The following is a 72,089-nucleotide window of genomic DNA, read 5'->3' on the forward strand; positions in this document are numbered from 1 at the left end:
TTGACTCACTTGCTCAGAGGGAATGCCACTGAAAGTTACTCCCATGGGGAAGTAGATATATTCTGTAAAGTCAGTTGAATTTGGCTATAATCTTCAGGAATATGATACTCAGACATACCATTATCCCAGAGAAAATGTTGTACTTTCACTCACATTATTCTGAATCAGAAAATAAGGAGACAATTCCTTAGAGGGACCGACATTCAGAAGATTGGAGAAAAATAGACCATGAGATTCCATAGCAAATGGAAAAAATAATGATTATGGGGAGGGCTAGGGAGAGAAAGAAACACACACAAATATAGATATAGATAAATTTCTGCCACCGGGCAATATTCAATTGTCTTCAAGAATTGATATTGGTAAGAAGAATGCAATTAAATGAAGGAATTCAAGATTAGTACTTTAGAAGACTAAACAACAATGAGAAATACAGAAACTAAAAAAAGGAAAACAAAGGATAAGGAAAATGAATCAAAATAAAACTACAGAAAGAAAGAGAATTGATGAACATGCGTAAAGAGATAAAATTCTATTACACTTTAAAATGATAATTAGTACTAACATCAAACATGCCTGTTCTCCTTAATATAATTCATATTATATTATAAGGCAAGAAAAAGAAATTAAGGGTGTAAAGAAAAGAAGGAAATGAAGCTATTGGTCTTTGGAGATAACAGAATGGTCAATTTAGAAACCTTAGGGAATCAATAGCTTCAGCCAAGTTTCAATCTACAAATTAAACTCACAAAACAGTATTTTATATAATAAAAAATGAAAGAAGCAATAATAGAACAGGAAATTGTACTCAATATAGCATACATTTAAATGCATATACAAGAATGTATGCATATATGTTTGCATATACATGTGTGTACATATACATGTGTGTGTGTGTATATATATATAGAAACATATATATATATATATATGCTAACACCCAAAAGCATACACCAAAAATCACAGGTATGAACAATTTTCAAAAGAATTGCATATAATATAATGACCAAAAATTTTTCCTTAGGTGATGTGATCAAAGGAGTTCAATAAGCAACTTTCTAAAGAAAGACAAACTTTTAATACTCATATGAAAAATGTTACTAATCACTAAAGTTAAAAAGAAATGAATCAAAACAGCTCTGATTTTTTTTCCCCTCATGTAGCAAACTGAGCAACAAAATGACTAGTTTAGTAAACGATAGAGTGCTACTTACTAGATTGATTGGGAATTAGGCATTGCCTATGTACCAGTATATACCATTTTGAAAAGTAATTTGAAATTACATAAATAAAGTGATTAACTTAATCATATCCATTCACCAAGAGATTGCATTAATAGTTTTATATCTCTAGCAGGTCTATGATAAGAATAAAGTTCCTATTTACATCAAACTGTATAGTAGTCCTTTTGTATTAACAAAGAACTAGAAATATTAGATGATCATCAATTAGGGAATGTCTACACAATTCTTGAATATAAATGTAATGAATTATTATTTCACTTTAAGGAATGACAAATTTGTGAATATCGAGAAGCTTAGAAAAACTTTCATGAACTGATACAGAGAGAGAAATAAACAGGTCCAAGGAAATAATATGGACTAAGATTCCATTTTAATTGGAAGAGATGATAAACACCACAAAATAAGGATATGTTACAGAATCACTAAGAACAAGGATGGCCATTGAAAGATGATTATGAAGAGGCACTTTTTCATCAAGCCCCTCTTAGAGGAGTGAGGTTTGCAGAGATGACATATCCAAGTGTAGGGATGCTTATATTTTCAGATTTTTTTCAATGTATTCATTAAGTATGTTGATTTTTTTCTCTTCAACCCTTTAAAAAAATTCTCTGTTATATGAGATGACTATCTGGGAGGGGCAAAGAGAGGAATATTGGTAGAAATTTTAAAAATCTAAAAGCAAAAGCTGAATGAAAATATTAAAAGACAAAATAAATGGTTCTATGAAAAGGATAATCTTATATTTTTCTTGGAAAGTCCTCAATGACTTTGGAGAAGGGACTGCTGTTCATTCTTTTGTTTTCTTTAAAGAAACATTTTTGTTTTCTTCTTTAAAAAATAACTTCAGTTTAAGTAATGAAACAATTTAATATCATTTGAGAATCAAATTTTGTCCAGAAAATTGGAGATGACTTCCCTGTGTCTTACATATTATCCACAAACTTTTGGGTACCAAATAATTTCTATTAAAACTACATTTCTTTTGATAAAAATTTTTCAAACCACATCTTTTTGCTAATGTGAAGCAAATCCTTCATTTTATTTCTTAATGTCTATGTGCCTTCCATATTATCTGTTCTCCATGTAATCCATTTATGTAATAGTAAATAATGTGATTGTTCCTTTCTCAGCTTTAATAATCACCAGGCTATGAATTTTTGAATGAGAGAAAAAACAAACCAATGTCCTTAATTGTAAAAAAACGCATATTGACTTAAGACTTACTTATGACAAGTTTGTCTTTAGTTCTGGAAAAGCATCTAAATGTGGTTGATATCCTGAGCCATCAAATTTATGGGCAATCAAAATTATATTATAAGAACCCTGTGCTGTTTGTATAGGTTCATTAAAACACACAATTAACCAAAAAAGATTCCATGTTTGCCAGATTCTTAAACTGCCTGTGGTGTCATTCAGTTCATCAATAAAACTCTTGTTAAATGTCTATTATATCCTGGGCATGGTGATAAGTGCAGGAGATATAAAGAAAAGGAGCTTATAGTATAACGGGGAGATATTATACAACCAACTACATACAAAGTTACATAAAAGAATTAATTAGTGATAATAAGCAGAGGGGAATGCAGCACTTAAGAGGATGAGGACAAACTTGCTAAAGGATTTTATTGAGATATGAAAGGAAGCCCAGAGGCAGAGATGGGAAGGGAAAAAATTCCAGAAAGTCAATGAAAATACTTGGAGTAAGAGGATGAAATGTGTCTGAGGAATAGCAATTAGGGCAGTGACATTGGATCACAGTGTATGAGAAGGAAAGCAAAAGATGGGAAAATTGGAAGTGGACAGAGAGGTTATGAAGGGCTTTGAACATAAAAAAGAAGACTTTATATTTGTTCTCAAGATGATTGGAATTGCATTTTATTAGGCAGTGGCATGATAAGACCTGAGACTTATATGAGTCCATTTTCTTTGTTGAATATCCTTTTTATGCTATACTAAATCAAACTACTCTTGTTAAGTTTTAAAGGATCTAGGAATGTTTCCATTTCATTTCAAAATGCAACAAGAGCAAAGTACTAGTCTGAGTAAGGACCACACCTCACACTTGGGCTCTAGCTGCCATATTGCTATGCTTTCTGGTAGCTTCTTATTTTAACATTACTTTTTATCTGTAGGTGCTAAAGCTAATTGTTTCATAGATGTTTAAGGATTAAAAATGCTATCAACGCTCTCTGATCAGTGCCCAAGAGTCAATCAAGCCTCCACTTGGCTTGGTAATGGCTGCTTGGACTTTCCACAATTAGTAGCCAGAGCTCAAGTGGAAAAGGAACATTGAAACTCTCATCCTGAGAAGGTTAATCCTTATCGCATTTGTGAAATTCAGGAACTTAAAGGTTGTTCTCAAGCTATGTCACTAAATGGCGAAAATAAGAGAGATTATTAGTGTTTTGCCATTGGTCTCTATGGAGCCAAATGTTCCTAGATTAGATATATGTCTTTTCTCTACTACCTTCTCAGTTATCATTCTCCGTCATCTACCTTTATTAAGCACTATGTATAAAGAGTAGGTTAGGAGCCAGAGAATATGCCACCCACCTCCTCTCCATGACTTTTCCTTCCTCTGATTTTAGACTATAGCAAATAGAAATCTATATGACGTTACTGAAAGTTTCTTTCAGTAGTGTTGACTTCAGTGGAAGGTAAAGAAAAAACATGTTTATTTTATGATTCTTGATAGAGGAGAAAATGGAGAGCAAATGCTCATTCAAACCCAGTTCCAACATTCTTTGGAGGTTATGTGATATACAGGGGCAGATGGAGGCTTGAAAATATGCTGATTAATGTCACCATGTCCTTTCACCAAGAAATTGTGGGGGATAAAAAAGCTTTGTTTTTTATAGTCAGGGATTGACTTTCCAACTCAAAACATTTATTTCAAAAATAAATTATTTCAGAAATGAACTTGCCCACCTTGTTAGATGTACTTATGTGATACTGACAAGTCATACTCTTTTCAAACAATCTAAATAAAGATTAGAAGAATTTTAGTAAGCTTAGAATGAATCTGCTTTTATTGTTTCCTAAACGAAGCAAATTGAATAGATATTTTTTTCTGATATTAAATGAAAGACTGCCTTTAAGCTAAGATCAAAAAGATGTTGTAGCTCCAATGAAACACATGTGAACATCTTCAAAGTGTGAGGAAAGAAAAACAACAAACTATTTTGCTAAGAAGGCTCATTAACCTTTACTTACAATGCTACCTCTCCTACCTATAGAATTAAAGTTTAAATAAGAATCTTTTCCCTACAAATTAGATGCAGCAGCTCTAAATCCTTGAAGTGTATTGCATCACATACTCAGCATGGCCTCAATTCTACATGCTATTTCTGAAAATTGCCCCTCTACCATATGGAGGTAGAAGGAAAATAAAAAGAACTAGTTTGTCTGTATGCTGAAAATCATTGTATTTTTAGCTAACGCGAGTGTGATGCGTTTTCCAAAAATCTTCTTGATACCTTCTCTTTAAACCACTCTTATTTCCGAGTATAGCCCATGCCACCTCCCTTGATGAGGCTACAGTACATAGATTGGTTCCACCTAAAAGAAAAGAACGGCTAGAATGAGGGAAAATGCTGCCTAATTGATCCCACTGTTAGCACGCCGCCATTCGCCCCATTTCCCACTGATAATGGGCAGGGCAGTCTGGCTCTTTAAAATTAGGAATTGGTCAGGAGTAGAAGTCCGGCGATGAGAGATTGGACCTGAAGCCATTGGAGCCATGGAGAGGGAGAGCTAGCTGGACACGAGCAGCTAGAGAGAGAGTGAGGGAAGAAGGACAGGAAAGGGGGCCAACGTGCCTGACAAGACTGAGCAGAGGATTTGGAGCCCCATGCCTGGGGCTCTGTTCCTCGTGTGTATGACAAAGAGAAAGACTGTGATCGAGCAGACACTAAACTCTACAACATTCCTGGGGGGTCACTTTCCCACAGGACAAGGCTCAGGGAAAGGACTTCACACAAGAACGTCACTGGGCTTGCTATTACGGATGTCAGCAAGTTGAGAAACATACGGTAGTGTCTTGTTTTAACGCGATTGAGCATGATTGCTGATCTGTTGTGTATGTGGAGAAAGGAAGCTTTAGTCCTTGAAGGCATGATACTACGAAGACTCCTTTGGTCTTCAGAGTGAGGGGACTCAGCATTGAAGGATGTCCTTTTGACCAAGAACAACAGTGCCTTTGGGTGAGAGATGGCGATCTGGCCAGCAATCTCAGGCAAGCAAGGCCACTTTCCCCAGTGGGTCTATATCCAGTTCCTTTCATGCTGAGGCAATTCCTTTTCATCTTTTCACCTTTTTAAAATACATGTGTATATGCAGAATCCTAGCAATGTGTGTATGTGTACAGTCCTAATAGAGTTTAATCTCTATTTTAAGCGTCTTTACTCATTCTTTCATTCAATAATGACTATTTAATGAGTGACAACCACACATGAGGCCTTTAATGGCATACAAAGTTCTCCTTATCATCTTTTCCACTGTGAGACATATTTCAAAAGTGATCTAACTTCATTGTTCCCTGATGTGTTATCATTTGCAAAATATCTGAGAAAGAAATTGGCATTTTATCCAATAGAGTAACATTAAACATTATGACATAGTACCAACTTCATACTTTTATTTGCTATGCCACTATCATCTTGCCCATGATGAAAACTTGAACTTTTAGTGTCCTTTACTTTCAGAAAATTTACTATAGTTATTCTTTGAAAAAAAAAAGTATTCCTATTTTACTTCCTAAACGAGTTAGATTCTTGCCATTTGTGCTCTGGAGAGAGCAGGATGATTCTAACATGCCCCTTGTGGTTCCACCCTTGCTATCTGAATTTTTGGAAGCCAGTGTGATGTAATGGATGGAAATTTGGATTTGAAATCAAGAAAACTCAAATCCAAATTGTGCATTAGACACTTAATAGCTGTGGCAATATTATCAACTGATGCCACACTACTCTGTGCCTTAAGATTCCCATTTGTAAAAAGAGGATAATATTCCTATAATAAATATAATTACCTATAGCAATGGTAGAGGTAAGGCTCAACTAAGATGATTACACCAAGAACATAAAAAAACTTAATCTTGCTATTATGCTATTAAATGCTATTAATCGAGACAATGCGAAGGGTAAGAGAGGATTGATAGCAACCACAGAGCAGCTTTATCACTGTTTATGAAGGTGCCTAGAGGAAGATACATTTCTAAATCATTTCCAAAGAAAAAGATGTATTGTAATACAGAGGTAAAGGGAAATCCCTGGGATTTTAACATTCATGTACCCATACTCTTTCCACTATTTGGGAATCTACACAGTCCTATTATTCTTAGCATTCTAATGAATTCTAGAGAAATCTTGTGCATGTGGATTAAAATTTTCTTAAAGCTTTAAATAATAATAGCTGGTCATTAATTTTTATTGTTGTTATTATTATACTTATATAAAGTTTTAAAATTTGAAAAGCTCTTAACAAATATTTCATTTTATTCTCATATCAACTCTAGGAGGTAATTGCTATTATTATACTGTTTTTACAAATGAAACAGAGGCAGTTGGGCAAATTGACTTTTTCAAGGTCCCACAATTAGTGAGTATCTCAAGTTATATATGAACTTAAGACTTCTTCACTTTAGGTGCACTGTTCTATTCACTATGCTATCTCTATGCTCAAGAAAGATAGTGTGACATAATGGATATATAATCAACCCTGGAGTTGGGAAATCCTACTTCTGACACACACTTGCTCTGTGACTAATATCTCAATGGACCAGTCAACATTCTAAGACTTATGACATTTTAGAAAACACTTGTATGGTCAAGATGGTGGCCTAGAAGGAACAGAAGTTCAGACCTCTGAATACACTTCCTTACTGATCACAAACTGAATGCTCCAAGGGGACTGAAAATCAAACCTAACAACAAAACAGAGCCAAGGAACCCTCCTGCTGGACTCAATTCAAAAGGTACACCCCCCACACACACCAAGTCAGAATCTGAGAACACTCGGGTTTAAGGGGAAGGCAGAAGGAAGGTCCCAGGACTCATGCCCCCCTACCCTCCCCCCCCCCACACACACACCTAGAGCCTTAAGCTTCCAGCGGCAGAGGGAATCTCTGGGCGGGCAAAGGTGCTGGTCTGGAGGGTGTACCTTGTGGACACAGTTGTGCCAGGCTCTGAGCATCGAAGACAGGTGGTGGGGAAGGAACTGGAGAGGGAGCATAGAGTGGGCAGCCTAGTCAGAGCTATGAGACCCTCCATATTACTCCAGCCTTCCAGGAGATTTTAGCCTAAGAGCACACCCAGCCCAACCCAGCTGAACTTAATCCCATCAAAAGTCTTCAGAGGTCAGGGAATTCCAAGCTCCAACACCCCTTCCCCACAGACTACTGACTTTAATCCAATCAAAAGCCTCCAGAGGACAGGGAAGCTCAAACTCCAACACCCATCCTGCACAGACTGTATGGAGAGATTTCCTGAAAAGCTCCAAGAGGGGAGAGTGACAGAAAGCCCCCAAACCAAAAAAGAAATGAGAGGAGCAAGAGCACAGACAAATACGGGGAGCAAAGAAGGGGTAAATGTGAGCAAACAACAGAAAAGAAGAAAGAAATTACAATAGACAGCTTCTGCATAGGCAACGATCTAAGACCAAATGGAACAGAGGAGGAGGCAAGCAATAAAACATAAATCACAGTGAATTGGATACAGGATTTGGAAGAACTCAAAATGCAATTCAAAACAATTAAGAGAGGCTGAAGATAATTGGGAAAAAATTTTAAAAACTAAGATAAGTCACTTGGAAAAAGAAAATAGTATCTTCAAATCCAAACTAAACCAGCATGAAAGTGAGGCAAAGGAGATAAAAGATGAGGTAAAGGAGATGAGAGATAAGGTAAAGAGAATGAAAGATGACCTTCAAAGAAAATCAGACCAGAAGGGAAAAGCCAGGGATGAAATTCAGTCTTTAAGACCCAGAATACAACAACTAGAATTAAGTAACCTCACAATGCAGCAGGACACTATAAAACAAAACCAAAAGAATGAAAAAATTGAGGAAAATATGAAACAGCTCATTCACAAAACAGAAGATTTAGAAAATCATTTGAGAAGAGGCAATTTAAGAATTATTGGTCTGCCAGAATTCCATGACAAAAGAAAAATCCTGGACATAATACTAGAGGAAATCATTCAAGAAAATTTCCCTGATATTCTAGAACAAGAGGGAAAAATGGAGATTGAAAGAATCCACAGATCACCTCCTGTACTTAATCCCCAACTGACAACACCCAGGAATGTTATAGCCAAATTCAAGAACTACCAAACCAAAGAAAACATATTACTAGCTGCCAAGAAGAAGTAATTTAGATACCATGGAACCACAGTGAGGATAACATAGGATCTGACTGCATCCACACTAAAGGACTGAAAGGCATGGAATATGATATTCTGGAAAGCAAAAGAACTAGGTCTACAACCAAGAATCAACTCCCTAGCAAAACTGGCAATATCCTTACAGGGGAAAGTATGGTCATTCAACAAAATAGAAGAATTCCAAGTATTTGTAAAGAAAAGACCAGACCTGAAAAGAAAATTTGATGCCCAAGCACAGAACTCAAGAGAATCATCAAAAGGTAATTTAAAAAGAGGGGAAAAAGAAAAACAAAACAAAAACAAAACAAAAAAAACCTTTTTAAAGAGACTCAATAAGTTACAATATTATGTATCCCTATAAGAAAAGAGGTCATTGGTAACTCTTAAAAATTGATATTATCACCTGGGCAGCTAGAAGCATTACCTTTAGGGGGAACAGTAACAAACTGTATAGGATGAAATGACAAGACATAATTAAGTATATAGATATATGTATTCATAAATGCATATACATGTGTCTATATATATATAAATATGTATATATGTATATATATATATATATATATATATACAACTAGAGCTTTAAAAAGAGGTTAATACTAAAAGAAATGGGAAAAGAAACAAATGTTGGAAAATGTATATGTCACAAAGAAGCTCATGGCGGGAGAGGGGAGAACATCAATGCACTAGAAGGGTAAAGAGGTTGGAGATAGAAAATACTCAATTCTTACATGCATTAAAATTAACCCAAAGAGGGAAGAACAATCCAATCTATTGGGGCAGGAAATATATTTGCACCATATAGGGGGTAGAAGGGTAACAAATGGACTGGTGGGGAGAGAAGCAGTACAGGGGAGGGAGAGGGTGGGGAGAGTTTTAGAAAGGCTGCAGGGAAAATAAGGGGGGAATAAGGGAAGGGGGTCAAAAGGGAAGTAAAATAAGAGTGGGAGCTAGGGGGACTGATTATGAACAAACATTGGTGTAGAAGGAACTAGTGAAAGAAGAAAAGGCAGGACCAGGAGTAGAAATCAAAATGCTGGGAAATACACAGCTAGTAATCATAACTCTGAATGTGAATGGAATGAACTCACCCTTAAAACGCAAGCGAATAGCAGAGTGGATTAGAGTCCAAAATCCTACCATATGCTGTCTACAAGAAACACAAATGAGGAAGTTAGACAAACATAGGGTGAAAGTAAGAGTATGGAGCCAAATCTATTGGTCATCAACTGATAAAAAGAAGGGAGGACTTACAATCATGATATCTGAAAAAGCCAAAGTAAAAATAAATCTAGTTAAAAGAGATAGGGAAGCTAATTACGTCCTGATAAAAGGAAGTATACACAATGAGGAAATATTAGTACTCAACATGTATGCAACAAATGGCAAAGCATCCAAATTTCTAAAGGAGAAACTAGAGGAGATGAAGGATGAAATAGATAGAAAAACTATACTAGTGGGAGACCTCAACCTTCCTGTATCCAAACTAGATAAATCAAATAAAAAAATAAATAAGAAAGAGGTAAGAGAAGTGAATGAAACCTTTACAGTTAGTAGACATGTGGAGAAAAATAAATAGGGACAAAAAGGAATATACTTCTTTTCTGCATCATATGGTACATTCACAAAAATTGACCATGTATTAGGGCATAAAAAAATTGCAAACAAGTGCAAAAGAGCAGAAATAATTAATGCAACCTTCTCAAATCACAATGCAAAGAAAGTAATAATTAGTAAGGGTACATGGAGAGATAAATAAAAAAAATAATTAGAAATTAAACAATTAGATTCTCCAAAACCAGTTAGTTAAAGAAGAAATCATAGAAACAATTAATAACTTCTTTGAAGAAAGTGACAATGATGAGACCTTCTTTCAAAATCTATGGGATGCAGCCAAAGGAGTACTCGGGGGGAAATTAAAATCCTTGCGTTCATATATTGACAAATTAGGGAGAGCAGAGGTCAATGAATTAGGCATGCAAAATAAAAAAACTCGCAAGTGAACAAATTAAAAATTCTCAGATGAAGACTAAATTAGAGATCCAAACAAATCAAAGGAGAAATTAATAAAATTAAAAGTAAAAAAACTAGTGATTTAATAAATAAGACTAGAAGCTGGTACTTTGAAAAAACAAATAAAATAGACAATGTGCTGGCCAGTCTAATTAAAAAAAGGAAAGAAGAAAGCCAAATTAACAGTATCCAAGATGAAAAGGGAGACCTCACCTCTAATGAAGAGGAAATTAAGGCAATCATTAAAAACTATTATGTCCAATTATATGGGAACAGATATGGATGAATACTTACAAAAATATAAATATCCTAGACTAACAGAGGAAGAAATAAATTTCCTAAACAACCCTATATCAGAAAAATAAATTGAACAAGCCATAAAAGAACTCCTTAAGAAAAAATCCCCAGGTCCAGATGGATTCACAAATGAATTCTATCAAACATTCAAAGAACAACTAATCCCAATATTATGCAAACTATTTGACAGAATAAGCCAAGAAAGACTTCTACCAAATTCATTTTATGACACACATATGGTAATAATCCCAAAGCCAGGCAGGTCAAAGACAGAGAAAGAAAACTATAGACCAATCTCCTAAATGAATATAGATGTAAAAATTTTAATAGGTTACTAGCAAAAAGACTCCAGCAAGTCATCACAAGGGTTATTCACTATAACCAGGTAGGATTCATAAGAGAAATGCAAGGATGGTTCAATATTAGGAAAACCATCCACATAATTGACCATATTAACAAGCAAACTGACAAAAATCACATGATTATCTCAATAGATGCAGAAAAAAAACCTCTGAAAAAATCCAACACCCATTCCTATTGAAAACACTAGAAAGTATAGGAATAGAAGGGCCTTTCCTAAAAATAATAAACAGTATATATCTAAAACCATCAGCCAAAATCATTTGCAATGGGGATAAACTAGAACCCTTCTCAATAAGATTAGGAGTGAAACAAGGATTCCCATTATCACCTCTATTATTTAATATTGTACTAGAAACACTATCAGTAGCAATTAGAGAAGAAAAAGAAATTGAAGGTATTAAATTTGACAATGAGCAGACTGAGCTATTACTCTTTGCAGATGATATGATGATCTACTTAAAGAATCCTAGCGAATCAACCAAAAAGGTAGTCAAAATAATCAACAATTTTAGCAAAGTTGCAGGATGCAAAATAAACTCACATAAGTCATCAGCATTTCTATCTATTTCCACAGCAAGAATTAGAGAATTTCCATTTAAAACAACTCTAGACAATATAAAATACTTAGGAATATATCTGCTGAGACAAACACAGGAACTATATGAACATAACTACAAAACACTCTCCACACAATTAAAACTAGATCTAAACAATCAGAAAAACATTGATTGCTCATGGGTGGGACGAGCTAACATGATAAAAATGACAATCCTACCCAAATTAATTTACTTATTTAGTGCCATACCCATTGAACTACCAAAAAATTTTTTTACTGAATTAGAAAAAAACAAAGTTCATTTGGAAGAATAAAAAAGCAAGGATATTCAGGGAAATCATGAAAAAAAATGCAAAGGAAGGAGGCCTTGCAATCCCAGATCTCAAACTATACTATAAAGCAGTGGTCATCAAAACAATTTGGTACTGGATAAGAGACAGAAAAGAGAATCAGTGGAATAGACTTGGGGTAAATGACCTCAGGAAGTCTATGATAAGCCCACAGTTTCCAACTTTGGGGACAAAAATCCACTATTTGATAAAAACTGCTGGGAAAATTGGAAGACAGTATGGGAGAGATTAGGTTTGGATAAACATCTCACACCCTACATCAAGATAAACTCAGAAATGGGTGAATGACCTGAATATAAAGAAGGAAACTATAAGCAAATTAGGTAAACACAGAATAGTATACTTGTCAAATCTTTGGGAAAGGAAAGACTTTAAAATCAAGGAAGAGCTAGAAAAAATCACAAAATATAAAATCAATAATTTTGATTACACCAAATTAAAAAGTTTTTGTACAAACAAAACTAATGCATCCAAAATTAGAAGGAAAGCAACAAATTGGGAAACAATTTTCATTACAAAAACCTCTGACAAAGGACTAATTACTCAAATTTATAAAGAGCTAAACCAATTGTCCAAACATCAAGCCATTCTCCAATTGATAAATGGATAAGGGACATGAATAGGCAATTTTCAGTTAATGAAATAAAAACTATTAATCAGCACTTGAAAAAGTGCTCTAAATCTCTTGTAATCAGAGAAATGCAAATCAAAACAACTCAGAGGTATCACCTCACACCCTGCAGATTGGCTAACATGACAGCAAAGGAAAGAAATGAATGTTGGAGGGGATGTGGCAAAGTTGGGACATTAGTGAAATGCTGGTGGAGTTGTGAATTGATCCAACCATTTTGGAGGTTCAATTTGGAACTATTCCCAAAGGGTGGTAAAAAGACTGTCTGTCCTTTGATCCAGCCATAGCACTGCTGGGTTTGTACCCCAAAGAGATAATAAGGAAAAAAACTTGTACAAGAATATTCAGAGCTGTGCTCTTTTTATCTGGCCAAAAATTGGAAAATGAGGGTATACCCTTCAATTGGGGAATGGCTGAACAAATTGTGGTATCTGTTCGTGATGGAATACTGTTGTGCTCAAAGTAATAATAAAGTGGAGGAATCCCATAGAGACTGGAACAACCTCCAGGAAGTGATGCAGAGCGAGAGGAGCAGAACCAGGAGAACATTGTACACAGAGACTGATACACTGTGGCACAATTGAATGCAATGGATTCCTCCATTAGTGGTAATGTATTGATCTTAAACAACCAGGAAGAATCTATGAGAAAGAACACTATCCACATTCAGAGGAAACACTGTGGGAGTAGAAACACAGAAGAAAAACAATTGCTTAAATACATGGATGGAATGGATATGGTTGGGAATGTAGACTTTGAATGAACATCCTAGTGCAAACACCATCAACATGGAAATAGGTTCTGATCAAGTACACAGATAATACCCAATGAAATTGTGTGTTGACTGTGGGAAGGATGGATGGAGGGGAGGGAGGGAATTAATGTCATTATTGTAACCAAGGAATAAAGTTCTAAATTAACTAAATAAACTAATTCAAATGGGGGGTGTGGGGGAAGAGAAAGAAAACACTTGTAAAATGTCAATTTACACTGGTAAAAGTAGTTTCAGAAAACAATAAATTAAAACCTCTCAATTTTAACACACCTACATCCACACCCACAAACATATATACATAAATCCTATCCTAATAATAACCTAGCAAAGAGATAATGCGTTCGATTACCCCATTCTTTTGTTTTCCACCTTCAAAAAGTAAATATTTATAAATGTGCATGCTTAGTGTTAGTTATTCGACAAAGAGAACAAGGCACTGTCTAAATTAAAACCCACATAGCATTAAATAATTATGAATAAATAATTATGAAACCATAGTTCAAGACAGTGAAATGAATGTTACAAATCCATAAAATATTCAACTAATTATTCTTATCAAAAAGTTTGGAGAATGAGGGGGTTATTTGGGATTGGATTTTGGGGGACTGAATGGGTTTCATGGATGAGATAGAATTTGAGATGGCTCCTGAGGAAATACTCAGAGAAAAGTGGAATAATTCTAAATAGAATAAAATCAATAAACAAAAACACAGAGGTGGGATTTTTTGCTCCTTTTTGTGTGAGGGATATGATAATGTTATGCTCCTTTTATTTTCATTGAAAATGGTGTGACATTTAAGCAGACCTTTTGTTCCCAATCCTTTAGTGTATCTGTTTCTTCTATCTTTATATCCAGTAAGGAATGCAAAAAGTGTCAATTGGTTAGCTCTTTCCTCATCATTTGTCTCTGCCATTTAATCTTGGGCTTTATTTATTTATTCATTTTTAGATTTTATTTTACTGATGAATTAAGAAAATTTTTTTATATTTACATGATTCATATTCTTTCCCTCCCCTCCCCCCAACACCTACCTGTATCTGATGCACAATTCCACTGGGTTTTACATGTGTCATTGATCAAGACCTATTTCCAAATTATTGATATTTACACTAGGGTGATCGTTTAGTCCACATCTGCAATCATATCCCCACCAACCCATGTATTCAAGCAGTTGTTTTTATTCTGTGTTTCTGCTCCCACAGTTTTTTCTCTAGATGTGGATGGTGCTCTTTCTCATAAGTCCCTCAGAAATGTTTTGGATCATTGCATTGCTGCTAGTAGAAAAGTCCATTATTATCAGTTGTGCCATAGTGTATCTATCTCTGTGTTTAATGTTCTCCTGGTTCTGCTCCTTTCACTCTGCATCAATTCCTGGAGATTGTTCCAGTTTGCATGGAATTCTTCCAATATTCCATCACCAACAGATACCACAATTTGTTTATCCATTTCCCAATCAAAGGGCATCCCCTCATTTTCCAATTTTTTGCTTCCACAAAGAGCCCAGCTATAAATATTTTTGCACAAGTCTTTTTTCTTATTATCTCTTTGGGTTGTAAACCCTGGAGTGATATGACTGGATCAAAGGGCAGGCAGTCTTTTAAAGTCCTTTGGGTATATTTCCAAATAGTTACCCAGAATGGTATATCACTTCACAACTCCACCAGCAATGCATTAATGTCCCTATTTTGGGGGGCTGTATTTACTAACATCCACTTGCTTTCTAAAATGCAGACTGAAGAGCATATAGATTCTTGGAGAAAAATAGACTAAATCATATTAACTTGGTTTTACTAAACATAGACAGAGGTTCTACTGATTTCAGCTGACCAAATAAAAATTCAATAATTCAGTCTCTAAGAACACTGTCAAGTTTTCCAGGCCTGATTTATTTTTATTATACAAACATTGATCATTTTATTCTCTTGTTTCAAATTCACTTTGTGTAACTCTCAATGCTTGGTTTTAGGAAGGGACTTTGAATTACAGGCCATGTTTTTCTTTTTCTTTTATTGTTTAAGGAGTACTTCCGTCTTGTCTGTCCAGGACACATATTTTTTGAGTGTGTGGTAATTTTTCAAATGTAATATTTTTGCTTTAGTAGATATGTAACTAATTCCCTTAATAGCCTAGAAATCATGCCATCCAGATTTGCTAAATTGTATATGTTCAAATTTTCCAAGTACTATATTCCCTAATTTGCTTTTTGTCAATAGCTTTTTCTCTAAGGCCATCATTACTCCCTTATCTTATACAAATCCTCCCCGCCCTTTCTCTTGCTAAATCTTATTTTTAAATGTCTTAAATATCCAACTCATTTCATTTTGGAACCAATAATTTAATTTATCTCATTGATTATTGATCATCCAGACAAGAGAAGTGCAGGGTCAGGTAACAGTCCAGTAACTGGTATGATGAGAGAAGATGCCATTGGTTTCCTGGTGTAGACTAATGGCATGCTAAATTTTCTTTTCATTTTCCTCTAAACTTACTGTCTCAGCATATGATTCATTTCCTCTTGCCTCCCTTCCTATTCTATTAAATGCAATCTCTACATAATAAGCCAGAAAATACTACTGGCACTTTAAGATTTACTAAATATTTTCTAATAACCCAGGGAAGTGAATGGACAGGATCTTTTACGTTAACTAGTCCAGTTACTAATTTTACAGGTGAGGAAAGTGAAGTCTTGAGATGGTGAAAAGATTTGCTAAATTATTAGTGACAGAATTTGTATTAGAAATCCTACCTCTTGATTGGTCTATACAAAGATATTTGAATTATTCCATAATAAAGTATAATACAGAAGTCAGAGTTTATTTTAGAAATGAAGAAGGATTAAAAAATTCAGGAAAAGTTTAGCAATATGTTTACTTAAACTTACTCAGAAACCACAACAAAAGTAAAATTTTATTTTGTCCTTTATGTCATGTCATTTTTGCTGCCATTTCTTTGAATAAATAAATAGCTATTTTGAAAAATATTGTTACAGAAACTGAAGAGTGAACTGTTTCTGTTTGTTTCATTGTCCTCACAATGAATAAAAATAGGTCTTTATTTGTTTACTTCCATTCCACTACAATACATCAATGGCAACTGTCTCAACAGAAGGAACAAAACCTTCCCCATTTTCAAAGAGTACTGAAGTAAATTTTGCCTCAAAGTATTCTAGAGCATTATCCTCTGGGCTGCATTTTATGAAAGTCATTTTCAAAGTCTTCTAATAACATGATACTAAGCAAAAAGGGAGTCAGATAAAATAAAGTATAAAAGTTTTGAATAGGCTAAAAACATTTTCAATAGAAAAAAATTTCAAAACAATAAAATCCCAAACCTTAAGAAAATTGTTTTCAAGTCTTTTATTTTATTTCACTTCACAGTTATATAGAAATTATTTTACATGTTATTAAAAAAATTGAGTTCCAAATGTTCTCATTTCCTTTCCACCCCTCTCCTTGATAAAATAACTAATTTCATAAAGATTATACAGGTGCAGCCATGCAAATATTTCCATATTAGCCATGTTGCAAAAGAAAACACAGATAAAAATGAGAAGAATAATGAAGGTTAAAAAAGAATGATTTCATCTGAATTCAAACTCCATCTTTCTTTCTCTAGAGATGGATTACATTTTGCATCAAAAGTCTTTTGAAATTGATTTGGAACTTTGTATTGATGGAAATTCATAGTGGATCATCACTCAATATTAGTATTATACATAAAATGTTCTGATTCTACTCGCTTGATTTTCATTGATTCATGTAAATCTTCCTAGATGTTTCTGAAAGCATTCTGTTTGTTATTTCTTATGGCACAATAATATTCCATCACAATCATGTCATGTCTTATTCAGTCATTCATCAATTGATGGCATCCTGTCAATTTCAAATTCTTTGCCAGCTCCAAAAGAGCTACCATGAATATTTTTGTTCATTAGGTCCTTTTCTTCCTTTTCTTTCATTCATTTATTTTTTTTTGCTATACAGAGCTACTAGGAATATTGATGGGTCAAAGGTTATGCACAGTTTTATAGCATTTTTAATATAGTTGCAATTACTCTCCAATGGTTGAATCAGTTCACAGTTCATGGTGAAAACATTGTTTGTTCAGAAGCATATGGGTAGGAAAGGTAAATAATTCCTATCTAATTAAGAAAATGCTTTAGTGTACCTATTTTCCCACATCTCTAATATTTATTATTTTTCAATTCTATCATATTAGCCCATCTGAGAGGTATGAGGTGGCACTTCAGATATATTATTTGAATTTCTGTAATAAATAGTGATTAAAAGCTCTTTTTTATTTGACTATTGCTCACTTTGAGTTCTCCTTCTGAAAACTGCCTGGTTATACCCTTTCACTATTTTTCAATTGCAAAATAACTCATATTCTTTTATATTTTACTTAGTTTTTTATATTTGAGAAATGAGGACTTAATCAGAGAAACTTGGTATAAAATTTTATTCTGAGTTTTCTGCTTATTTCTTAATCTTGGTAGTATTGGCTTTATTTGTGTAAAAACTTTTAATTTATTGTAATAAAATTATCCATTTTATATTATAACATTATGTTTTCTGTCTCTTGTTTGGTCATAAATTCTTATATGATCTTTGGATCTGATAGGTAAAATTTTCCGTGTTCCCCTAATTTACTTATGATATTATCTTTTGTGTCTAAATCATGTCCCTATTATTTAAGAACAAACATTCCCATAAAATAATTCAAAATCATGTAAATAGTACAATATTTTCTATACTACATGCATTTTAAAATTCAATAAATTATTATCCTTAATGCTGATTTCATTACACATGGGAGAAATTCTGATAAAATTAAACTAATTTATCATTAAATAATCAGGACTCTAAATGAGATATGAAACTACAGAGTTACTTCCACTATCTCAACTTGTGGCATGGCTTTTAAATTCCCACAGAAAATATAATTATGTATGATCACCAGCTCAATAATTCAACTACTATATGAATTTGCATATAGCATATGGTACTTCCCATTTTTTCAGCTTTAAAAATGAGAGAGCACAGCATACAGAAGGAATGAGCAATGATTCATGCCCTGAATCTAAAATAATTAGTTTGAAAACATATGGTATAATGCTATATAATGGATAGATCATATGTGAAGACAGAAGACAAGTTAGACCCCTCCCAAAATGGGCAGGTATGAAGGTTCTTCCAAGGGATTATGAAAGTTGGTGAATTATAAATTGTGAGTGTCGTATTCAATCATATATCCCTGTCTGAGATTTATGTTAAAATTTGAAAATGTTGGAAAGAAAATATAATATATTATGGCTAAATAAAGTATATAAAATGACTCAATACCAATATTAAATACATGTATAGCAAATGGCATAACAGCTAAATTCATAAAGTTAAAGTTAATTTCCTTTCAAAATGATTTTCATAGGAACAAAATAATATTTGGAGATGTTAAAGTTCCTCTCTGAGAGATGGACTAAAGTGAAAGAAACTTAAACTAAATGGATAATATAGAAATGGACAAATTTTTAGACACATTAGAATCTTGAGTTTAAAGACCTATGATATTTTCTGAATGGGAACATTATTGTTTGTATATCATAATATTATTACTTAGTAATGCAAGAAACTTTGAAAATTAGGTTTATATACGAGAATACAGATTAATTATTAAAATGTAAGACTCTTTTAAAATAAAAATCATACTTTCCAAGCCACAACAAGAAAAGAATAGCAATTAGTGCAGGGAACACAGTTAAAATATATAAACTGAACTGGTTATATAAAAATGAAATCATAAACATTTGATGGATGAAAGGAAAATAGTCTCATGGAAAGAATAACTATGTGAAAGACAATGATAATCATAAAGCATTTACCAGATTTTTTGGTATGCAAGTAAAGCAATCCACAGAAGACATAACATATATTTAAAACACTCATTAACAAAAGTAAGAAAAATAATTAAATGAATATGCAATTATATTTTAAAGAACAAAATAAAAACTATGAATTAACAGAAAAGAGTAAATCATTAAAATCAGCAAAGACATAAATTAGAGACCTAAAAGACATATAATTATATTGTTAAGTACTAAATCCATTCTCTTTCAAAATTCTAACAAAAAACAATTAATCATTATCCAATCATGTTATAAGGAAGAGAAGAAAAACAAAGTAAAATATAAAATGAGCAAAATGAAATCATAATAAAGAAGACAAAAAATTAGAATTTACTAAATAGTTATATGCCACCCCCACCATAAAAGTCAGTTGTTGGCAAGAAATGCCCAAATTACCTGAAGCATTCATAAAGAGAGAATTCCAAAGAGGAGAAACAGCCAGTGAAAACTGCTGGAGTTCAGAGCTCGAGTGTATCATCGGAGGAACAGCAAGGAAGCCAACGTCGCAGGACCACAGAATATACTTGTACAAGGTGTCGTTCAGATGCCTGGAAAGGTCAGAGAGGACAAGAGATGACAACTTTTAATGCCAAAGAAAGACATTTTTATTCAATCGTCCCTTAAAGGACTTATGGAAAGTGAATGCTCTTGTCCTCATGGCACTTCCTTGATTATGTTTCAAAAACAAATCATTAAATGCCAAAGTCAATGATCATCACAAATAGTTTTTGGGTTTTTTTTTACTGTACATAAAAAGTATGTCATAATTACTGACATAATCGAGGAAATATACAAACAAAACTCATATTGATATATATGATCCAGTCTTTGAACAGAATTCAAGAGGGAAGTGAAGATGACCCTTACTCAGGGGAAGACTAGTTTACTTAATAGATGTCCGAGTTTTATGAGAGACCAGGAATGTTCCAAAGATAACTCAACTATAACAGCTTGTATTATTTTATGAATATTTTCAGAGTAAGATAGCAAATACTGAACAAGAAAAAAGTGATGGAGTGAATAAGGCATAAAATGAGTAACTGAAATATAGTTTAAGAAAGGATTGGGCAAATTTGGGATTTTATACCTAAATATAAAATCAAGCAATGAATAATCATTGATTGTGTCTATTATATTCAGACTAAATCTGGGTTTCTAAAACATATAGAAAATAAATCCAAGATAATTGAAAAGAAGAAAGCAAAAGTGAATAAATATGAAAAGTCCTAAAGTAAAAAATGGTGGAGGTTCAGAGTAGTACTTTATAGAAAAAAGGGATTTTAGTACAAAGGCACAAAAATGAAAACTGTAATATTGTTTATGAGGTGCATTAATAAGGTCAGTTATGCTTGACCCATAGATTACATGAAGAAGAATAATGTACATAATAAGGTTGGAAAGATAGTTTGGCATCAAATTGTGAAGTGTTTTAAATGTCAAACCAATTGGTTCATATTTTATCCTGGAGGTTATTTGGAACTGATGCTGTTTATTGGGTAGAAAAATGATATGGTCAGATCTGAGGTTTAGGAAAATTACTTTCAGAGCTATATGGAAGATAGAATGAGTGGGAAAACTTGAAGCATGCAGTTAGTAAATCTTTTAAAAGTGTGATTATAGAATGTACTCAGAATTATAAGCCTCATTTCCAATAAATTTAATGATCAACCATTTGTGATATAATGTCTTTTGATTAATAAAATGTATTAAAATGTGAAAATTATGTCCCCAAGTTACCATGTGGATATGAATAAAGATAATTTCAGATAGCTATTTTGAAATTGTATGAGTTGAGGGCTTAAAATTTGTTTTTTAAAAATACAATCCTAACAAGAATATCATGTATTCAAAACATTTCTTTGGCTTTGAAAGCATGGAAATCAATTATATTAATTTTAAAATAGTTTGGAAGGACATCAGAATTACTGGTATTTGAGTATATGAAAATGTGCCAGAAAAATTTGAGGGCAAGAAAAAATGAATTCACTTAGTTTCAATAAAGAAATGTACAGAGCAGTGTGAATACCGTCCCAGCACATCTGCCAACTCCAACATCATAAGGCAAAATCTGAGTTTATGGGAATAAAAAAGTCAATATTTACCCAGTATTAATCTAGATATTTTGGCCAGCACAGATTACTAATTAGAGTGAGTTTTTTTTCAGAACAAAATCTTCAAGGCAAATCACTTGAAATGGATAGGATGAGAAGCCCAGAATGAGGTTTCCAGATCTGTCAGGTTTATGTTAATGTTATCTCTATTTCTTTTTTGCGAGAGAAGTTGCTAACTCTTTCTATGTCCTAGACATTCTCAGTTTTACTGGTATGCATGCTTCCTTATAACCTGACATTTTTATTCATAATTTTTATTTATATAGAGAGTAAAAGAACACAGAAAAAGAAGAAATATAATATTTCCTTGTTAGGAAATACCATTCATGAAAATTGAACACTTTGTAGATTAATAAATATTAAGATAAATATGATCAAATAATTTCAGAGATAGTTAAATCACTTGATTGGAAAAGTATAAAATATTTTGTAAACACAGACAGGCCAATATCTATTGGCTGGTCTGTAATTTTAATATCTTTTATGTTCACAAGTTCACAAGTTTTTTTTTTCTTATAATATATATGACATCACACAGTTATAGACATTGAGAGTTATATTTGTTAATTGTAACTTGGCATATGTTGTTTATTTTAACATTTTTTTTACATTTCAAGGTAGAAATTTAATCTTGAAGTTAACTCAAAAATTACTTAAGTGTTAAATATTCTAAACTAATCACCAGAAATCTAATCAATTTTTTTTTGGCTGCTATGCAAAAAATATTGATGTTACCTGAAGTGGCAGGATAATGTATTCATTCCTTAGGGATTTCCTATGAAGAGAACATATTTGGAAAGGATATAATATGCATATGTACGGTGCCATTTAGTAAACACTGTTATATTTCACAGTAAAGTGCTTCTCCATTGTTACCTTGTTATGGTCCATTAATACAATATCTTTGTGTATGTGTGTAGATAGTATATGTGTGTATGTGACTGTGTGTGGGTCTGTGTGTGGCCCATGTATAAATTAAAGGATTAAGAATAGATTTTTACAAAGAAGACAAATTTTACATTTTCCTTTGCTAATAAAAAAACAGAACTTGATATAGGGAAATCCATTGAAAACCCATTACCTTGAATTCTAGTTTAGAAGAGAAAACATCTAAAATTTACCTACATATAAGAAACATACCCAAGTTATGAACATTCATACAAATGAAAACAAATAGCTGAAATAAAACACAGAGAATATTTTAAAAACCTTAGTACTGTACTAAACTTTAAAAGTTTAAAATAGCACTGATTTTTGGGAATACCCTGTTATGCTTCTTCTAAACCCTAAAAACATGTGTTATAATTATAATTTCAAATAGAAAAAAAAGAAATATAGTTATCATTAAAAGAGACAGAAATGAAAATTTAATTCTTATTAAAAACTTCATAGAAAATAGAATAATCTAAATAGTATACACACTCATGCACACACACACACACTCCCCAAATGGAATGGTGATCAAATTCTAAAAGATGAACTTAACTGGAAGCTATTGTGAGTAATTCCATAAATATAAGTAACTTTACCATCATTATAACAGAGCTTAGTAAATTGAAGAGAATGATAAACCATTAGAAATATATGGAATTGAAGCTATGAGTGAATGAATAATGAATTTATAATTGAATTTATGATTGAATGAATTTATGAATGAATGAATGAATTTACTCAAACATAGAGATAAAGAATGGGAATTTTGGAGAATATGCATGTTTAGGCTACCAGGGGATATTTGCTACAAAATATAGTTATCTCCTATGATACAAAAGACTCATAAAAATGTAAAATGCAGAAATCTTAAACAGTACTTATAATTTAGATTATAATACAAATTCTCACTCAGAAAGAATAAAATGAATAAAAAAGTCCCCTCAATAGAGAAGAAAGTAATAAGATCATCAAAAAATACATCATTTAAATTTAAAAATGAAGGAAGGCCAAAAAAATCAATATTCTCCAGAGAAAAAGAGAGAGAAAGAACAGAGACAGATAGACAGAGATAGAGCTAGAGATAGAGGAAGATGGAGAAAGACGGAGAGAGAGAAAAGGAGGAAGGGAGAGAGATATGACTTTAAAAAAAGGTCAGATAAAAATAAATAATATAATAAAATAACAAAAATTAAAAATACAATAAAATAATTGATGTTTTAAATAAAATAAAGATTTGCTTTTGAAGCTAATAAAATTTTAGATGAAATTAGATAATTTGATTTTAAATTGTTGGGCAAACTTAAAAGTCCAAAATACAAAACTACATAACAACAAAGAGAAAAGAAAAAAATTTATAAAAGACTATTTGACTAATATAGTGAGAAAACTAAAGATAATATCATTAGTGAACTTCCACAAAAATAAAAAAATAATACATTTATATTATAATAATAATAACCCAATTTTAGATATAGGACTTAAGAAAAGTAGGTAGTAGGAACAGGAAAACAAAGATATAGAATCCTATGAAATAAATATTGAAAAATAGTATAGGACTTCTGGGCTAAGATGGCTCAAGAGTAGAAGGAAGGGACTTTTCCTCATAACTGACCTATATAAAATGTTTCAAAAGAACAAAAATGAAAATCAGATGTGTGAAAGGGCTCAGCTGCAGGGAGCAGGTTTGAAGGTCGGCAGGGTTTGGGCATTTCCACTCTATAAGGGGGTAAAATTACATCTACCAAAGTGCTAGCTGATCATCCCTCCCCCACACCAACTACCATGCCAGAATTAGAGTGAGGACTGGGGCAATCTCTATGTTCTCAGGGGCTGGCTGAGGGCATCACAGACTTACCCCTGAGGGGTAATCTGTAGCTCTGGCTATGATGGGCCTGTCACAACTTGCACAAACCCATCACCGCCACCACTATACTGGGTAGCAGTCTACACAGTGAGGAATCCCCTCCCCCAGATTGCTGCTCACCATGCTGACGTCTTCCATTGTGCAGCCACAGAATCCTTTGCAGGGCGCCTCGTACTCCTTCAGTTACTCTCAGAACAAGGTGCCACACAAAGGATGATGTCACCGGAAGTAGTCCTGTACGTGAGTGATGCAGCACTTTGTGGAACCACCATAGAATACTCCAGGAGCACAGGATGCAAATGCTGTGTGTGGGGGGGTCTGATGTGGCCCACAGACCATAGTTTGGGGACCCCTGCTCTACATCATACTATTTATCAGGCTCTTGCCTGCAATGTAATTACCAGGTAAGTAATTACCAATTACCAGGAATCCTGTAGATTATAAACTTGCAGAAAGGATTCTTTAATTAGGTAGGAGGTGAGACTAACTGAGTTCTGATGCCCCTTATGACTCAAAGGTTCAGTGGTGCTACCAGACACCAACATCAATAAAACAAATGCAAGTATAAGCTGGAGAGGAACATTAAGCAGGTCCAACCTTCTATGCAACCTGGAAACATACCAGAGAGAGATCAATTTCATCAGTGTCACCTACAATACATTCTTAGCAATAAATGGCAGCATAAGTTCATACAAAATGAGGTCTTGGAGAATAGCCCAAATATCAGCATTTCAGCAAGGTTGGCAATAATTCTGTTCCACTGGCTTGGTTCTATATGGCAGAATAGAGAATTATTTTCTCTGTGCCAAGAGAAAATAATGCAATAAAAGTAGAACAGGGAGAAGGAAAACAGCAAGACTATTCTCTAGTGTGAATTCAAAGAACATAAGTCTGTGGAATAATGAGATAAAGCAAAAGTCAGAGGCCATTTTCAGAGCAATCAGAGATGTAGTGGCTCATATGGAAAGATTCAGGAATTGAACACTTGAACTATAGTGGAAAGAGCATTGAGTTTGAAAGAAGAAAACCTGGGTTTGAATCTTTTTTTTTTCCATCATAAGTTATTGATTTAGTCAATTTAGAACATTATTCCTTGGTTACAAAAATTATATTATTTCCCTCCCTCCCCTCCCCCACCCTTCCCACAGCCGAAATGCAATTTCATTGGGTATTACTTGCGTCCTTGATCAGAACCTATTTCCGTGTTGTTGGTGTTTGCACTAGGATGTTCATTTAGAGTCTCCATCCCCAACCATATTCCCTCGACCCATGTATTCAAGCAATTGTTTTCCTTCTGTGTTTCTATTCCCACAGTTTTTCCTCTGAATGTGGATAGTGTTCTTTCTCGTAGGTTCCTCCAAGTTGTTCAGGGTCACTGCATTGCTTCTAATGGAGAAGTCCATTACATTCGATTGTGCTACAATGTATCAGTCTCTGTGTACAATGTTCTCCTGGCTCTGCTCCTTTCACTCTGCATCACTTCCTGGAGGTTGTTCCAGTCTCCATGGAATTCCTTCACTTTATTATTCCTTTTAGCACAATAGTATTCCATCACCAACAGATACCACAATGTGTTTAGCCATTCCCCAATGGAAGGGCATCCCTTCATTTTCCAATTTTTTGCCACCACAAAGAGCGCAGCTATGAATATTCTTACACAGGTCTTTTTCCTTATTATCTCATCTAAACCACCATCTTTACTCTGCTACCCACATTAAGAAAAAGAATTGTGCCAGTAGAAAAGCAGAAGAAAAACATGATTAATCACTTCTTCATATGGGTATAGGATTTGTGTTATTTTTTAAGATTACTCTATTACAAAAATTAATATTATGGAAATAGGTAATGAGTGATATACATGTATAACCCAGTGGAATTCCTGGTGGGCTCTGATAGCAGGGAGGGAAAAGGAGAGGGAAAGAGCATGAATTATGTAACCATGGAAAAATACTTAAAAATAAATAATGTTTTTAAAAGAACTAAAATGTTAATTGAGAAATAATTAACTTTGGAATCATTATTTACATCCTCATACAAACATTATAATGATACATATTTTTCTTTATATATTATAAATATATTGGCAAACAACATCACAAATATTAAGAAACATTTTTTCATTTTTAAATATGAGTGATGATTTAAAAAAATATATATAACAAATCATATCTTAAAAGTTAACAGGCTGGTGTCCATTAATAAAAGTGGTATTTTTCTTGGGATTTTAACAATTACTGTAGAATACAATCATACTAATTGATCAAGCATTTATCTAGTGATTTGGAATTTACATTTTATATATTTTATTTCAAGATTTAAAAAAATGGAATAATTTTAGGTCGGGGGCAATGAAAAGGCATTTAAATATGTTTATTTGTCTAGATTTAAACAAAAATTTAGTAGTCTCTGTCTCCTTCAAATACTTAGCGGTTTTTCATAAACTACTGCTCACAAGAACCAATACTGGGCTTAGCTGGCTAGTTTCTCATCCAGATTTTAATCTACCACTTTTTCTATTCCCTAATTACAGTTTTCTTTCAAAAAGAACCCATTTCTCCACTTTTAACTATGGCCTATGAGTATGGCCCTACTATTTTCCTCTCATCTGACCTATTCTATCTATGGCATATCACCACAGGCTGCCTGCCTTAAGCTACTTCTCCAAATTCTTACTTAGGTGAATTTGATTTCTCATTCTGAAAGTTGTTCCCAGGTGACCCTTGCCTAGCTTCCACTACTGGCTAAACTGAAGCTGACAGATATAGTCAAGGGTCAAGAAAATTCAGAAATTTTAGTATAGCCCTCAGAGATATAATTACATTCTCATTTCTGAGTCAGAAATCACTTGTTCCACAGTTACATCTACTTCTGAGATCATGAAAAATATTTATCAAAATAATAGTTAATATAAAAATTACATGGACATGTAATATTAATGTACCTTTCTGACTCTCTAGTAACTTAGGAAGGTATTTCAAATATACTTGGGAATGTAGTTTTTCTCTAAATGTTTAATGTGTTATTTCTCTTCTAACGTGCCAATAGAAATAAGATACCGCTGAAACACAATGATGTAACATTGACTAATCACAGTTTTTACTCTGCGGACAGCTCAGTCTGATATTGTGTTCTGTGCACTTGGGGAGTGTGCCTATTGATGGTTTTAAAAAACAATTTTCCAATTTCATTTTTCTAAAGAATAATTGATATCAATATGACAATACTTGACTGTTTCAATAGCCTGATAAAAGTTTAATATTTCTCAACTTCTGTTTCCTGCTTGTACTGATCATCTAAAAGGCTTGTGGTTACTGATTCATAAATTCTATCTCCCTTAATGAGATATTTGCATTTTTGTTTTTTAAACAAAGTTTATAGAATTCAATTCAGTTAAATCCAATATTCAGCATTTATAAAAACCTATAATGTATACATTCTATTTGATACATTATAAACAATAATTGCTTGGCACTGAGAATCTAAGTGATTTGCCAAGGATCACAAAATAATTATTTATCAGAGGCAGACTTGAACCCAGGTCTTCTGGACTCCAAGATCAGCCCCACAATCACAATGCCTCTCTATTGCAAATTGTTTTTAATTTTAAATTTCTTGTGGTCTATTCTACTTCCATTATATCTAAGTGCAAATTGTTACATTCATCTCACAAACGTAGAATGCCAATTTCTAATTTTTCCTTGTTTTCAGCTCAATTCCAGATTACTTGAATTTTATTCATTGATCAGTGATAACAAGCAAAGTATATCCAGAAGAGATAATAAAATTAGTGACAGTAAGACATAAATGCATTCAAAAGAATACAGGTCTGTCTAAAAAGCAGCAGAATCACTGAAGCGTTAGTTGAATGTTCCACAGTTACCTCCTTTCAATTTCGACAGCAAGCATGAATTATTCGATTGACATCAGAATCACTTCCACCAACAGAGATCACACATTTTCCATCTTTGTCAGTTGCTTCGGCTATAAAGCTAAACTAAGCCAAATCACACTCTGTGATCCATCTGATGATGAGTATCTATAAATTTGGTGACTTTCGAATTCAGACTAAATTCCAATTTGGCCAGATATGCTAAAAATCACCCAAACTCTTGATGAATCCTTCATACAAATTAGGGTGGGGTAGACTCTTGGGCAGATGAAGATAAAAACCTACATGCACTAAAATATAAATAATAGTCCTTTTTGTCATAAAATACCTCCAACTGGAAATGTGTATTAATTTGGAAATGTCTTATCAAGTTGTGGTAAATGAACGTATCAAAATATTGCTGTGTCAAAGGTAGCAATCAATAGACATTTCCAGTTTGACATTTAAACTGATGCATAGTCAAGTAAGCCGAACCAGGAAAAGAATATTGACAATGACTACAACAATGGAAACGGGAATATGATAACACAGTTATATTGCATTATGACCAAAACCTTAGTCTCAGAAAAGGGTTGGGAAAACAAATCCTCTTTATTCTTTGTCCATGTAAACATAGAGATGAAATGACAAAATCTATCAGTCACAGACTTTGGATTCCTGCTGTCTACAGGGGCACGATGAAGAGAGCACCAGACAAAAGAATCAAGAAGGCTTGAGATCAAATTCAGTCTTGTCACTGTCAGAGTCATCTCTACGACCTTAAGCCAGTAACTTAATCCCTGTTTGCCTCCGTTTGTTCAACTGCAAAAGCTTGTCTCTCCTGGGGTTATTGTGAAGATCAGATGAGATAATCATGAAGCATTTAGCATATTTGGCACATAGGAAGCAGTATATAAATTATTATTATGCATGTAGGCATGCATATATAAGGAAGTTAGCCATACAAGTTCACTTGTCTAGGGCCAAAATCTAAATCAAGTTCTATAAGAAAGGTTACTGTTTTAATTCTCTCCTGAGTCCCATTTTAGCACAACTGCACCTTTTGGGTAATAGATTATAAAATCTTGAAATAAACAAAGGCCACTCTTTACTCCAATGATTTGCTAATGAAATATTGCATCACTGCAGAGCTTTTAGTGTAATAACTGTGGCAATATGACCTGAAGAACTATTTTATGATTAACAGATGCATGTGATTTATTTCATTATGGGCAAAAAATTAGTTTGACTAAAATGATGTTATTTTCAGAGGGCACCTCGTTACTGAAACTAGAAGGAAAAAGAAATGAAAAAAGAAAACTTCAAAACTGTATTAAAGAAAAAATATGATTCTTTCCCTGTATTTCCATTTGTTATGCTGACTAGTTTTCAAGGGGAGCTTTTAGTGTTATTCTAACTAGTTAACAAGGGGAGCTTTTAGTGTTCTCTGTTGACATTTCTTGCTAAGATGAAGGAATAGAGAAAATATAGTCTGTTTTCTCTGTTTTGTTGCTAAAGAAGTGGAGAAAGGAAACAAATATTTATTATATCCTTACCATGTCCTAGGCACTGTGCTAAGCACTTTGCAAATATTATCTCATTTGATAATCACCGTACCCTGTGAGGTATCCCATTTTAAAGTTGAAGAAATTGAGGCAGATTTTTCCAGCATCATGAAGTTAATAAGTACTCATGGACAAGTTTGAACTCAGATCTTCCTGACTCTGGGCCTAAAAATCTTATCTACTGCACCATCGTTCTGCTTGCAGAAGAAAAAAAAGAGAATAGAAAATGTGCGAAGAATGAGAAGAATTCTGCAAATAAGCAGAGATGTAGGGTGTTTTCAACCATTCAGAAGAAAGTGATTTTCATTTCTTGAAACAGCAAAATATTACCTCAGCTGAAGACATCAACTAAATCTGAAACTAGATGGGATCGATAGCCCGTTAGCTTGCAATGAGTAAAAACTGAGTAATTTCAGATAATCAGAGAGGCCAGTTGAGGATGTTATCAGAAGAAGTGTTAATTAAGCATTGTGAGATTCAGCTCAGCACAGCAATTAAAGGCAACCTCACCTCTAATGAAGTAGGAATTAAGGTCATTATTTAGAACTATTTTGCCCAAGTATATGGCAATAAATATGACAATATAGATGAAATGGGTGAATATTTACAATAATATAAACTGTCTAGATTAACAAAAGAGTAAATAGAATATGTAAACAATCCCATATCAGAAAAAGAAATTGAACAAGCCATCAAGGAACTCCCCAAGAAAAAAAATACATGAAAAATGCTTACTACATGTAATCTACTTTTTAGTAATTTTCCTACAGTTTATCTTCCCCTTCTATCATAGACTCACTTTCAGGGTAGCAGGCTCTAAACAGAGTATAGACATTTAGTTGCTGAGGCAAAATAGAGGAAAGATGATATTAAAGAAATAAAACATAATGTATACCTTATGATCAAGGAGATTGGGGCAATAATTAAGGGAGAGATTAGTGTTTAGATGAACATGTTGCAGATGAACCAAGTCACTTTTTATCTTCTTCATAGTAATTTTTGTATTCTTATTCCTATCATGAAAAAGAGATGTGATAGGACAGTTGAAAAAATGCTAAGTAATAAACACATTTCACTACATTCTTTTTAAAATTGTCTTCTCTTTTATTTTTCCAGAAAAACTGAACTGTTCTTCAGCTATGTAAAGGAAGAATAACTGTAATTGGGGTATTTCCAGAGGGTATTGTTTATGTATTTAAGTAGTTCAGCTTAGAGGAATATATAATTTGTATCCAAATAAAAAAAGGTGTTTTTTTTTCTATTGAACCTCCTCTGAGTGACATAAAGGAGAATTTGTATACTAAGTATTGAAGAATTTTTCATAATTGAAATCGTAGTCCATTAAGATCATTGAATTTTAGAACTGAAAGTGATGTAGAAACCAATCCCAAGGTCCTCTTAAAGAAGTATCTCTCTGACCATATTTTAATTGGAATTTTAAAATTACCTTAATTTCAATCTAAAAAGAATTCTTATGTAATATTTAAAGTAAAAACATAAATCAGTGTCCTCCAAAATAAGTTAATTCAACAAATATTTATTAATCACTCTATAAATTTTAATATTCAGTTAGAAGCAAATATAAAGATGAAGATTATACAATTTCTGCTTTTAAGTTTGCCACCTTAATGAGAAGATAAGATAGGGATATTGAAGAAAATACAAATTAAAGTGAGATAAAAGGAAGAGTATCAAAAATTCAATTAATTAAGTATTAAGTGCCTACTATGTGCCAGTCACTGTGATAAGTACACAGAGAAGAGGAAAAAGATAATCATTACCTTCATGGAGTTTACAATTTAATGGGGCAGATAACATGTAAATAAATATATTCAAAGTAAGATATATATATATATATATATATGTATACAGTATGAATAGGAAATCATGACTAGAGGGAATGCAATATGATCAAGAGTAGATGAGGAGGGCTTACAGTAAGAGAGGACTTTTGTTGGAATTTAAAGGAAGGCGCATAGGTGAGGTGTCTAAGGAGAGTACTGCAAGCATGGAGGACAGCCAGAGAAAATGTCTAGAGCAAAGATGAGTGTCTTTTTCTGGCCAGGAGGACAGTCACTGGATCAAAAAGTATGTCAGGAAATAAGGTGAAGGCACACTGGAAAGGTGAGAGGGAGGTTTGAGTACTAAATATAGCATTTTGTATCTGGTCCTTGAGGCAATAGGAAGTGGCTGGAGTTTAGAGTAGAGGGGAGTATTGGCATGAGCAGCCTTGCGTTATAGACCAATTGCTTTAATGACTGAAGGGAGGATAGATTGGAGTATTAGAAGGGAGGGTAGACTGGACAGGCTATGGCACTCTGCACTAGAGTGATGGCAGGGTCAGAAGAGATAAGGGGGTAATTGTGAAGAGTGAATAAAATTCTCTTTGTCTATCACTCAGAGACTTTGAAGTTCATCCATTAAAAACTTAAATACCCTACTTAGTACCTTACCAGGCACTAAGTATGCGAGTTCACAAGTCACTGGCTGAGGTGGGTGACAACTCCTGAAGCCACTGCCCCACCCCATCCCCCATCCCACCCCCAGCAGTGCTAGGCAAATTGAAAGAGTGAGATTTGTTTCTGTCAAGTGGGGAAGGCACAGGAAGTAATGAGGGGAAAAAAGGACTATAAAAAGTCCTAAATTTCCTGTCCGAGGGGCTTCTCCTTGAGGCTTCTCATTGGGAGTTCTTCTTTGGAGTCTCTGCTCCTTGGATCTTCTGTTTTGGACTTCTTCTTTGGAGGACAGCTCCTTGCACCTTTTGGACCACGAGTTCCATTTGGAGCTTTGGGACTTTTCACCAAAGTCTTCGCTTCTGGACTAAGACTTTCAATTTGGAACTCCTTTTGGAATTGAGGACTTCCTTGTTGGGTTCCCTGCTGCCTCTGTGAGCTTAGCTCAGGAGGGTTTTTCTGCTTGGAGACCTTGCCTGGATCCTGCCCAGCTTGCTGGTCGGTGTGACAAGGATTCCCACGTGGAGGAGCTTCATTTCACAAGAAGGGCATTAAGGCTAGGCTAGGCAGTCTCCTTACCTCTTTACCTTCCATCCTCCACATTTCCATCTTTTTAATAATACTCCAATTAAACACAATTGCTAAAAGCTGCTGACACTTTTTCCTGACTTAAGGGAAAATAATCAGGGACCAGATAGCTCCCATGCAACCATGTAACTCTCTTATTTAGTCAGAACACCAATTTAAACATTATATTTAAGAGATGTTGAGAAGGTGAAATCAGCAGCTCTTGAGAACAGTTTGGATGTCCCTAACAGTAGTGAGAGATCAGAATCCATGATGGTTTCCAGGTTGTGAGTATGAAGAACTGAAAGGATGATGTTGCCATTGACAGTAATAGGGAAAGCAAGAGGGTGGGAGAGGGTTGTTTTGTTGTTGTTATGAGAGCTGGGATAATGATTTGTTTTTGACATACTGAGCATAAGGTATCTACTGGACATCCAGTTTGAGGTGCATGAAAGGCAGTTAGGAATATGAGATTGGAGATCAGCAGATAGATTGGGACAGGATTTTTTTTTTAATAGTAAAAAGAGAGGTAAGGTTCTCAGCTGGGAGACTGGAGAGTAGGGGAATCATGGGAAGTTTGGAGCAGGGTTCTGAGGAAGGAGAAAATTGTTTTTGGTTTAGGGAAGGGGGGATAGAGTCAACCTTGTTAGGATAGAAGCACCTGAACTTGATCCTGAAAGATGCTGAGGCATATTTCAACAGGAAAAGATAATAGGGGAGAACATACACAAAAGTGTTCATGATTTGGGTGAGGTCACCTAGGTGAGAAGGAGAAGGCTGATTTCACTCAGTTACATCACTGTGCTTTTCCCTTTCTCCACACACAATAAATGGAGGTGGGATGGGAAGGAGCTTTTCTGGGTTTATTATTCTTAGCTCAGCTACATGCTTGAGGAACTTTACTAGCATAAGAAATATCTTTCCTCTGATGATATTAGGAAGAAGATGCCAATTAAAAATTATGCAAAAAAGTTTCCAGATTAGGAGGGGAAAGAAGGAAGCACAAAATCTGTAAATTAGGTAGCTAGGATTTATTTAATATGTTGGTTGGGGAGAAGCAAGGCTACTGACTCTGGTGAATGAAACATTTTAAATGTTACATTCAAGTAGTATCTACTAGCTCATAAAATGCTTTTGACATCATATAGCTCATTAGTTAAACAACTGTGTCTGGGTTTCCCTGGCAAATGGGGAATTTCATTCATGGCCCTGGATACATTTTCTATTTTTGTTGTGTACTTAGAATGCATTATTCAAAAGGCACTAAAGGCCACATACTCCCCCCAGCCATGATGCTGAATTTCTCTCAGTGCTAACAGTTGCTCAGTGAGTGGTAGGAGACATTAAATAGCTTTTTAAGTTTAGTACTTAGTAATGGGGAAAAGAAATTTCAAATAAGTTCCTCTGCAGAGCATTGCCCCAATTGGGGTTCTGTTAGTTTTTAGTGTCTTGCCTGCTGTGTTTGATTATTTCCTTTCAATAATGAATAACAATGTTTAGCCCAAATCTTTCTGGGGATGCAGAGATTGTGTACCCTACAGTAATATTCAGCAGAATGCTGGATCTGGCAATGAAAAGTACCAGCTTGCCCTGTCCACCCACAGTACATCATTAAGCTTAATTCATTGGGATGACAAAAAAATGAAACAAAACAAAAACAAAAAACAACCATCTCTTTCCACAACTATTAAAGGAATTTTTCTAGGAAATTTGAACCACTCTAAAAATAGTTTGAGGAAAGTATTGCCCTTTAACTTCAGGTAAACAAACCTACAAGTATTTTCGTCTGGGTGTTTCTAACTAGCTTTTTAGAGTGAAATAGATGCTAGGCAGACAGACAGACATATGAATTTATTAATATTTAAACATTTTAGTCGTTCATTTTTAAGTATTAGGATTGTTGATTGAACATAAGATCCCAGTTCTCTTCCCTACAAATGTCCCTATAAACTATGTGCTGATTCATTACATTATATTCTGTTCTAAGTCAGTGCAAAGCTTTACAAAGCCATGACACTCAACCATGATTTAAATGAGGTAATACTGTGTGCTGGGCCCCTTAGCAGATCACTGAATTTCTTGATAATCTAGCCCACTAGCCAGTAAGCTGGAAGAGAAGGTCCTGCCCTTCACTGGAGGTTTCCTGGATATGCCAGTGAAAACACAGTTGCAGTCCCTTTGCCTGTCCTCTAATATGACCGGAGAAAGGGTGCCCGATTTAGAGGAAGAAGACCTGGATATGAGTCACAGCTCTGACGTTTGCTCCTATGTTACGAGACGATGAACAAATCACCAGCTTCCACATATACAACATTAGCGTCATTATTCTCATGCTACACGTTTCCCAGGGAGGCCACGCACCTCAGAGAGATGACGCCTGTAATGCCCTTCAGAACTCAAATGTTCCCACATCAGGTCCATGTCATCAGCAAGAGGAGCTCCTACATCCTCAAATACAAGCGGAAGATGCTGCAACGTCTAATGCCTGACAGTTGAAGGAGGAACTGAGACATTGAATGATTTGTGCAGTTACAGAGATAGTATGTATCAGAGGCAGAACTCAAACCCAAGTCTTCCTCACCTCAATCTGTCCTACCTTGTCAGTCTTGAAAACACAGAACCACTAACGTCCTTAAAAAGGACACGTCTTTAATTAGCACAAGGAAGATGTGCTCGGATCATCCACTACGCAGAGTCCAGGGCTAGATACCCACAGGGACAAAAGTCTGGGACTCTGGGAGCAATGTCTCTGGGAAAAGTACCTCGAAAGGATATTTTCCAATGAGCTAAAGAACATGGGGTCTTATATACATTCTAGGGAATATAGGCCAGGAAGGTTCAATTGATTGGTTTTATAGTGGACACAGGGAGAGGAAGAGACCTGGCAGAGCCTTTGATACAATGGGAGAAACTTCCAAGACAAAAGATGTGATTATAACTACCAATTCTATCTAAGATGAGATCACTGGGTACTTTAAGGTTTACTGTTCAGTCTACGACAAGGTCTAAGTGAGACTTCCCTTAAGGCAAGTTCCCAAGGGACAGAGAAACACTTGGTGATTCTATAAACAAAGTTGGCAACGTATAATTCTATGTAAATAGGACTATTTTAAAATAAGTATCTTTGAATTAGGGTCTTACATTTTTTTAAACTTCTTTTGCTCTTCTAAAAGTTGGCAAAATACCAGTAAATATGAACATTCCTAGATTCACAAATGGGGGGGAAAGATAACAGCATAAGAAACTGAATCTGATTCCATAATTCTATTTTCTATTTAGTATATAGCTTGTAAAAATTAAAATGAACCATCAATAATTTACAATATCATATTTAAGAGATTTATTAATGATCATTAGAAATAAAGGAATAAGAAGGTAACAAAATAAAACCATGTGCCCATGGCTAAGCGACCTGTTAAAAAAGGCCACTTCACCACAGTCACCGACAGGAAGCAAAAAAAGCCAGGGACCAGGAATCCCACCCAGTATATATCCATGTCTATGGCACCATGTAACAACAGGAAGTCAGTGGGCTCCTGGGAAATGCTGTTTTTAGGATAACAGATTTCCATTTATACAAGCTCACAGTTGTGAGGGTTTTCTCCCACATATAACATGGGGGTTTCATTGTGTTGCTCGAAGGGAAGCAGAATAGATGTATCTAACCACCACTTTCCCAAACCTGCTCCAAAGGAGACATTTAGTTCTTCATTAGTTGGGGCTGGAGCTGATCCTGCTTTGCAAAACTGAGGGGACATTGGTGTAGAATTATAGCTATCTGCCCCTGTAAATATTTTTACTAGAGGAATGAGGAGTTCAGGTTCAGTGCTGTTTCCTATCACTTGTTAATCATTGGCAGAAACAGGACCCCAACCTGCTTCCATGGCTTTGCACCTTTCCCACCAAATACCAACTCCATGATGAACAAGCACAGATCTTGAGCTACTTATCTAAATTGGCAGCAAAACAAATTAGAGATGGTGAACACAGGATAATGTATAGCAGACAGCAAAGAGTGGAGTAATTCTTCAGTTGGGAGTGAGATAATGTACTCAGCTGAAGAAGAGAGTCCTAGATCTTACCCAAGAAGAATGATTGAAACCACACGCTCCCCTCATATCTTCCCAAAGTTTTCTCCATCAGCAGCCAGAATGGAATTTACCTCTTTCATCTTCTCTCTTTAAGCTGAAAGCCAGAAATGCCTAAAGCAATGGCAGCACCCTAAGCAATTTGTGAGAATTTAATTTTCAGATAATGTATTAGTTTCTATCTATTAGGGAGAATTACTGTGTCTGGAATCTGGGTCAGAGATATTATCCCATCTGCTGATTTTTGCATTTTATTTGTTCTTGGGAATCCCTAGAAATTTCTTCCTTTTTAAGAGAACCTGGTTAAAGGAGACATCGTTTCTTTTCCTGTGTTTGTGTTCCTCATGATGTAGATGTGGGGGAGAGTGGATAGATTGATGGACAACTTCTTAATTAGATATTCATCAATTAAAGATGTCTTAGGGGCTTAAGGTAGGGGAAATAATGAGCTCCTAAGCTGCTTGACCCAGATTAGATTGTCTCTGGTCACAAAAAAGCCTTGGAGACAGATATCACTTCATTGGTTATGATGTTGACTTAAACAACAGATCTATTATAATAAATTTATATTCTTACTTAAAATCTATCTCTTGAGATCATTTTAATCATAACAGTTATGGTGACTACAAAAAAGATGACTGAATCCTTCTTTTGCTTCCCTGAGAAAGTTTCACTTCAACAGTGGGCCCAAGTGGCAGCTTTTCTTCCACAGAGTGATTCCTTTTCCAGTGAGTAAAAGATGGTGGAATCTTCTCTGAATCCTGATGGTAAGAACTTCTGTGGGAAGAATTATGTCTTTTCTGTGTGTATGCTGAAAAAGCGAAAGGAATCCAGGCTACAATAATTGGTTGGATTTGCTTTAATTTTCCAAGAGTTTCTGATATATAACAATAATCCTTTGGGACTAGGATCTACATTTGAGAAAAGGAGAGACTGGTCAATTGAACCCTGTCCTCACTGTACCAACGGAGCCTAGACTGAGAACAGTTCTAGAAACATTTTTAATCAGACAATCATCGTCTCTTGAGGAGGGGCTCCAGAAATTTCCAGATTAGCCTAACTCCTCAAGACCCCCAAAATCCCTCCAAGTAGGGACAGCCAAGAGTTTGCTGTTCTACCCATTCAAGTTATCATCTTGTGTTCCCTTTTTATCTCTTCCTCATCGTCTGAACCAAAAAAGCTGGCAAGTTTCTGTGAATGAATGGGTTCCTCTACTAAGAAGAGGCGATCCCACACGTGCTTGTTCTGCAAAGAATACAGTAAATAATGTGTTGAAAAAGTGAAGAATGCATTAAAAATGCATCATTTTTTTTAAAAGAATGCATTTGCTGCTTCTCCAGTTTCTTGTGTCTTTTTCTCAAAGAATTCCACTCTGGTCTGGTGGGCTCAGATGCTTGAGAACAGAATTAAAGGCATGATTGTATAACGTCGCTATTTCTTGTATGCTAGGATTGAGGACCACGGTGTGGCCTGAGAAGGAGAGAGATGAATGGAAAAGTACACTTGAATCAGGTTGTGCATAGTGATAACTGTGTTCTTGAGAGCCAGGGGGGCGTCCAGAAGCTGGGAGCAGCCTCCTGCCTGCAGACAGAGTAGCAGGCTAGAAACGTCTCTGTGAGGTGCAGCTTTTCAAGAAAAACACGTGCTGGAGAAGCAGGGAGGGTTCTTTGAAGGATGATGCAGTGGTCTGTCTCTTTGTGGTATGTCTGTATCTGTGGGCATCTCTATATGGACTGAGCTGAGAAAGGAGAAGGCGGAAAGAAGTCGAGTTTCCAGCAGCTAAAGAGGCAGCTGAGAGGCAGATTTTTCAATTTGGCCTTTGCTAAAGCCAACTTCTTCCCAGTCTAAAATGAAAGACTTTGTGGGGGGAAAATGAAGCTGCTGCCCTGGTAGAGACAATTGAGCGGAATAAAGAAAAATCTCCAGTTCAGGGTCGCAAGTTAGACTTTAGTGGAAGAGCCAAACCTCTCAATAAAATGGGGCTTTTGCACCTGTTGCCTACACTGCATCCACTGCAAGAGATGCTGCAAAATGGCAGAGAGACAGTTGATACCCTGTTCCAATGAGAGTGACTATTTCCATACAAGGCGCAGGATGTATATCACAAGACATGACATCATCTAGACCTTCTTAGGAAACAGCTACCCACCAACATTCTGATTGGTTAGTTCATTCAGGAAAACCCAGATTAGTCTGAAGGTTAAGTCACCTTCCCTTGTCTTGGGTAAGGTGGTGATGTGGGATGGGACATGGAATGAGGTCACTAGAAAGTTCACCATCACTGCCCTAGTCCATCTTTTATTCTAAGTTATTCATTCTCATTCCATTCTTTCTAGCAGAGCCTCCTTTTTTTTTCACCTTTGAGAATTTTTTATTCTAGTTCTTATGACCAAGATTTTTTTCCCCTTTGAGGTTTTGCCTATAGTTGTTATGATGCTTCTTTATTTTTCTAGGTTTATCTCTTGTGTCTCTTGAGCCATGTTTCTTCAGAATAATCAATGTTTTCTGCTTACTATTACTTTCAGCCTTAGTTACTGAGTTTGTGTGTGTGTGTGTGTGTGTGTGTGTGTGTGTTTGTCTGTGTATGTTCATGCTGGTCAAGCTCTTTGCCTTCATGCTGGTCAAGCTCTTTGCCTTCTTTTGTATTTTTGTTTGAGGTGGTCAGATCCAGTTTGGTCTTGACCCTAATTTTCTAGGCTCCTATTCTTATTGTTATCTCCACATATGTGTATGTTCTCAGAATATTGGTAGAGTTTATCATCTTTGGTCAAGTGTTTGATGACCAGGTCTGTCACAAAGATGATATCTTGGGGTTTGTCTGAATTGTCTGGAGTTATAGTTATTTCTGGGTTGTCTATAAGTTCTTAGTGCAGCTACTCTTTGTTTTTTTTTTTCCTGCACGCTGGATTTCAGTTTTTGCTTAAGCTCTCTGATGTCTTTCTTCAGTTATCAATTATATTATTTTTCTCTTCTGATTGCCTATCTTTCTCATCTTGGAAAACATAATTAGCAATTCTCTGAATTTCATCAAGACCCATATCAAACCAATTTGGACAGTTACTCTGAAAATAATTTCAGATCTCAGGGCATGCATTTTTCACAAACTGCCTGAGAATATGATTTACATTTTCTTCTGTTAAAAATATTCAACCCAATACATTTTTCAGCAGTCAATAATTCTATCAAGGAAAGTGGAGGGAATCTCTCCCACTTCTTGTTTTAAGTGTTCAAATTTAGACCAGGTTCCTAGACATCTGGAATTTTGCTTAGTTTCAATTATTGCCTCCCTGGTGGTAATTAAGTCTCTGTACCCTGCAAACAATTTAACTTCCCACCCAGGATCCTTGGTTGACCCATTGGCAATTTGGGGGTTCCTACTAGTGTCCTCTATAATATGCTATTTCTTCCTCTTTTTCAATAATTCATCCATAAGGATGTCAAAGTCCAAATAAGAAGGATTGTAAAGCTTAATTAAGTGCTTGAACTGCTTCACAACTCCCATTGGTTCTTCTTCATATTTTAGGGTATTTTTCTTAAAACTGTCTCTATCAGCTTGTGTAAACCTTTTGTGGCATATGATATTCAGTATATCATGCTGTGGGGACACTATAGGTACCTCCCTTAAAGGAAACAGATGAGCTCGTGTGCTTTCTAATGCTTCAGATTCCATTTCTAATTTAGTTGATTTATCTAATTTAGTTGCACCCTCTAATTTAGTTGCCTCAAATTCTTTGCTTTCTATTATTGTCCCCTTAGCTTTGAGTAATTCCTCATATTGAGTTTCCATTCTATCTAGTTTAATCTTTAGATAGTTGACTTTTAATGTTAGATCATTCTTTGTAGTAGCTTGCTTGATGTTTGCTTTTAAATGTTTAAAAACACCTGCTAAAGATTAGATAATCATGTAAAAGCACAAGGAAGATGATACTAGCATGGGTACATAAAAGATTTAGTTCCAGGAGTGTCAATGAGAGTAATGGTATTAGAGATTCATAGGCAAGTCAATTTTGTATGTATTCCGGTATAATAGAGAAGAGATTTGGCAGAAAAACCATATCTAACAGAAAAAGTCCCATGATGATTGTATGCATCTAATTCACCAGTTTTTCTGAAAGCACAGAGCCTTTGTGTCAAGTTGACTGGGAGATGGGTTTTGGAGCCACCTAGAGTTCAGCTCACTGTTACTACAGCTCACAATGAAAGTGTCAGTTCTAGCTAGTGCTTCAATGGACCTCCTGCTGTGATAATGGTTCCAACTGCCCGAGTTGACATTAGTCCCTTAAAATAAGATTTTCTGCTTCTTTGTCCTATCTAACTCTCCAAAACTCTAAAAATGTGTGAATGAATTGATTATTGATTATAAAGTGATTAGATACTCTTCTTGTTGTGCTTACAAAGTATCTTCAGTTTATATAAGTGAAGCTCATAAGTGAACTTCTCTTCAGGGCCAGGCTCAAGGATGCTAAGGAGACTTTTGTTACATAAAAATAAACTATTTATTGAGAATATAAGGATTAAAAAAAAGGATGTTTAACTCTAAGAGAGTCTAACTCCACCCAAGTAAAAGTCCCTGGTTCCACAAGGAACCACTTCTCCTGTTTCCATAGGCTATACTGTTCCTTCCTGATCTGAGTAACCCCAATTTTCCCTATTTCTACAATAAACTAAACACTATTATCCTTATATGAAAAATATAATTCTTAACTTTGTCTCCCAGTTATAAAAATAACAAAGGCCAGCTGGTTAAGCCTCAGCAAGAACCAAGTTAAGACTCAGCCTTAACAGACTCAAAATCCAAACCAAAGATCAGGTCTTTCTTTGGTCTTCTCAGATATAAAAACAATTTCTGAAACAGCAATAGATAGTTACTAGCATTTCCCAAGTTGAAAAAGGAAAATCATTTAGCTCCTTTGTGTTTTTCCCACTCCCAGAGACCAACTGCCACAGAAAAACCATTAAAATCTCTCCCACACACTGTCAACATTTGAAATTGACACTGTCTTGAATATGCTTCGAACTCCAATTCTTTCTCAAACCAGCTTCTCTGCTTCTTATCTCCAAACTAATATAACAAGAGCAAATTTCTAATATCATCCTTATAGAAATTATATGTCTGATTCAGTGCCTTCTAACACCATTAGTGTGTTTGGTTTCTTGTCCTTTCCTCTTAATATTATAGAGTGGATGATATTATTTTTTAGTCTTTGCCTCACTCTTTCACTTCTATCCCAACTTTCTGGTGGACTACCATAGTTCCAGTCTCAGCTAGTCTCTAATTCTTCATAAGAGCCTCATTGAGGTGCTGACTCTGTTCCCTCCTTGCATCCCTGTAGACTTTGTGGAATATTGGAGATCATACTTATTTCTGTTTTTTTAAATAGCTTCCATTAGTCCCTGGTGCTGGCACTCAGTTACTGTTTGTTTCATTTCTTGCAATAACTTCCCATGCTTCAAGGAATGCTGGGTGAGGCCATTTCTTCTTCAAGAGTTAACATATAGATAATTGATGCTTTCCTTTGATAATTTTATGCTGACAGGGCAGTTCTGGAACGAATTATTGGAGCTTCTACTGGCTTTATAATATGTCCTGATGAGCATTCTGACTGACTTCTAGCCTTTCCCCTTGAGTTTGCTTTAGATATTTTGCTTACTTCCTCTCTAGCAATGGAAGTTCATGTTGCTCTTTCTCACTTTTCTGAGGTGTTCTCTCTCCCTCCATTCACTGGCTTCTAGTCATATGCCTGTGATGCTCCAGAATAGATAGAGGAACTTTCTTCCATTTCTTTTCAGCTTACTTTATCACTAAAAAGCATGGAGTTATAGAGGTGGATGCCTTATGTTCTTTAACTTTATCATTTTAAGTTGGCCTGTGAGCTAAAAAAAATTCCATTAATGCAATTTTCTGTTGAAAGAGCAATGGTTTTATAGTCAGATAACAGGCATTCAAAATCCCCTGATGGCTACTTCCTGTATAATTTTGGACAAATCACTTAATTTCCTTGCCCCTCAATTTCCTCATCTATAAAATGAGGGAGTTGAATTAGATGACTTCTGAGGTCCCTCAGTTCTGAATTTATGAACCTGTGATCTTATAAACTACATAGATTTTATAATGGTTACAAAGGGGTCACCAAATTGTAATTAAATCAAATAATTACAATTAAAATTATGAAGCTGTTAGTAGCTTTAGTAGCTTTATTATAGCAAAGTAGAGATAATAAAGAGAGGGAAATGTAGGAAGGAGATAGAGAGTTGCCTAGCCTACCACCATAAATGCCAATCTGATGAAATACAGCTAACACCCCTGATCAGTCTGATCTCTAGCCAGAAGAGCAGGAGAGTCCCTTCAGCAAGAGTATAGAGAATGAGTCTCCTCGGGAAAAGTCTTCAGTCAATGCCTTAGTTCTAATCCGAGTCCCTCCATAATCTGAATGAGAATCTTAATATATTACTACCTGCTGGGTCTCCCTTTATAAGCATTTTTCTCCACCCCCTACTTCTCCCACATCACATCTCAGGAACCAATTATAGTTCCTTAATTTGTCTGGCACTGCTCAGAGAGGCAGTGGCTTTATGGGATCAGTTCCTGTATTGTTGGTTTCAACTTCTTTTCTCTGGTGGTTTATCTGTACTTACCCATCTCAAAGGACCCTAGGGACCCTGATTGATTAAATTAAAAGGGAGGAGAATTCCAAGTCCCTGATTGATTTAAATTCAAACAAAGGGAGATGAATTCCATTTTCACAATTTATTAATTTCACTAGAAAGATGAATTTTTTCTCTCTTAAAATTAAGGAAATTTAATGAAGTTTTACTCTTTGTACAGTTTATATTTTTCCATGAATAATTGTAACCTGATAACTATATATATATATATATATATATATATATTTCCTTGCTATACTATAAGTTGTCAATTTATTCTGAGTTTTCATTATTCACACAATGAAATCTGGTTGATTATGAAAGCAGTATATTATTGCTTGTAAATTGGTAGATTACTGAGGGGATTTATTAGAAATGGAAGTATTTAGTTGAAATTAATACAGGTTAAAAATAGATAAAAATAGTCAATCTTATCCTAATGACTCAATCTCAGGTCTGGTCTGGGACCTGAGTTTTCATTTTTTAAAAATCAGTAGTCCTATTGATTTTCCAATAGACAGAATTCAGAATTTGACAATGTACTTGAGGTTTTATTTTTGATTCTGACTGGTGAACCTATTACTAGAAAAAAAAAAGTGTACTGATTAAATTGCAACCTCTGACTCCAGTAAGACAAAGAATGTGGTAGTGCTAGGCCTGGAGTTGGGAAGACCTGAGTTCAAATCTGACCTGAGACACTTACTAGCCATGTGACTCCTGGCCAAGTCACTTATCCATATCTGCTTTAGTTCCTTCATATGTAAAAGAGCTAGAAAAATAAATTAAAAACCACTCCAGTATCTTTGCAAAAAAAAAAAAACAAAAACAAAACAAAACATCAAATTATGTCAAAAAGAGTGAGACAGGATGGAAACAATTGAACAACACAAATAAAGGGAGAAAGACAAAGGAGTAATGAATGCATAGGTAAGAGTTATAGAAAATGAGAAGATATTATTGGAAGGGAGGTAACACTCAAAACCAAACTGTTTGGTTGAAAAGAGCATGATCTAAGAGGAATTTGATCTATCTCTTTCAGAAGAGAAGAGAGAATAGAAAAGAATAAGTATCAGTTAGCCATTGTATCCTCCATTGTGCTAACTATTGGTTATTAAAAAAAAACAAACATCCCTACTAATTCATGAGATCCATAGAATACCAGTTGAAGTCATTTCTGCCCCATCCCAGACCACCGATGAGGAAGAGTAGCACATCATGGTACATTCCAGTCCTCTATCCTGCACCATAAGAAAATAAATTATTATCTCCTTAATTTTGACCTCTTTGGGACAGAAAACTTAGTAGCAGTATAACACGTAGGTCTCTAACAGTGTGGTGTAGAAGCAGCTAGATATAATGGATAACTGTCTTGGAGTCAGGAGACCTAGGTTCAAATCCTCACTCTTGAAATACTAACTTTGCGATCCTGATCAAGTCACTCTAAAATTATATGCTTCTAGTAACTCCCTAGGACTTATTTACTAAATTAGACAGGTTGTAATCTATATAGATTGGAGTGTTCCTGCACCAGGAACTCACTGCTATTTGTATATTTATCCTGTGCTATTAAATGGTGAATACTGTTATCCCAATGCAGGGAAGCAGAAATATGTGTGTGAATATAAGTATTCTGCAACACGTCATCAGTAATGATTTGTAGTCACGAATATAGATTAGTCATAGTTCAAGAGTTATTGATAACAGATAGAAAGATTTGGTGTGCTCCTCTAAAATTCTTTAAGTAAAAGAACAAGAGGAAGATTGAGCCACTCCTTTATGCAATTTTCTTAGACCCTGTCATTCCCTTCCTGAAAAAAATCCTCCATGACTCCTTCTTATTTCCAAGACAAAAGCAAACAAAAACAATAAAACAAGCCCCCCCCCCCCCATACCTTCCAAAGAAACTTTCTCATTTTGGCACAAAAGTCCTTGTTTAATTTTATTCCAGCATTTCTTTCAAGACTTATTCCACATTATTCTCTTTAATGCATTTCCAGGGAAATTGGCCAACTGCTCTTCTTTAAACTCAACTTTCTATTTCATACTCCCATGTTCTTGTGTAAACTGTGTGGCATAATTTTTTTTTTGTTGTTGCATCTTTTAATCTTCAGGTTCCTATACAACCTAGTTCATCTGTCACAAAGTTTTCTCTATCCTCAAATTGTCTTATTCTGGTCGACATTGACCAGGAAGAATGAGAGAAAAATAAGAACAATTATAATATATACAACTGAACATTTTCCTTAGAAATTGCTTAATGCTAAATGCTATGAGACAGTCTTGTAAATTCCTAAGAGCCATCAGGAAACTGATAATTATTTCCCATTTCTTCTTTTTTTGTTTCGAAATTGAATTCCTCTCTAAATTTCTAAAGCAAGGGCATGACTTTATATTTCCTTTGTCTCTTGTTTCTTCTTTGACCTAAGTTCTTTAGCAGAAATAGACAGACTCATTAAAATAATCTCCATTAGCATTTTTTGCTTCATTTGCTTCATTTAAATTTTCAAACTTCATAGCAATAATCTGCTTGAAGGGAAAATAAGTAGTTTACCAAATCCTTACAAAGTGATATTTACTTCCTCATCTTCAAAGAAAGACAAAAGGAAAGAAAAACTGAAACTTCTAAGAACCATTTCATATGCATATTAAAAAGATTTCTTTAAATGAATTCAGATTTGTTCTTGCATTTTCATTACGAGTTAACATAAATGCCACCCTCCCTCAGATGAAGGAAAAGAAAATCTTGCATTTCAAATCTTATTTTACTAACACTCCTTTTGACCAGAATTTGGGGACATTTAAAGATTAAAATCCCAATGCTTTTAATAATGTAGCCTTTCTCTGGGTCTAATCTATTTATTCAGGATTCTACACTTGCTTTGGAATAGAAATTAATTGCCATCATTCAAATATCTATGGAAAATTATTCTTCAACTTTTGGTAATTATCATCAATGCAAATGATTACCATATCTATTCAGTCTGAGGGGCTCTCCTGACTTTCAGTAACTCATGACCAACTCTTTGAGATATCTCAAATTGATGTTTCATAGGCATTTCAAAGGCAACATTTCTAAAACTGAGTTCATCTTACTTCCAAGACCTTCCTCCAAATTTTCCTATTACTATTCAGGACATCACCACAATCTTCTTAATCATCCAAGCTCACAACTTTCGCATTATCTTTGACTCCTCACTCTCATTCACTTCACCCAATGGATATCTGATCCATTGCCAAATTGTGTCATTTTTCCTTTCACAGCATGTTATCAATGTCCCCTTCTCTCCACTTACACAGCCACAGCTCTTGATCAGATCCTCATCACATCTCACTTGGAATATAGCAAGGACTTTTTAACTCATTTCCCATGGTCAAGTTTTTTCTCATTCATATCCATACTCCTTCATGCTGCCATTTTTTTTTTCCTAAAGCATATGTCAAACATCTTCTGATTCAGTTAGTTCCAGTGGTTCTATGTTGCTTCAAGGATAAAATATAAATGCCTGTTTCGTATTAACTGGTCTTTAAAACTTGGATCCTTATTAATTTTCCACTCTTTTTCCACTTTTATTTTCTTCATGTACTCTATGATCCTGTGATACCAGTCCACTTGCTGTTCTTCATACACAACATTATATCTATCATTTCTATATATTTTTGTACTTTTATCTCTCAGATCTGTACTGCTTCATCCCCTCATTTATGCCTCTGTTTCCCTGTTTTCCTTCAAGACTCATTTCAAATCCTATCATTTATAGTCTTTCCTCTTTCATACTGCCTTCTATCTACTTTGACTTTTCACTTCTGTACTTAATTATTTACATCTCTGTTCCTCCATTAGAATATAAGCTCCTTAAGAGGAGGAAGAGTGTTCCCTAAACCACCACCACCAGCAATTAATTTACTAACAATTAATCCACTGGGTTTATGAAGCATTTTAAGGTTTGCAGGGTGGTTATTGAGAGTCATTTCAGATTCTTTGTAAACCCATTTTGAATTTACTAGGTAGGCATACTGGAGTGTTTTGCCATTTCCTTCTCCAGATCATTTTACAGATGAGAAACTGCCCAGTGAGTGATTTGAACTGAGGAAGAGGAATCTTCATCATTTCAGGCCCAGTACTCTATCAGCTGTACCACCTAGTTCCCCTTACTAAAAACATGTTCTTTTGTAACTGCTTATGGTGGTTCTGTTTTTTTCAGGAAAATGTCAAGTACATTGTTTGACATCATGGACTGTTGGCACATAACACTCTGAGAATCTGGAAATGCTATCTCCGGGGAAAAAACACCAAAAAAGGGAATTTTTACTTAATTGTAGAACTATCTTTAGAATTAGGGATGTACATGAAAGGAAGGACAACTGATTGGCTTGCAGAGGATAGGGAAAGAAGATACAGCCAGAGGCTAGAATACCTGGGAGCAGTCTAGAGACAATAAAAGAAACTAAGAAGAGAAAAAGGGTACTAAAGAATTATCTAATCTGCTATTCCTATCTAGGATACCCAAAGGGTACTTGAAGGTGTCATAAAACAAGGTTTTCACATCTATGATAGTTAATATTGACAACAGTTCTGTGAGGTAGATGTCATAATTTTATAAATGAAGAAACTGAGGCTGAGTGATAAAAATTGACTGAACTCTTCCTGTTGAAATTATAATAAAAGGTCAAGCAAAATTAGAAATAATATCTTTTTTAAGATTTATAAAACATTTACCTAATATTTATACAGTATTCTAAAATTTGTATTGTGTAGTAGGTAATATAAGCATTATTATTACCTTTTAAAAATTAAGGAGCTGAATTTGTGGAGGCTTAATCAACTTGACCAAAATGTCATAACTAGTCAATATTAGAATCATAAAAAAATGCAAGTTTCCTAATTTGAAGGTCAACATTCTTTCCTCTCTACCATGCTTCCTCTACAATTATTTGTAGTATATATAAAATTTGTAATTTAATTCAGAGGAAAAGTGCCATGGAAATGAATTCACTAAATTAATAACTTGTGGGTTGTATTAGCCTTAACTTGTTAGCCTTTGAAACAGTGAAGATGTCAGCTTTAAGGAAAATAACTTATTTGGGCATAGTTTCCAAGACAGCACAGAAGACAAAAGTCAGGTTTAGTCAAAATTACTCTTGAAATTCTTTTGTCAGCCATAAGCTAAATGTAAAATTTTAAATTAAATAGTTGAATTTGGAAAGGGACTAATATCTTTTTTTTTAAAGAAGGTCATTTGTATGGGAGAGCAGATTGATATCATATGTCTTCTTTGGAAACAATTAAATGTAAATTTTCATTTTTCACTAAGTCCAGGAATTCTAAGAAGGCCAACCAAAGCTAACCCTCGTATTATTACTACCAGTATAAGAGAAATGGAGAGACTACAGATTAGATAAAAATGAAGTTTTAGAAGGAAAATAATAGAATAGCATCAAGAAAGCTTGTGAAGGAGATTGGCTTCTGTAAGGGGAAAGACCACCTCCATTTGAAACTAGAATTTAAAAAGAGACAGCCAGAGAGTGGGGATGATGTCTGAATAATGTAAGACATAGAGGAAGAGGGTGGACTTTGGGGCATATCGTCTCAATGTTTTTATTGAAGCATGACGGGAGGAACTTGGCTGGGACATCTGGAGAGGGATGTTATGTAAGGCTTGGTGACTGGAAAGATTTGGAAGACCAATGGTGAAGGGTAGAATAATGAGTTGTGTAGGGAGGAATTGAATGTTTCTTTTGTTGTTGGAAGGGCCCAGTTCAAATGAGATGGAATAAGCATAAATTTGTATTAAACTCAATCAGCATGTTTTTGTTATGTATTCCATGTCCCTTCATGAGTATATGAATAACAGAGGAAGAGGTGGAGAGGGAACAAACTAGGGTTGGTGTTTGGGAAGTTGTGTTTTGAGATAGAACAAGGGATCAAAGGATTTGAGTGCAGTGGATAGTATAAAGCTGAACTATTTAACCAAAGGGTTAAGATAGAAAAAGGGAGGAAAGTGGAACTAGTGTAAAGGTGATACTTAGAAAAGAATAGGCACTAAGGAATAAAGGATGTGGAGAAGATGAACAGAGTTAGGAATCATTAGACACAGGAAAGGATGAAATAATAATAAAAGGATAATTGAATGTTTGTCCCATCATAGAGCTGTATCTGCTCTGCAACTTACTGTCTTGGAGAGTTGTCTTGAGCACTGAGAATGACTTATAAGAATAGTTTGTACAAGGTCAAATAACCAAATTTGTAAAAAATCAACACTTGAACCCAAATCTTTCTCTTTAAATACTATTTCATAAAATTACTATTATAAATAAAGTAAGAGGAAAGAGTTGAATAGAAGGAAATATAAAATGAAGAAGAAAAAAAAGAATAGAAAAAAAGAGGAAAATGGCAGGTAAATGTCATCTGATGAGTTCCAGATGTTATCCTGGCTTGGAGGCAGGTCCATAGATATAGTGTTGGCTCAGAAATTTACTGTAGTCCTTTAGTGAAGCCCTCTATTTTTCTCCTCCTGTGATCCCCAATCTTTAGTATCATCTTCAGGAGCCACTTAGGCATCAGGAACTCATTTTGTCTAATTTGTATCAGGAAGCAATTTCTTCCCCTTTGGCCCAATCTGACACTACAATGTACATAAGTCTATTGAAAAAGGTACAAAATAACATTTATAAAAAAGACTCAGACAGTAAAATGCTATTTTATATACCATCAGAACAATGTTCTCTAACATTCAAAGTCAAAACAAGGGAGGTTAAAAGCATTAGTCATCTAGCCAGAAACGCTAGTTTTGCTTTCCTTCTGTTATTGACCAGCTATGTGACAGTGGGTCTGTTTCTTCATCTAAAAAATGAGAATAATTATACTCATTTTGTATTTTATTAAATACATAGGATACATAGAATGCTAAATCATAATTACTTTGAGTCATAATGTATTGTTTCTCCTCTCTAGCATTCTATGATGCTTACTTTTACCTTACTATTATTTGGCAATCATTCACCAAGGAACTAGTCCCCATACAGTTCTGCTGTTTTAAAAGTGATTTCATTGTACTGTTAAGAATATACTGAAGTAGGGTACAAGTTAATAAATGAAAGGTCACTGTTTTCCTAGGGACACCCAACGGTAAGCAACCAAAGAAACATTTTCAGTTCACAAAAGTCAATCAGACATTTTAGATAAAGAATGAATTTATGGGACTTTTGTGATAGGCAATATTACATATGCTTACAAGGCTTGTATTTAAATACTAAATCTAATACTTGCTAGTTGAGTCTACTATTTGCAGGCATTATGCTAAGTGCTAGGGATACAAAGAAAGATAAAATACAGGCCAAGGATATTGTGATCTAATTGGGGAGATCAGAAAAGGTTCCTCATTTTAGCTGGGACTTTGAAGGAAGCCAGAGAAATTTCCCTGAACTTATACTATATTGTTAGGTATGGCTTTGCTCTCATCATACCTCCAATACTATTTCCATACCCTACACCCTTTTTTTCTCCCTTCAATAATTGTCAATCATTTCTCTTTCCTTCTCATAGTATCTCCCCTATGACCAAATTCTGAATGTTTCCCCTATTGCACAATTCCTGATTTCTACCTGCCTTAATTCCTCAGAAAATCCTAGAAGGTCCATGGAAAGATTTCAAGATTTATATGAGACTGGATGAGAAACAGCAACAACAATAACAAATATACATTCCATCACCTCTAACTGGAATTCAACATTGCCTTCAATTATCTAAAAATAGTATTCTGTTAAAGGATCTACCGGACTGCCAGAGAGGTCTGTGACACATAAAAATATGATGAACCAAGGAACTGGATCAATAGTTCACTTGGGCAAACACTGTCCTCCTCTGTCTAGTACCTAGAGTTCTGTTTTCATCATTTCTTGTTTGTTTCAGGGTTCTTCCCAGCTCCTTGTATGTCTTTTATACTACATTATCCCCTCTTGCAGTTATTAGATAATTACGTTACTTCTACTCCTTTGCACTGAGTATTATTGTTTCCTTTTATCTATAAGATCTGATCTATAGAATGCTTAATATATAATGTGGAAGAATGTTAAAAGTGATTTTTCTCCATTAGTTTGCATTCCCTCTCTTGTTTTCTAGTCAGAAACAAGTCATCCTGGAAACATAATGAATATACTGCATTTGAAGAAAAAATGGAAGCAGTTGCATATTTGCTCTTCCATTTTTAAAGGTTGTTTGAGTGCTACCAAGAATTCTGAAATAACAAATATAAATTTTAGACTAATCAAATAATGACAGATTATGTTACTACAATGACTTTAGAGTTGTCTGAATATAATGCACCTCTATTAACTTGCTATAAGAGATTGCAATAATGGAGTTGTATTTCCAGTACTGAACTATTATTTTGTATTGAAAGTGCAATGGATCTAGGACCTCATTTATGTGGGTCCATTCCCACCTTCTCACTTTATGAATATATATTCTCTTATAAGTTCATTCTTATTTAGTTTCTCTAATCTATCCAACATGCTAAAAGTTTATCACTAGGTTTTCATATTTTTAAGTGTCTGAATAGTACCTGGAATTATGCATTTCAGATATTACATTTCTGTACAATGGTTGTACTACTTTTTGAATGAAAAATAGCATTAGTAACATACTACAGCTTATTTACCCGTGCCATATGTCTGTTACTCTTTGGATCACTTATGCTTTTAAACTTTTGGAAATTATGAAAATCTATGCATTACAACCTATTTATATGGCTGTTTTCTTCCTTTTCAGTACATCATTAAAAACAGAAACACTTTTATATTTCTTAAATGTATATTTGGCAACTCTGAAAGTCCATTATAGATAATAGAAGTTTGTTATGAGAAACAAAAATCTATTATGGGGGCAACTAGATTGATCAGTGGATAGAGATGGAGATGGGTGGTCTTGGTTCAAATCTGGCATTAAACATTCCTATGTGAACCTGGACAAGATACTGAACCCTATTACCTAGCTTTTACCACTCTTCTACTTTGGAACTGATATTTAGTAGTAATTCTAAGGTAAGGTAGAGTTTTTTAAAGTTTTCTGAAGAAAGTCTATTATGGGTAGAAAATAATTCCTGAGATGGAACAACAAACCCTTGAGAAACAACCACATTTTGGAGACATGATATATATAATGATCTAACAAAGGTAATTGACTATAAGGCATGATAAGACAGGTGGAAGGTGAAAAAAGGGGAAAAAAAAGTGTTTTGAAAGGAGACTGTCCAAAAGAAGAGAATGATCAACACTACCAAATGCAGCAGAGAAAAGGTTAAGAGAAAATTGGTAATATTGGTGAATGATGAGGTTGGAAGCCACATTGCCAAAGATTGAGGATAGTTGAGAGAATAATAAATGGAGGCAATAAGCATACATGACTTTTTCAAGGAGCTTGGCTGAGAAAAACAGTGAGTTTAGGGCAGCAGCTTGAGGGTTTGTCATAATCCTCATTTCTTTCTTGGTGATCTCATTATCTCATATCAATTTAACTAGCATTTCTAAGCAGATGGTGCCCAGATTTAAATATCTAGTCCCAGTTCCACATCACAAATTGCCTACTGAGTATTTCAAACTGATTGTCCAGAAGAAATCTTAAGCTCAAAATTTCAAAAATTGAACTCATTTGACCCCTTAAATCCTCCCATCTTCCAATTTCATACATATGTGTGGAAGTCAACATCTACCCAGGCACCCAAGTAACCAACCTCATCATTACCTTGTACTCTTCACTCTCCCTCACCCCATATGCCAAATTATGCCTTTTCTACTTTCACAATATTTTCACATAGAGCAAATCCTTTCTAATACAGTTACCATTTGGGTTAGGCATTCATCACTTCACACCTAGATTAATTATTCCAATAGCATCCTAATTGACCTCCCTGCCTCAGGTCTCCCAACATTTCAATTTATTCTACACACTAATTCATTTTCCTTTAGTACAGATCAGACAATATGATTTGTCCTACTCAACCAATCTTATTGCTCTAGAGGAAATACATACAAGCATGCATCCATACAGCCATACACACAAACACATATAGATATTAGAGCATGTGTATGTATATTTAAAAATTAAATGGAAGAGTATACATATATCTATATATGCATACATATACTCACATGTACAAACATGTAGACATATCTATACACAGATAGATATAGATATACTCACACTTCTATAGTTGAGTTTTAAAAGCATAGATAATTTTATGTATATATATACATCAGTATATTTTTATGCACATAGGTGCTATTGGGCTTTAAAGCATATGTTATATATACACATACAGGAAATATACATATGTCTTTAAATCAGAAACATATAATTACATACATGTATATATGCATGTGTGCATATATATACACATGAGTGTATAATATGTACACAAACATTCCCCTTAAGATGTAAATCAAGTACCATCATCTACATGAAGCTTTTCTTTCCACCCAATGGTAATCTTTCTTCCACGTGATTTTGTGTTTATCTGAAGAAAATTTTCTCTCTGTGTATTTATTAACCTTGCTTTTATGCTATACATTTTTGCACACACATATATTTTCTACTTCAAGATAAGTCTTTATGAGTTGGTATTATTGTATTATTTATATTTACATTTGCAGCACTTAGTGATTGGAATATAATAGGTGCTTAATAAGTACTCATTGATTGATTGATTGACATATTCTTTCTCTATAGATATTGAATTCCATTTCTAAGAAGTAAAAATAATGGTATATGTGACTTCTAAGGTCCATAGATCTTAGCTTCCATTATAATTCTTTAGCCTGTGTCAGATTTTGCATAATTATAAGGTTAGTTTATTTTAGTCCCAGGAACTCATGTATCCTTTGTAAGTACCAGTTGTGTAACCTAACAAGACACATTATTCCTGTGTATACATGGAAATGGTCTTCAGGGTTCAATTAAAATTTCCTGAGTTAATAGGGCAGAATGATTTAAAATCTCTGACTTTCTTCAACTTCTCCTCATAAAAATTCCTAAATAATTAATGTCTGCTGGTATGATTAAATGGTTGCCAATAATTTGGAATATGAAGCTAAGAGTTTACAAATGAAGTAATAAGTATGTCCACTATGGCAGTGACATACATACTAGGCAGATACCATCTGGGGAACTGAGGTGAGAAGGGAGCAGAACTAGCAGGAGACATAGCAGCGAATGAAGAGCAAGACAAGAGCAAACCCTCTCACCCCCACATCTGCTCTCACACGTTCTTAACTTAATCCCTAACTAAGTTACACCCTGAGATTCTGCTGGGGAAAATAGTGGTCTAAGCCAACTCGGACTCCTTGAAATTTCAGATCTGTGGAGAAGTCCAGAGTTCCAGAACAGGGCAATCTGGACTGAAGGGGGCCAATTCATGTGTGCCCAGAGTTAAGCCAAGAATCCCATTTTGGCCTTGTGATGAGGACATAATCCATGGTTTGGAATGAGGACCCATTTCTCAAGGGGAAACACCTTGGGATCTCTTTGCCCAAAACTAAGTGCTCAGCTCCAGGAGAGGGCAATCAAGGGTGTGCCTGATTAAATCAAGAATACCTTGAGACCAAAAGTTTGAGCCTAAGCCTGGGGCTAGAATTTGATCAGCCCCTGACCTGATCAAGTTCAGACTGAGGTCAAAGGCTTACACCCAAGCCTGACAAAAGTCTTTAAGCTATCAGCATCTCAAGGGTCAATTGAATCAGCAGGGGGAGGGAGCCTTCAGGCCATTTAGAAAACTAGTGACAAACAGAAAATAAACTGAAAATAACATCAAGGAAGGACTAAAGTTTAAGAGGGTACCCCAATTTCCCAGAAAAGAGAGCCTACTCATAATTAGATAGGAAAAATGAGCAAACAACCAAAAAAAGTACCTAACTCTAAAGAGTTTTTATGGAGACAAAGAACAAGGTGCAGACATAGAAGGGGACATTGAAAGCAAAGGAAATACATGCAAAATGCAAAAGAAAAATATGGATTTGACACAGAGCCTGGAAGAGTTCCAAAAAGACTTCAAAAACCAATTAATAGAGTTAGAGGAAAAGTGGGGAAAAGAACTGAAAGTGATGTAAGAAGAAAGGGAAGTGATACAAGAAGAAAGGAAAGTGATACAAGAAGAAATGAAAGTAATTCAAGAAGGAATGGGCCAGTGGAAAAAGGAGAACCAAAAACTGACAGAGGAAACTTAGGTCTATTTTACCATCTAGAAAGTGATGATTTCAGGAGAAATCAAGAAACAATAAAGAAGAATCAAAGGAATGAAAAAAGAGGAAAACAAGAATTGAAAAAAACAACAGACCTAGAACATAGATCTAGAAGAGACAATCTGAGAATTATTGGATAACCTGAAAGTCATGATGATGAAAAAACCTTGGATATCATTTTATAAGAAATTATCAAAAATAACTGCACAGAGATCCTTGAACAAGAAAATAAAATTGAAATTGAAAGAATCTACAGATCACCTCCAGAAAGAAATCCTCAACTGACAACTTTTAGGAATGTAAATGCTAAATTCAAAAGCCACAAACCCAAGGAAAAATACTTCAAACAGCCAGAAAAAAAAATCATTCAAATACCATGGAGCTACAATCAGGATCACTTAGGACCTAGAGACTTCTACATTAAAGGATCATAAGGCGTGGAATATGATATTCAGGAAGGCAAAAGATTTGGTTTACAACCCAGAGTCACTTATCCAGAAAAACTGAGTATATTTTTTCAGGGGAAAAATGATCATTCAGTAGAATAGAAGATTTCCAAGCATTACTGAGAAATTAGCCAGATCTAAACAAAAAAATTGAAGGCCAAATAAAAGACACAAGATACAACCAAGAAAGGAAAATATGAAAGTGAAAATTTAAGGAACTCACTAAGGTAAAAAAAAAATTTATATGTCTATATGGACAGAGGATTTCTGTAATTCTCAGAAATTACTCTTAGTAGTAAACAAGATAAAAGGAATTTACTCAGAAAGAGGGTAGAGAAGTAAGCTGATTATGATAATATGATGTATATAATGATATGATGTATATGTAAATGATGTAAGTGATGATATGGAAAGATAGGTATATATGTATGATATGATATGTATGCATATGAGTGACATGTAAAAATATCAATCAAGGACTTAAAGAGAGGGTTGCACTGAAAGAAAAGGTATGGGAGAGATAGAATGGGATAAATTACACAGCATAAAGAGGTGAGAAAAATCAATACAGAAACAGGAGGATAAGGGTGCTTATGCTCAATGCTTAAACTTTACTCTCACTGTAACTGACTCAGAGAGGGAAAAATAAGTATACTCAGTGGGGAACCAAATTCTATCACCCTACAGAGAAGAAGGAGAATAAGATAAGGGAGAGAGGGTAAGTGAAGGGAAGGGGAACTGAAGGAGTGACAGAAAGCAAAATACTTCGGAGGAGAAACACAGTGAAAGGGAATAGAGCAGGATCTAAAGGGGATAATACTATGGATGACAATGCACAGTTAATAACCATAATGCTAAATGTGAATGGGATGAACTCACCCATAAAACAGAAGCACATAGCAGAGTGGATTAGAAACCAGAATCCTACTATATGTCGTTTACAAGAAACACATTTAAAGCAGGGTGACACACACAGATTCAAAGTAAAAGGCTAGAACAGAATTTATTATGTATCATCTAACGTAAAAAATAAAAAAAGCAGGAGTATCAATCATGATACCAGCCAAAGCCAAAATAGAAATGAATATGATTAAAAGAGAAAAGGAAAAGAGATTCAAAGAGATAATTTACATTTTACTAGTGTACTATAAACAATGAAGTAGTATCAATACTAAACATGTATGCACTAAATTGTGTGGCATCTAGATTTCTAAAGGAAAAATTGAAGGAACTCAAGGAGGAAGTAGATAGTAATACCATACTAGTGGGGGATAAAAACCTTCTCCTTTAAGATCTGGATAAACTGAACCAAAAAATAAATAATAAGTAAGGCAAATGAATGAAATGCTAGAAAAATTAGAGTTAATAGACATCTGGAGAAAACTGAACAAGGATAAAAAGAATATACTTTGTTCTCTTAAGTATATGGTAAATATACAAAGATCAACCATGTATGAGGCCATAGAAATATTGCAAACAAATGCAGACAAGCAAAAAGAATAAATGCCATTTTTAAAAAGATCATAATGCTATAAATTATAAATAAAAGGGTCCATGGAAAGGCAAATTTAAAGTTAATTGGAAAATAAATAATCTAATACTTCAAAACTGGTGGGTCAGAGAAAAAATCATAGAAACAGTTAAAGACTTCATTAAAGAGAACGAGAATGAGGAGACATCATATCAAAAACTATGGGATACAGTCAAAAAGCTCTCAGGGGAAAATTTATATCCCTAAGTTCCTATATTGGCAAAACAGAGAGTGGGGAGATCAATGAATTGGACCTGCTACTTAAAAAGATAGAAAATGAACAAATTAAAAATCCCCAGATAAAAAATAGATTGGAAATCCTAAAAAGCAAGGAGAAATTAATCAAATTGAAAGTAAAAGAACTATTGAACTAATAAATAAGACCAAGGGTGGTACTTTGAAAAAACAAATAAAATAGATAAAGTACTGGCTAAGCCAATGAACAAAAAAGAAAGAAGAGAATCAAATTAACAGGAACATTATTCCTTGGTTATAAGAATCATATTCTTCCCCTCCCTCCTCTCGCCTACCCTTCCTGTAGCCAACATGCAATTTCACTGGGTATTACATGTGTCCTTGATCAGAACCTAATTTCATGTTGTTGATGTTTGCACTAGGATGTTCACCCAGAGTCTACACCCCCAATCATATCCTGCTCAACCCATGTCATCAAGCAGTTGTTTTTCTTCTGTGTTTCTATTCCAACAATTTTTCTTCTGAATGTGGATAGTGTTCTTTCTCATAGATCACTCCAAGTTGATCAGGATCACTGCATTACCACTAATGGAGAAACCCATTACATTCTATTGTACCACAGTGTATCAATCGCGAGAGGAGGGAGGGGAAGAATATGATTCTTATAACCAAGGAATAATGTTCTAAATTGACTAAATAATAAAAAATAAAATAAAATTCATGTAACTTAAAATGAATAAGTAAATATAGCACAGCTGCTTTTTATCTTAGCAGCTCTACCCTGAGGCCCCAACTGGGGAAACTGGGGAAACTGTTACCTCTCACACATCTCTGGCAAACAACCCAATTAGCAGATCTTCAGGTTTTCACCTGTTCCTAAACCACTAAGAGAGAAAAATCCTTCCCCTGAAATAGAGATAGAAGAACCCTCTCCTATATCTCAGCTGCAGAACTACCTCTATTGTGCTCTGCAACTCTTGACTGACCTTACTTCCTCTGATACTTCTCGAGAAAGCTCATTTTCTCCTGTTCCTTCTCCCACCCCAAGACCAATTCTAGCCCTGAAGAAATCTCACCCTGCTAACAAAACTGTTCCTCTTCAAGCTGACTCACCATTGGCTAATTCAAATAAATATCTTTTCCCCTTAAGGGAAGTGCCTGAAATAGGACGCAATGGGGATGTGGTGACCCTAAGACACCATATACCTTTTACTCCCCAAGACATAAATGAATTGACATGAAATGTACCCACATATGAAGAAAATCCCTTTGTGGTAATGAAAAAGATGGCTGACATTTTTTCAGTATACTCTGTCTTACAAAGACATTGAAAATCGACTCCAGGCTTTCCTAACAGAACATGAGAAAAATAAAATAAATTATCTTGTTAATAAACTCCAGGGGCACAAAGCAGCAGGATCCTAGATGGGACTATAACAACTATGAATATTATTTACAATTATATTGTTGTAGGGAAGCCATTCTAAGTGCCATGAGAGAAACTCTGAAAATGCAGATAAATGGACAGAATTTTAAAAACTTGAGCAAAAAAAAAAATGATGAGACACCCTCCAGATTCATGGATAGGTTTATTGAGTTTGGGAGTCAATACCTAGATTTTGATCTTTCTAAAGAAAACTACATAAGACAAATTTGAAGACACTTTGTCAATAACTCTTACAAAATTATCAGTGTTTAATTTAGAACTCATTAACCAAGGTGGTCTGAAATGGATCTTGATGAATTAAGAAAAACTGCTGTTTATGTTTCAAAATGCAACAAAGAAAAAAAGGAAGACTAATGATTTCATGTAAACAATTAAGGAAAAAATTAAAATATTTAGAAAATAGGATTGATAAAGAGGAAGAAGGGCATGATACTCAACCGATGGCACTTGCCCCTCTCCGAGAATATTTTTACCCGCCACTTCTGTGAGAAGGGTCACAAAATGCTGGACTATAGAAATTTATTCAAGGCAATCAAAAATAATATGCAGTTTAATAACTACAGAAATAATAACTATAGAAATGACCATAATAATGATTATAGAAATCCCAACTTTAGGACTTATAGAAATAACTATAATGACTATAGGAATCAAAATTTTAGAAATGAAAATTCTAGAAATAGAAATTAGAAAATGATAACTCAAACAAAATGACCCCTCAACAGCATAACTTAAATGGAGCTCATTCACGAAATACTCAGGATGCTACTGCCCCTCCACATAATATTTGCGTCTGATTTTAGGAAATGGGATCAAAAAGGAGCACAGAGGTTATCTCTACAGTGTAATAGAAGCACAGCCTTAACCTGAATAGTGCCAAAAAGAAGCACATGTGTCAAAAAAAAAAAAACAATCCAGGTGGGACTGATGAATTTCTATGCCAATATGAAAGGACTTGAACCTAGTGTGAGACTCGAGATTGTGGTACTTGACATATGTTAAGATGCAGGACTCCTTGTACCATACTCTTTGTGAAATAATTTCTATCAAAGTACCTAAAATTGGCTGTTCTGGCTCCCCTATCCCTGAGAAATGATGAAAGATAAGTCCAGAAAATGACACTTCCCTTTTACAAAAAAAATCTAGTACTTTTTTTTCTCTCTTATAGTAAGGCAACTTCCCGTAGTCCTGACTTATAATTAGGAAATACAATATTATAATGTGTAGATACAGTACTACTGCATATTTTTCCCTGCAGATTTTTGAGACAAAATTTCCTTTAATTGGACCCTAATACAAGGGCCTATTATAAATTTATTCTTGTTTTTTTCAGAAATTTTATATACATAGTTTTTGATATTTTAATTCTGATTGTGAATTTTTTATTTCTCTCAAAGTTTAATTTTTCTTCCATTTATTTTTCTTTTTCTTTTTTTTGTTTTTCTTTTGATAATTGACTCATACACCCCATAACTCCACTATGTTGAGTTCATGCGGGTACTGGTGAACACCGTATTCAGGGAGGATTGTATTGTATTTTCATAAAAATCCAACATTTAAAAATTTTGTTTGAGAAAAAATTCAGAAAAGAAGCTTGATAACTCCTTGAATCCAGAGAATGAACTGCTTGGAGAAAGATGCTTACAGACCCCTACACTGCATCAAGAAGATCCAGAATGAACTTTTGGGTGTAATCAATAGAAATAAAGGAAGTTGAAAATTTATTGTAAATGTACACTTTTATGCCAAAGGGGGGACTACCCCTTAATTAGTCTTTTGTCAATTCACCTAGCAAAACATTGGTTTTTTTCTCTCTTCTATTCCCCTCTTTTCTCTAACTATTGTAGCTTTCCTCTTAGAAAGTGAAATATTATATACATCTGTAGTTAGAAATTTTGAGGGGAACAAGATGATTATGTTTAATGATCAATGGAGAGATTAGTCTCCCAGTGATTATCAGGGGGATTGTGAAGATTAAAATTAACTCTCCCCTGATTGTGAAGGTTAAAATTGTAATCCCTGCCTATTTTTAGATTTTAAACACTCTACTTAAAAGTTGAGTATGGAGATCTGCCCATTTTTAGATCTAATCACCAAAAGTGTAAACTGTGACCCACATGTGTGATAGTGGTTCATAAATCAGAATCGACTGACTGCTTCCTGGGCAGTTCTAAAGCAGTACTTCAACTATGATTGGTAGACATAGAATTAAGGGAAGGCACAGGAAGTGATACAAGAGAAAGTTTCTTTAACAGGGAGTTACAACTTCTTGAATGGGGTTCTACTGAGAGTTCTTCATATTTGGAAGTAGAGACTGGAGACAATTCTTCATTCTTTGGAGTGGAGGCTGGACCCAAAGCCTTGTTCCTGTTGAGGCTGTTCTAAAATCTTTTCCTTTGAACTGACATGTTAACTGTTGGATTTTCTGAAAAAAACTAACCTCAGGAGAGACTTACCTCTTGAGAGAGACTTAGATATCTTATTTTATCCTCTCTCTGATTTTCTTTCTACATTTTGTAAAAGAATTGTAAATAAATCTCTTTGGAATAAATTAAATTCCTGGTGACCACACTCTTAAATAATCCAGTTCAACCCTTTTAAAATTAACCCCTTTTCCCCCTTACAAGGTGAACATAGAATAGTATACTTGTCAAATCTGTTGGAAAGTAAAGGAATTTAAGACCAAAAAAGAGATAGAGAATATTGCAAAATGTAAAATGAATTACTTGGATTATATCAAATTAAAAAGGTTTTGTCCAAACAAAATCAATGTATCCAAAATTAGAAGGAAAGCAACAAATTGGGAGAACATTTTTATAACAAAACTCTCAAACATTTAATTTCCCAAATATATATAAGGAACTAAGTCAAGTTTACAAAAAATCAAGCCCTTCCCCAGTCAACAAGTGGTCAAGGGACATGACTAGGCAGATTTTACCTGATGAAATTAAAACTATCAAAAAGCACATGAAAAAGCATTCTAAATCCCTCCTGATTGGATAAATGCAAATCAAAGCAACTCTAATGTACCACATTATACCTAGGAGACTGAGCTCTATTGTAGAACAGGAAAGTGATAAATATTGGAGAAGAGGTGGCAAAATTGGGACATTAATACGTTGCTGGTGGAGTAGTAACTTGGTCCAACCATTCTTTAGGGCAATTTGAAAATATGCCCAAAGAGCTTTTAAAAACTGCCTGCCCTTTGACCCAGCCATACCACTGCTGGGTTTGTACCCCAAAGAGGTAATAAGGGGAAAAAAAGGATTTGTCCAAAAATATTCATAGCCTTTCTCTTTGTGGTAGCAAAAAATTGGAAAATGAGGGAGTGTCCATTGACTGGGGAATGACTGAACAAATTGTGGCATCTGATGGTTATGGAATATTATTGTGATGAAAGGAATAATGAACTGGAGGAATTCCATGTGAACTGAAACGATCTCCTGCAACTGATGCAGAGCAAAAGAAGCAAAACCAGGAGACCATTGTACACAGAGGCTGATATATTATGGCACAATCAAATGTAATAGACTTTTCTACTAGTAGCAATGCAATGACCCAGGACAGTCCAAAGGAACTTATGCAGAAATGCAGAAGAAAAATATATGATCAATCATGTAGTTTGATGGTGATACAATTAGGGTTTTGATGTTAAAGGATCACCCTACTGCAAACATGAATAACATGGAAATAGGCTTTGAAAAATGATATATGTGTAACCCAGTGAAATTGCTTATTGACTTTGGGGGGGGGGAGAAAGAGTGGGGGGGAATCATGAATCTTGTAACCATGGAAAAATATCCTAAATAAAAAAAGAGAAAAAAGTCTGTGCATATCAAGACATGTCTGAAGTCATTAGATTTGTTTTATTACTTTTGTTTTTCAATAAATTATAGATAAACTTTTCCTGAATTCAAGATTTTTCTTAAATAAATTTTCATTAAATGCTAGTTCTGTGCTAGAGGTCCTGATTTAGTATCAGTAGAAGCTTCAGAAAATGTATTTTCTTCATTCACCAAAGGAATGATGTTACTATGTAGAATGAATGTTCATTCAGAGATTTTAGATTTTGCCAAGAACACAAATAGACTTCATTTTGAAAGAAAGACCAGGCTTAGAGTCTGAATAGAATATAGAAACTGATAATGCAATCATCTTAATAAATGGATTTGTAGAACTAATCTAATGCACCTCAAGCACTTGTCTGTCTACCTTGGCAAGCACAGAACCATACACAGGTAGCATTCTCACCATTTAAATCAGGCATTTCTACTCAGCCTTGTAGGGCCTACAAGTAATACTGTTTCCCAACTGACTTTAGCAAGAGTTATGTATAAGGAAAATAAGTACAACTACACCAAAGTTTGTGGTTTAGGTTCATTCGACCTTCAATGTCCATATTTCCCTATGTAATACTATTTTACGTTAGTGCTTCTAGTTTTACACAGTACTGGTGTGTATTTCATCTTATTATCACAACAATCATGGGAGTTAAGTGCTATGATGATGTGCATTTTACATTTTCATTGTTCTGTCAATTAATAGAGAAGGGTAGAATGGAAAGAAGATTAGATATTCAAAGACTTACATTTCAGTACTACTCCTATGACCTGTGTGACACCTTAACATTTAGTTTTCTTGAATCTCATTTCCTAAACTATAAAATGAGCTGACATCTAAGGTTATGCCCAGATCTAAGTCTATAATCATATAATCTCTGTATTTAGGATGGTAAAGGCATATTTAGGGAAGAAAAATATCCCTAAATCCTTTAGCTTCTGCTCTCACAAAAAACTACCTCCACTATCTCCACTAATGGCATTTATGAGATAGATCCAATAGGAAAAGACAGAAATGGAATTAAGAAGTAGTGTAATGAAATTGTTGGATGTATACAACATGAAATCTCTCTCTTCTACAATGATCCCAGCAGTGCCCACTCCCCTGGTGACTTGATGATTCAAGGTAGTCATAAAAGAGCCCTATTGGTGCTGGTAATTCACCTTTGCCCCAGAGTTCCATATATGAAGGTAAAATATGTGGCTTTATTGAAAGGAGTCAAGTCACTGCGTCAAAAACATATTTCATTCATTTGAGACATTGTTTCCCTTAAAATTGATAATTAGAAACATTTAATTAAGGAAATTCAAGAGCTTCACATTCTTCAGTGCTCACAAGTGACAAACTAGAAAAATTAATCATAATACAATCAGTAATGGTTGGTTTAATTCTATATTAGTGAGACATTATAAATCAAAGAGAGTCTGAGTGAATTTAATACAAGATTCTCCTTTAAAACAGCAGAGACAATAAAGAATGATTTCCTAAATATTAAATCTAAAATAGCTAAGATTATAAATCAAGAATCTTAATTTTTGCTCCTCTAACTTCAACTTCATTTCGATGCATTGAGGTGAAGTAGATAACTGTTTGATTGGCTGTTGTACTTCCTACTCAGAGAGAATCAAAATAACATCATTGGTGATGCCTTTTGACTCATCCATAAATTGTATTTAAGTAAGAGTTGGGCAAAGTCATTGGTCTTACTCTCTTCCATAACCAACAAAATGCAGTGGTAAGACAAAAGTCAACTTAGTTGGTGATGGCTTCAGATGCCCTTGATGACTTGGGGAATTTCAGTGTTTATCCAAACTCTAAGCACTCCACAACACTTATTTTTGCCACCTTCCTCAGCATTGGAACAAAATTTTCTTATTCTCCACTTCCACCCAGGGTAGTCTTTATGAGTCTGATGTAGACACCCCCTAACTCACCAATTCCACCTTCTCTGGAATGTTGCAAAGTATGAGAGGGAAGAGCAACTGAAAAGCCCTCTGTCAGTTGCTCTCTAGCAGATTGGACTGGCTGGCATCTTGGTTTCTCCTCACTGCTTTTAGTTTGAAAGAAAGGAAGATAAAAATCCTGAGTGTCTCAGTGTTTTTCCCTTTTGCCAATCAGGGAAGCACTAGGAAATCTACTGAGTGATTTATTACTGCTGCTGAAAGACTGTCTATTTCAAGAACACCACAGAAGGTCCTGTTTTTCTCTAGGATCTGGGTGAACTCAGAGTCCTTATTAACCTTGGCTTAAAATCAGTCAACTGGCTTATTACTTTTGTAATTTGAAGAAAGCCTTTAAGGAATAGACATATGAGGGTTTTTTCAACTTTCATTAGATGACTCCTATTTGCACAAAAATTAATTTCATTTCATTTTGCACTAATAATATTTTATCCAAAATGGCCAACTAGATGATTTTTTAAATCAGCATATTTCCCAATTGCTATTCCTTTGCACAGGTATTTAGTGATGAATGCCATATATTTGTTTTCTTTTTTAAATTTTATTTAAGTGATTAATTAAGAAAAATTTTCCACGGTTACAAGAATCATATTTTTCCCTCCTCTCCCCCTACCTCCCTCCATAGCCAATGAGCAATTCCACTGGGTTTTACATGTGTCATTGATCAAGACCTATTTCCATATTCTTGATATTTGCACTAGAGTGATCATTTATGGAATACATCCCCAATCATATCCCATCAACTCATCTGATCAAGAAGTTGTTGTTTTCTGTGTTTCTACTCCCATAGTTCTTTTCTCTGGATGAGGATAGTGTTCTTTCTCATAAGTCCCTAATAAATGTCTCGGATCATTGCATTGCTGCTAATAGAGAAGTCCATTACATTCAGTTGTGCCACAGTGTATCTGTCTCTGTATATAAGGTTCCCCTGGTTCTGCTCCTTTCACTTTCCATCAATTCCTACAGGCCATTCCAGTTCTTTATTCCTTTTAGCACAATGGTATTCCATCACCAACAGATACCATTAGCCATTTCCCAACAAAGGGTATCCCCTCATTTTCTTTTTTTTTGCCATCAAAAAGAGTGAGGCTATAAATAATTTTGTACAAGTCTTTCCCCTTATGATCTCTTTGGAATATAAACCCAGTAGTAGTATGGCTGGATCAAAAGGCAGACAGTAGTCTAGTGTCCTTTGGGCAAAGTTCCAAATTGCCATTCAGAATGGTTGAATCAATTCACAACTCCACCAGCAATGAATTGATATCCCAATTTTGCCACATGTGAAAGAGGAATTGGGAAAGTATGCAAAAGCCAGAGGGAAAGCATGAAGCAAGACAAGAAGCAATGGCTGGAGGTTGATCAGCTGTCAATCAAAGGAAGATTCCATTTGAAATGTTACCAGGAAACAGTTGAAGGCAAGAACCAACTGCTGACTGATTATGGACTTTTTGGTTGATGGTGGTGACTTTGAAGGAAGAAGCTGGGTTTATCTCTGGGACTTGGGATCATCAAGCTGGAGATGGCCTGGCTGATTTGAAGGCAGAAGAAGAACAATAGTCCATATATCTCTCTCTGACTTGCTCTGTTTCATGGTAGTGACTGAATTGCCATTTCTTTCATTATCCTCCAACCTAAGGCTCACTGTAGATAATAGAGAAATCTCCAACCCTCTTACCTCCATTCTCTCCCTTTTCCTTTTTTCCCCAATAAAGCCTTACTTGAGATAAGGAAGATAAAGAGTATTTCCTCTGAAACATCATAGCTTACCCTGAGTGACTTAGAAGAAGTCTGAAGAAGAAAGGGGGAGGAGAAACAGAGGGGAGGAAGGGAGACTGGAAGAGGGAGGAAGGGGGATATAGAGGGAAGAGTGTAGACAAAAGAAGATAACTACTTGATCTATTAGTTATCATTTACCCATCAAAAGTACCCCCTAAATATTATCTATTGCACCCATCCCTTCCAACATGTATTATTTTCCTGTGCTGTCATGTTAGCCAATCAGCTATGTGTGAAGTGGTACCTCAGAATTGTTTTGATTTGCATTTCTCTAATTATAAGAGATTAAGAACACTTTTTCATGTGCTTATTGATTTTTTTATCTGAAAATTGCCTGTTCATGTCCCTTGACTATTTGTCAATGGGGGAATGGCTTAATTTTTTGTATAATTGATTTAGTGCCTTATAAATTTGAGTTATTAGGCCTTTGTCAGGGTTTTTTGTTCTAAAGATTTTTTCTCAATTTGTTGGTTCCCTTCTAATTTTGGTTGCATTGGTTTTGTTTGTATAAAACCTTTTTAATTTAATGTAATCAAAATTATTTATTTTACATTTTGTAATTTCTTCTAACTCTTGCTTGGTCTTGAAATCTTTCCTTTTCCAAAGATCTAACAGTTATACTAGTCTGTGTTCACCTAATTTACTTATAATTTCCTTAATCTAGAAATTTTATGTTTTTTCTAAATATTCACCCATTTCACCTAGATTGTTATATTTATTGCCTTTTAATTGGACAAAATAGCTCTTAATAATTGTCTTAAATTCCTCTTCATTAGAGGTGAGATTACCCTTTTCATTTGGTCTGTTCTACATTCCATGGAAGTCTTTCCTTCATTGAATTTTTGTGCCTTTTTTCTAATTGACTAATTTTGCTTTTTAAGCTGTTATTTTCTTTTTGCGTGATTTTAGTTTTTTTTCCATTTTTCTGCCACTTCTATTATTTAATTTTTTAATTCTTTTTTGAATTCTTCCAGCACCTGATACCAATTCCCATTTTTCTTTGAAGTTTTGCACATGGTTCCTTGGATTTCACCATCCCCTATTGAGTCTGTGCCTTGCTTTTTATCTCCATAAATAATTTTCTGTGTTTAGGTGTTTTTTTTTGTTTTTGTTTTTGTTTTTTTGCTTTTTGCTTATCCTAGCCTTTTTTGTTTGTTTGTTTGTTTGTAGACTGGGAGTTCTGAATGTTGCTGATTCTGTTTACTCTGCTTATGGTTTTATAGGACTCAGTAATCTGGCCAATTTACCCTGGGGCTAATGCTTCACTGTAATACAAACATGAAAAGGCCAAGTGCTTAGGGTTTTGGGGTTTCACTCTAGGCTTGTGCTAAGGCCTGGGATATCAAGGTGCTGGTGTGGGTGCTCTGATGTTGATGTAGGCAAGATCCTGGGATCCTGAAATTGGCCTATGCCCAGGTTTGGAACCTGCCACAGTAGGTTGGGGGTGGTAAGCTGGCACTCTTATATATTCAGTTTTACTTCTGTTTCCCACTTATCCCATGAAAATTGACTCTGCCTATCTTTCAAGTTGTTTTGACAGAAGCTATTTCTCTCTCCCTCTTACTGTTGGTTTTTGACTCCTGTCATTTTGAGGTGATTTTTAAAGATTGGGTTAGAAGGATTCTCATAGAGGTGTCAGCTTTTACTGCTTACTAAGACACCATCTTGCCTCTACCCTCCTCCAATCTTGAAAAATATTTTAGAATGGAATGTTTAAGGAATATGGTTCCTCTGGGTCTGTTTATTAATCATTGACTATCTGTATTAACAATCAATTTGTAATCTTGAGGATCTTCAACTTTATTCTTTTTATAATACGAAATATTGTTAGTCTCTCAAAAGCCTACTTGGAAGACAATTTATCTGCTTATAATTAAAAAAGAGCCAAGTGGTCATTGACATGATGGCATTTAAATAACATTTAATCTCATAGAAGTAGTAGAAGACAAAATAAAGTTCACATGACATCATTGATTTAGATTTGCATTCTTGAAGGAATGTAAGGGATAAAGGATAGAGAAAAAGTACGGATTGGCTTTAAAAGGAAAGGAGGAAATTTTAGGCACAAACCCTGGGAGAAAATTCTGAAAGGAGAAAGGGATCTTGGGAGTTTTTACTGGCAATAACTAACTCTCCTGATCTGACTTTCCACTGAGCTGGAAGGAGGATCTTTGTTCTGGCATCCCTTGGAAATACTCATCTTGTGGAAAGAGTAGGGATTCCTGGGTTGGAGAAGGCTTTCTTTTCCCTGGAGTACAGAGATCGACCTGTCTTAGAGCTACTGATCAGAGATCAACTTGGTTAAGGTAATCCCAAGGTTTGGTCACCTGGGACTCTGGGTTACCTGGAAGCCAAGCCCAGGCTTCAGGTAAGGACTCTGTACATCTACGAGTCCTGCCTCTTTAAGCCTTTTAGAGATAATCCATCCTCATAATGAGTATAAGCAGGAGAGTCAGAGAGCTTTTGGGTTTTAGATAGAGCAGGGAGTGGATAGAGAGGCAGAGCCTATAGAAGAAAGCAAAGGGCGACCTCTCGCGAGGAGCGTAGAAAATAGATTGAATCTAGATCTGTAGCGTTAGGATCCTCTCTAACCTCCTCCCTTCCTCCAATGATCAAAATAAACTTGGTTTCCAAAGCCCAAGCATTTGTGCTTCACTGGCCCTGGGGAGGTCCCTGGGGGGGGGCATTTTTCATCTCCCTTCCATCGAGGCTTTCACATGAATCCACCTCCTCTTGGTGCCTCTATTTTCTTTCACACTTAAATTACATGCTTTATGGAAAGCAACTAAATCCCTAAGTCACTGGGTATTTCCAATATTGCCTAGAATTTGATTAAAGTTAATAATGCAGGTTATAGGGAAGTTAGAAAATACAAATGTGTACATGTATGAATTAACATACATATATAAGTATTTCATGTGTATGTGAACATGTGTATACATGCACACACATATATGTATACATATATATATATATTTAATATCATTATCAGGCTCTCTTTCCTCTTGCATTTGAAAATACTTCCTACTTCACGTTTTATTGCCTTTTATTGGAAAAGAGAAGCTGATCCACATTTACCTTGAAATTTTCTTTCTGAACTCTGTTGTAGGTGAGAAAGGGCAGAATGAAATTGGAATTGTGAATGTTTCTAGAGAATTGGGGGACCTTATGTGTGCTTGAGCCCTCCATTCCTAAAGCATTCAGCCATGTGGCCTGGAGGGAGAAAATTAAAAAAAAAATGAAACCTGTAAGACATAAACCATAACCACAGTGAGATTAAGCGTAGTCAACACCAAATATCCGTCCACCTTCTTTTATTTCTTCTGGGTAGAAGGCCAGTATATCTCAGGTGGGTTCTAAAAGTACTCATTCTATTCTCCTCATTTCCCCATCACCTTCTACTGAATGTGAGGAGGCAGAGTTGTGGTTCTCAAAATTATTGGTCTCTGGACTCTTTTACACTTCTAAAATTATTAAGGACATTCCAGATACATTTTATTTATGTCTTATACCTAGAGATACTTGCCCTATGAGAAATTACAGTCTAAATATAGTTATAAAATATTTTTCATCTCAAGAACCCCCTAAAATGTTGTGGGGACCCCTTGGGATCCTATACCACACTTTGAGTTAGAATCAGATGAATTTTAAGGTAAAACTAGACCAGAATCATTCAAAAGCATTCTGCTTGCTTTTTAAGTTTTTTCTCTTCTAAGACTGACATATGCACTATAATTATGTCAGAATGTTCTACTTCTCTCATCTTTTTAGCCTCTGTCATTTACTAATTTTACTTTTAGCTACTCCTAATTTGATATCAACACAGGACCTTTTCCTGTGTCAAAATTTTGCTCAGTGAGCTTTCTAAGACCCGTTAGCCACAGTCCAAACCTCTGAGGGTGACTTGAGAAGATGGCACCTGGCGCCTTACTTCTCCTGAGCATTTCTTAACCACTGGCATTTCTAAACTAGTAGCATCTGACCTAAGGAGTCATCAGAGCAGGCAAAGCCAGGCCAAATTTGAGGACATGAATTTGCTAAAAGCAAAAGAAGACAAAGAAATGATCATCTGATCAAAAAAAAATGCCCTTGTTCTCAAAACATCCTTTTAAGGGAAGTAAGAAGATCTAAACTTCAAATACAGGGTTGACCATGAGGTACCTGACAAAAACACAGCACAGCAAGACTCTGCAGCCTCTGTCACATAATTACTGAAGCTTGAGAGGGAGAAACACTAGACTCAGCCAGAAGCTGTACTTGAACCCACAACATCAGGAAGAGTCTCTTTAATTTTTTTTCTATTTTTTTAAATTTAGATTATTTTTCCATGGATACTTGATTTATGATTTCACCCTACCCTCTTCCTTTCTCATTCCATACTTGACAAGCAATTCCCCTGCATTATCCAGATCATTGTTCAAAACTTATTTCCATGAGTGCGAGTTTCTAAAAAATATATATTAATGCTCAAGTCCCAGGCGAAATTCAAAATTTTGTTTTTGTTTTTGTTTTTGTTTTGTGTGTGTGTGTAGGAATATTGCTTGCTTCAGAGGCATCTGGTACTAATCCCTAGCAGGCTCCCAATTTTAACCTTAATTTTCCTTTAGAATACCTCATTTTATAATTTTATATACAAATGTTTATACACAGAAGCAATGCATATGATTAAAATAAAGTATCATGTAAATATATGTACAACTAAATATACTGTATTTTCCCTCTATACACTGCTTCCTCCAAATCCTATTTCTTACATTTTAACCTTAGAAAATATTATAACCCAATTTAGGGGAAAATTATATGGAAACATTTAGCATGACAACATCTACAATTAATATTACTATAGAATATTATAAGTACTTAATAAACTGATGGTTAATTGATTTAGGAAGGAAATTTTTCTAGCCAGAATTATATTTGTAGATTCTTTCATGCCTATTTTTGCAACACTGAGTATTGGTATACGTTATTGGAGGTCAGGACTTGGATTCTCCATTTTATTTCCAGAAATAAAAATGTATTGCAGTGTCCAGTGTGTTACAAATTGCAAGCACTGT

This window comes from Monodelphis domestica, chromosome 7, assembly GCF_027887165.1.
Source record: "Monodelphis domestica isolate mMonDom1 chromosome 7, mMonDom1.pri, whole genome shotgun sequence".
NCBI lineage: Eukaryota > Metazoa > Chordata > Mammalia > Didelphimorphia > Didelphidae > Monodelphis > Monodelphis domestica.